At 38.9% G+C, this 72089-nt stretch overlaps 1 protein-coding gene across 1 annotated transcript; it reads left to right on the plus strand.

The window, feature by feature from the left end:
* The first annotated feature begins 42137 nt into the window (after positions 1–42137).
* LOC123939187 (olfactory receptor 2T6-like) lies at positions 42138–43094 on the plus strand. Its single transcript, XM_046001127.1, has one exon. It carries the CDS (start codon positions 42138–42140, stop codon positions 43092–43094), a length of 957 nt encoding a protein of 318 aa, XP_045857083.1.
* The last annotated feature ends 28995 nt before the right edge of the window (positions 43095–72089 follow it).

Consider the following 72089-nt stretch of genomic DNA (forward strand, 5'->3'; position numbering starts at 1 on the left):
ACTAACACCAAGGAAATAGAAACAATCATCAGAAATTATTACCAACAGTTATATGCCAATAAGCTAAGCAACCGAGATGAAATGGATGCATTCCTGGAAAGCTACAAACTCCCAAAATTGAACCTGGAAGAAATTGACAACCTGAATAGACCGATATCTAGTAATGAGATTGAAGCAGTGATCAAAAACCTCCCAAAAAACAAGAGCCCATGACCTGACGGATTCCCTGGGGAATTCTACCAAACTTTCAAAGAAGAAATAACACCAATTCTCCTGAAGCTGTTCCAAAAAATGGAAGCAGAAGGAAAACTTCCAGACTCTTTTTATGAAGCCAGCATTACCCTGATCCCCAAACCAGGCAAAGACCCTACCAAAAAGGAGAATTTCAGACCAATATCACAGATGAATATGGATGCAAAGATTCTCAACAAGATCCTAGCAAACAGGATCCAGCAGCACATTCAAAAGATTATCCACCATGACCAGGTGGGATTCATCCCTGGGTTGCAAGGTTGGTTCAACATTCGCAAATCAATCAGTGTGATAGAACACATCAATAAGAGAAGAGAGAAGAACCACATGGTCCTCTCAATTGATGCAGAAAAAGCATTTGACAATATCCAGCATCCGTTCCTGATGAAAACGCTTCAAAGTATAGGGATAGAGGGAACATTCCTGAACTTCATCAAATCTATCTATGAAAGACCCACAGCAAATATCATCCTCAATGGGAAAAAGCTTGCAGCCTTTCCGTTGAGATCAGGAACATGACAAGGATGCCCACTCTCACCACTCTTGTTCAACATAGTATTAGAAGTTCTAGCAACAGCAATCAGACAACAAAGAGACATAAAAGGTATCCAAATTGGCAAGGAAGAAGTCAAACTCTCTCTCTTCGCAGATGACATGATTCTTTATATGGAAAACCCCAAAGACTCCACCCCCAAACTACTAGAACTCATACAGCAATTCAGTAACGTGGCAGGATACAAAGTCAATGTACAGAAATCAGTGGCTTTTTTATACACCAACAATGAAAATACAGAAAGGGAAATTAGAGAATCAATTCCATTTACTATAGCACCAAGAACCATAAGATACCTGGGCATAAACCTAACCAAAGAAGTAAAGGACCTATACTCGAGGAACTACAGAACACTCATGAAAGAAATTGAAGAAGACACAAAAAGATGGAAGACTGTTCCATGCTCTTGGATTGGAAGAATAAACATTGTTAAAATGTCTATACTGCCTAGAGCAATCTATACTTTTAATGCCATTCTGATCAAAATTCCACCGATATTTTTCAAAGAGCTGGAGCAAATAATCCTAAAATTTGTATGGAGCCAGAAGAGACCACGAATTGCTAAGGAAATGTTGAAAAACAAAAACAAAACTGGCGGCATCACGTTACCCGATTTCAAGCTTTACTACAAAGCTGTGATCACCAAGACAGCGTGGTACTGGCATAAAAACAGACACATAGACCAGTGGAACAGAGTGGAGAGCCCAGATATGGACCCTCAACTCTATGGTCAAATAATCTTCGACAAAACAGGAAAAAATATTCAATGGAAAAAAGACAGTCTCTTCAATAAATGGTGCTGGGAAAACTGGACAGCGATATGTAGAAGAATGAAACTCGACCATTCTCTTACACCGTACACAAAGATAAACTCGAAATGGATAAAAGACCTCAACGTGAGACAGGAATCTATCAGAATCCTAGAGGAGAACATAGGCAGTAACCTCTTCGATATCAGCCACAGCAACTTCTTTCAAGATATGTCTCCAAAGGCCAAGGAAACAAAAGCAAAAATGAACTTTTGGGACTTCCTCAAGATCAAAAGCTTCTGCACAGCAAAGGAAACAGTCAACAAAACAAAGAGGCAACCCACGGAATGGGAGAAGATATTTGCAAATGACAGTACAGACAAAAGGTTGATATCCAGGATCTATAAAGAACTTCTCAAACTCAACACACACAAAACACATAATCATATCAAAAAATGGGCAGAAGATATGAACAGACACTTCTCCAACGAAGACATACAAATGGCTATCAGACACATGAAAAAATGTTCATCATCACTAGCCATCAGGGAGATTCAAATTAAAACCACATTGAGATACCACCTGACACCAGTTAGAATGGCCAAAATTAGCAAGACAGGAAACAACGTGTGTTGGAGAGGATGTGGAGAAAGAGGAACCCTCTTACACTGTTGGTGGGAATGCACGTTAGTACAGCCACTTTGGAGAACAGTGTGGAGATTCCTGAAGAAATTAAAAATAGAGCTTCCCTATGACCCTGCAATTGCACTGCTGGGTATTTACCCCAAAGATACAGATGTAGTGAAAAGAAGGGCCATTTGTACCCCAATGTTTATTGCAGCAATGGCTATGGTCGCCAAACTGTGGAAAGAACCAAGATGCCCTTCAACGGATGAATGGATAAGGAAGATGTGGTCCATATACACAATGGAGTATTATGCCTCCATCAGAAAGGACGAATACCCAACTTTTGTAGCAACATGGACGGGACTGGAAGAAATTATGCTGAGCGAAATAAGTCAAGCAGAGAGAGTCAAGTATCATATGGTCTCACTTATTTGTGGAGCATAACAAATAACATGGAGGACATGGGGAGATGGAGTTGAGAGGGAGTTGAGGGAAACTGGAAGGGGAGAAGAACCATGAGAGACTATGGACTCTGAAAAACAATAGAGGGTTATGAAGGGGCGGCGGGGGAGTGGGGGGGTTGGGAGGTTGAGGGACCAGGTGGTGGGTAATGGGGAGGGCACGTACTGCATGGAGCACTGGGTGTGATGCCAAAACAATGAACACTGTTATGCTGTAAATAAACAAATAAAAACAAATAAATTAAAAAAAAAAAAGAAAGAACCCCAAGTATAAGGTTTATATATTATCAGGACAAACACAAATTCACAGAAACACTGACAGTAGGAAAAATTGGGAGAATGGTTAAAGATTCTCAGTGTGGGTGAGGAAGATTGTTTTGATTCTTCCTGAAGGTATCTTGGTGTTTTTGTTAAGGGACTCAACTTTCCTAAGTTACAGGGATTAGAAACTGGTTTGCCTATAGGGGTAGCATTGATTGGGGAAAGGGGATTACCTTGAAGTTTCGCTCTGTATGTATAGTAGAAAATAAAAATTAAAAAAGAATAAACTAGACTAAACTAAGTTAAAATTAAAAAAGAATTAAAAAATAGAAAAACAAAAGAAAAACATGGGTGTATGTATCAAAAAGTTCAGGTTAGAAGGTTATTAAAGAATTTGATGTACTGGACATCTCAGTGTGATGGCAAATAGGTTAAAAAATTATCTGTATGTATAAAAAAAAAGAACCAGAATATTGGTAAAGAGTTAAAAATAAAAGTTGTATTTATGAAGTAGTGGTGGTTGTTCTCTTGTAGTCTTTTTTTTTTTTTTCTTCCTTCCTGGTTGGTTTTCTGGGGGAGGGGTCTGCCACGTGGGTTTTCAGACAATGAAGTTCCCTGAGTTAGATCCTCCCGCTCCCCTCAAGGGGGTGAGCTCTTTTTTTTTTTTTTTTTTTTTTTTTCAGGAAACTGTTTTTTTCAGCCTTTTGTTCTCTGGGGGTTTTTATGTTCTTTCATCTGCTTTCTCTCACCTTGACAGCTTTTGATGTTTTTTGGAGGTTTAGAGGAGAGCAAACAGCACCCCAACCTCCCTCTCAGAGAGAAGCCTCAGACTGTTTTGCAAAAGCTGCTGGCAGAGTCGGTTCTGAGTCACTGTCCCTGGGGATGCAGGAGCTCCTCGTTGTACCCAAAACCAGGGCAGCGGTGGCTGTCTAGGCAGCTCCAGACCGCCAGAGAGGTTCCAAGCAGAGATCGCACACTGAGATTTTCCTGCTGTCCCGGGCTGGGAATGTCTGGTTTTTCCGGCTGCCAGAGCTCCAGGCTAGTGCCTATGAGCACCTATCCCAAGGGAGGGTGTGGCACGCGTGCGTTTCAGGATTGCCATCTGGCCAGGCTCCCAGCCCCTCACGGGTGCCAGACCCCACTCGTTCTCGGGCGCGCTGGCGTTCAGGTGCACTGGCGGCTCAGGGACGGAGACCTGATTTCTCCGCCACACTCTCTCTGGCTCCGCGCCAGGGAGGCTGTCCTGGGTCTGGGGACTTAGGTCCCTGACCCTAACTGCACAGGTTCCCACTATTACCCCCCCGCAATCCTTTGCTGTTTGTTTTTTGAGTGCTTTCAACCAGACTCCAAGTTAATGCTGGTCCCCAGATGCAGAGCACTCTTGTGTTGGGGTGTTAGTTTCCAATCAGTCACCTCTGGTGGCTCCCTCCCCCTTTTGTTTATCTTCCAATATCAGTCGGACGTTTCCAGTCTGCTTTACCTGCCACTGGTGTCTTCTGCTCCTGTAGAGATCCAGACGTGTATAATTCTGATCTCAGGCTGATTTCATGGGTGGTCGGAGTTCTTTGGTAGGTAATCAGCTCACTTTAGGGTACAGGTTGAAATGGTGCCTCCTCCTACTTCCCTGCCATCTTGACTCCCCTCCCTACCCAACTTTTCTTTATCAACATGGATGCGAATGAGGAGATTATGCTGAGTAAAATAAGTCAAGCAGAGAGAGTCAATTATCATACAGTTTCACTTACTTGTGGAGCATAAGGACATTAGTAGAAGTGAAGGAAAAGTGAATTGGGGCATATCAGAGGGGGAGATGAAAGATGGAAGACTGTGGATTCTGAGAAACAAACTGAGGGTTATGGAGGGGAGGGAGGTTGGTGGATGGTGAGCCTGGTAGTGGGTATTAAGGAAGGCACATATTGCATGGAGCACTGAGTGTGGTGCATAAACAGTGAATCTTGGAACACTGAAAATAATAAAATTAAATTAAGATGTTACAAAAAAAGAAAATTATGGTTGATATGCACAAAGTGAAACAGAGCATATAGAGCCAGAAATGGAGGGCATTGTAGGGTTTGAAATCTTATTCTTTTGTAAACCAAGTAGGAAGGAAAGTTTTAAAAGACTTTGATCAATTTCTGGAAAAAGCCCAGATATCCATCAAAAGATGTATGGGTAAAGGAAATGTGACTTAAGAGTCTCTCTTCCTCTCCCTCTGTCCCTCCCCACCCTACTCATGTTCAGGCTCTATAAATGAATAAACAAACAAACAAACAAACAAACAAATAAATAAATAAAATCTGGAAACCCCATGATGTAAATATTAAATATGTCATATGTAAATATTAAACAGATCACTACTACACAAGAAATGACCCAAATAAGTCAAATGGCAAATCAAAATATGTCTCAAAACAAAAGAAAAACAATATTCCAAAATCTATGGAATGCAGCAAAAGTAGGCATTAGAGTAAAATTTATGCCATAAATACTTCTATTAAGAAAAAAAGTTCAAATAAACAACATTATACCAAAGGAACTAGAGAAAAAGAAACTTAGATGAAATCTAGTAGAGGATGGAAACAATAAAGGAAAAATCAGAAATAAATTATGGGTGCCTGGGTGGCTCAGTTGTTAAATGTCTGCCTTCAGCTCAGGTCATGATCCTGGGGTCCTGGGATCAAGCCCCATATTGGGCTCTGCTTGGCGGGAAGCCTGCTTCTCCCTCTCCCAGTCCCCTTGCTTTGGTTTCTGCTCTTGCTGTGTGTGTCTCTCTCTCTCAAATATATAAATAAATAGAATATTTTTTAAAGAAATAAATAACATAAAGAACAGAATCAACAATAACATAACATTGAAAGTAATGGAAAATTTTCCCCAAAATAAAAAATGCTAATGCTTTAACTACATTAATTAAGGAAAAAAAGAAAGAAAGAAACAAGACTTGAAAACCAAAATGAGAAATGGAAGAGAAAATAATACAACAGATAACCACAGAAATACCTAGTGTGATAATAGATTACTATAAACAATTATATACTAAAAATCAGATAACTTAGGGGAAATAAAACAACAGATACTTCCTAAAAAGTCACAACTAACCAAGATTGAGTCATTAATCTTTAATGCAAGAAGGAGGAAATCTTCTTAGATGAACAAAAAGAATGAAAGTTGAAATAGGGATCAAAAATCTCCCAGCACAGAAAAGACCAAGCCCATATGGTTTCAGTGGTGAATTTTACCAAACATAAAAAAATAATAATTAATGACAATCTTTATCAAATTCTTACAATTAATGGAATAGAAGAAACACATTCAAAATCATTTTATGAGGCTACTACTAACCTGATACTAAAACAGGATAAAAACAATACAAGAACAAAAAAGTTCTAATTTGGCCAATGTAAATATTGCTATTCTGACTTTCTTTTTTTTTAAGATTTTATTTATTTATTTGCCAGAGAGAGAGAGAGCACATACAGAGGAAACGACAGGCAGAGGGAGAGAAAGAAGCAGGCTCCCGTTGAGCAGAGAGCCCGATGTGAGACTCGATTCCAGGACCCTGGGACCATGACCTGAGCTGAAGACAGAGGCTTAACTCGCTGAGCCACCCAGGCACCCCGCTACTCAGACTTTCTTTTGACATCCACTTTTGTGATAAATATTTCTTCATCCTCTCATTTTCAATCAGCAAATGTCTTTACATGTAAAGTGAGTCTCTTGTAGACAGCATATAGATGGATCCTGTATTTTAACAATTCTGACACTCTGTCTTTTGTTTGGAACATTTAGCCCATTTACATTCAAAATAATTATTGAAAAATATGCATTTAGTGCCATTTAAGCACATATTTTCTGGCAATTTTCTCTTTTCCTTATCTTTGACACGTTTGCCTTCTACCTTGTACACAGAATTTTAATAACTTTTTGCAAGGTTGTTTTAAACAGTGTTCATGAACTCTTTTAATTTTTGTTTGCATGGAAAACTCTACCTTTCCTTCTATTCTGAATGATAGCCTTGCTGGATAGAGTATTCTTTGCTGGAGCTTTTTTCCATTTAGCTCTTTCAAAATATCATGACACTTTCATCTGGCTTGTCAAGTTTCTGTTAAGAAATCTCCAGCTACTACTGGTTATTTACCCCAAAGATACAGATGTAGTGAAAAGAAGAGCCATCTGTACCCCAATGTTTATAGCAGCAATGGCCACGGTCGCCAAACTGTAGAAAGAATGAAGATGCCCTTCAATGGACGAATGGATAAGGAAGATGTGGTCCATATACACGATGGAGTATTATGCCTCCATCAGAGGATGAATACCCAAATTTTGTAGCAACATGGATGGGACTGGAAGAGATTAGGCTGAGTGAAATAAGTCAAGCAGAGAGAGTCAAGTATGATATGGTTTCACTTCTTTGTGGAGCATAACAAATAACATGGAGGACATGGGGAGATGGAGAAGAGAAGGGAGTTGAGGGAAATTGAAGGGGAGGTGGACCATGAGAGACTATGGACTCTGAAAAACAACCTGAGGGTTTTGAAGGGGAAGGGGTGGGAGGTTGGGGAACCAGGTGGTGGGTAATAGGGAGGGCACGTATTGCATGGAGCACTGGGTGTGGTGCAAAAACAATGAATACTGTTACGCTGAAAAAGAAATTAAAAAAAAAAAAAGAAATCTCCAGCTAGTTTATGGGTGTTCCTTGTGAGTTAAGGACTACTTTTGTCAAGATGATTTTAAGATTTTTTTCTTTATCACTGTATTTTGAACATTTAATTAACAATACATCTTAGCATTGACCTGCTTTTGTTGACTTTGATGGGGAGTTCTCTGTGCCCCCTAGATGTGGATGTCTGCTTCCTTCTCCAAATTTGCAAAGTTTTCTGCTATTATTTCTCAAAATAGCAAAAAAAAAAAAAATCTTGCTCTTCTTCTTCTGGGACTCCTAACATACAAAGGTTATTATGTTTGATGGAGTCACTGAGTTCCTTAAGTCTATTTTCTGTCATAGTTCTTCTTTCTTGATTTTCTTTTTCTTAAGATTTTATTCATTTATTGGACAGAGAGAGAGAGAGACAGCAAGAGAGGGAACACAAGCAGGGGGAATGGGTGATGGAGAAGCAGGCTCCCAGCTGAGCAGGGAGCCTGATGCAGGCTCCATCCCAGGACCCTGGGATCATGACCTGAGCTAGAGGCACATGTTTAAGGGCTGAGCCATCCAGTTGCCAATTCTTTCTTGCTTTTCTTTAGCTTCATTATTTTCCATCATTTTACTTTCTGTGTCACTAATTTATTCCTCTGCATTTCCCAGCCTGCTCTTTGTTGCATGAAGCCAGTTTCCAATCTTGCTTATTGCCTCCTTCATCACTGATTGATTATTTTTTCACTCTTTATCTCTGTAGCAATGGTCTCAATGACGTCTTCTATTCTTTCCTCAAGCCCAGTGAGTACCCTTATGGTTATTGCTTTATACTCTCCATCAGTCTTGTTATTTATACATCCTCTACTTAGATCTCTCACTGTAGCCTTATCTTATTCTTTCATTAGGGAATAATTCCTCCATCTTGGCATTTTGCCTAAGCCTCTGCCTTCTTTTATGTGTGTGTGTGTGTGTGTGTGTGTGTGTGTGAGAGAGAGAGAGAGAGAGAGAGAGAGAATCCAGTTATGTCTCCTGTTTCTGAAAGTAAAGTCATTATGAAGAAGAGGTCTTTTCATGCCCAGGGTCTGGCATTCAGGGAATGCCTACAGTGTTTACTTTGTGTGTTCTGCTGTTGTGTTTCTGTTGCTCTATCCTTTAGGCCAGTGGTATGCAGAGGTTCTCCTGTCTTCTGTAGGTAGTGCTTTGTCCCTGGCTCGAACGTGGTGACTTTTTGAAAAAAATATTTTAACTAAATTATTTATTTGAGGGAGGAGGGACAGAGGATGAGAGAGAGAGAGAATCTCCAGGATTCTCAAGATTCTCAAGAATCTCAATGCAGGGATTGATGCCATGATTCTGTGATTATGACCTGAGATGAAATCAATAATTGTATGCTTAACAAACTGAGCCATGAAGGCCCACCTTCATGTGATGACTATTAACTAGGTGTGCGATGATATGCTCGTAAAATAGGACCAGACACCACCTCCACCAGAACTGAGGTCTTGCAGAACTCCCTGGTCATGGGATACATGGTGTAGCAGGGCTTTTTTTCTAGTTCTGGGGAAAGGGGCCACCATGATGGGACTGAAGCAAGCTTGACTGAGAATGACAATCCCTGCAGGGCACTGGAGAGTGGGCTTGGTGTAAACAAGTTGGGGAACCAGTGTCCATGCTGACCTGCTTCCCTCAGGTGGTTCTGTGTTTATGTTGAATGGCAGGGTAGGGAATGGCATTGGCCAGCTCCCCCTATTCCCAGAGAGGAGTCTCTAGGCATACTTCCTCTCAGGGAAATGCTCTGAGAGAGAAAAAAAAATCTCTACCTTATAACCCAGGCATTCTTCAGATTGTTGTTCCCATGCTGTCTGCCCTTGGGTTGTTTTCTACATTCTTTCCAGGAGCAGCGCAGTGCCCTCCAGGCTCTATCCAAGCAAAACTCACTGACCTCTAAAACTCCAGTCTTTAAGCCCCATTGGTTACAAACAAAAATCAGCCTCCTTCATTTTCATAGCCAATATCTTTGGGAAAATATTCTCCTTGTACATTTCCCTATATGCTTCTCTCTCTCTCACACATTTTTCTTTTCTGCACTTGCCATCTATTTCTCCCCTAAAGCACATCTCGTGACTTCCTACATTCTTTGATGTGGCCTGTTCTCTCTGATATCTTTGAGATATGAACAAGACCTTATAGAAACTCCCTATCTGCATTAGCAATGTTTGTGTGCCTGTATGGCTTTATTACTATGGTTGTCTGTCTCTATGTTACTTACTTCCTTCTCCTTTATTAAAAGTAACATTTCTTGAATCACATTGTTTCTGTTTTACCACTATATAAACACGGTAACCTTTATGTTCTCTTCATGAAGATCAGACGAGAGAAATATTTTTATTTTACTTTTTATGACTGTATCAAGAGAGCCCAATTTGTTTTGGGTCCTTCTGAAATCTTAGATCTTGAAATGAATGCAATAACTGGACATATTTTGATATACTTTCTTGAGGATAGTGTATTTTATGCTTAGAAAAAGGGCTACTTAGGAGTATTTGTTGACAAAAGGGACTGAATGCATGTACAAAAATCAGTTGCTTTCTTATACACTAACAATGAAAATACAGAAAGGGAAATTAGAGAATTGATTTCATTTACTATAGCACCAAGAGCAATCAGATACCTGGGAATAAACCTAACCAAAGAGGTAAAGGACCTGTACTCGAGGAACTACAGAACACTCATGAAAGAAATTGAAGAAGACACAAAAAGATGGAAGACCATTCCATGCTCTTGGATCAGAAGAATAAACATTGTTAAAATGTCTATACTGCCTAGAGCAATCTATAATTTCAATGCCACTCTGATCAATATTCCACCGGCACTTTTCAAAGAGCTGGAGCAAACAATCCTTAAATTTATACAGAATCAGAAGAGACCCCGAATTGCTAAGGAAATGTTGAAAAAGAAAAACAAAACTGGGGGCATCACGTTACCTGATTTCAAGCTTTATTACCAATCTGTAATCACCAAGACAGCATGGTACTGGCATAAAAACAGACACATAGACAAGTGGAACAGAGTAGAGAGCCCAGATATGGACCCTCAACTCTATGGTCAAATAATCTTCAACAAAACAGGAAAAAATACACAGTGGAAAAAAGGCAGTCCTTCTATAAATGGTGCTGGGAAAATTGGACAGCTGTATGTAGAAGAATGAAACTCGACCGTTCTCTTACACCATACACAAAGGTAAACTCAAAATGGACAAAAGACCACAACACGAGGCAGAAATCCATCAGAATCCTAGAGGAGAACATAGGCAGTAACCTCTTTGATATCAGCCACTGTAACTTCTTTCAAGATATGTCTCCAAAGGCCAAGGAAACAAAAGTGAAAATGATTTTTTGGGACTTCATCAAGATCAAAAGCTTCTGCACAGCAAAGGAAACAGTCAACAAAACAAAAAGGCAACCCACGGAATGGAAGAAGATATTTGCACATGGCAGTACAGACAAAAGGATGATATCCAGGATCTATAAAGAACTTCTCAAACTCAACACACACAAAACAGATAATCATATGAAGAAATGGGCAGAAGACATGAGCAGACACTTCACCAATGAAGATGTACAAAGGGCTAACAGACACAAGACAAAATGTTCATCATCACTGGCCATCAGGGAGATTCAAATTAAAACCACATTGAGATACCACCTCACACCAGTTAGAATGGCCAAAATTAGCAAGACAGGAAACAACGTGTGTTGGAGAGGATGTAGAAAAAAGGGAACCTCTTCCACTGTTGGTGCGATGCGAGTTGGTGCATCCACTTTGGAAAACAGTGTGGAGATTCCTCAAGAAATTAAAGATAGAGCTTCCCTATGACCCTGCAATTGCACTACTGGGTATTTACCCCAAAGATACAGGGTCATCTGTACCCCAATGTTCATAGCAACAATGGCCATGGTCGCCAAACTGTGGAATGAGCCAAGATGCCCTTCAACAGACGAATGGATAAGGAAGATGTGGACCATAACTCTTGAATCAACATGGACAGGACTGGAAGAGATTGTGCTGAGTGAAGTATGTCAGGCAGAGAGAGTCAATTATATAGTTTCACTTATTTGTGGAGCATAAGAAATAACACAGAGGACAAGGGGAGATGGAGAGGAGAAGGGAGTTGGGGGAAATTGGAGGGGGAGACAAACCTTGAGAGACTATGGACTCTGGAAAACAATCTGAGGATTTTGAAGGGGCAGGGGGTGTAATGTTGGTGAGCCTGGTGGTGGGTATTATGGACAGCACATATTGCATTGAGCCCTGGGTGTGGTACGTAAACAATTAATTCTGGTACACTTAAAAGAAATTAATTTTTTAAAAGGTACTGAATGTGGCAGAGATTGGCAGTATTCTATTAGAAATGAATATTCTCTCTCTCTAATATCTTCCATGCCTTTTTCGAGCCCGGCTAGAATGTTCAGAATCGTCATTCTGAACTCTTGATCTGACATAGTACCAATGTCTGTGTTGATTAGGTCCCTAGCCTTCGGTACTGTCTCTTGTTCTTTTGTTTGTGGTGATTTTTTCCGCCTTGTCATTTTGTCCAGATAAGAGGATATGAAGGAGCAAATAAACTACTAATAGGGTGGCAAAGACCCCGGAAAAATGCGCTGTAACCAAATCAGAAGAGACCCCAAATTGTGGGGGGGGGGAAGGGGATAAAAAACAGGTTCTGAAAAAAAAAGAAAAAAAAAAGAAAAAAAAAAGAAAAAATTTTAAAAATAAAACAAATAAAAAAATATAAAAAAGAAAGAAAAAATATATATATTTAGATGAACTAGTCAAAAAACGTTAAAAAAGAAAAGGGTAAAAGTTTTTAAAAAAATTTAGCAGAAGAAGAAAAAAGAAAAAAGAAAAAAAATTGAAAAAAGAAAAAAGAAATAAAAAATTGAAAAAAGAAAAAAAAAATTGAAGTAGCCACAAGACTAAAGAATCATGGGGAGAAAGCCATGAGTTCCGTGCTTTGCTTTCTCCTCCTCTTGAATTGCTCTGCTATCTTAGGAATTGAATCTGCTTTCTCCTTGATAGATGAACTTCGTCCTGGCTGGATATTTTGTTGATCTTCTGGGGGAGGGGCCTGTTGTAGTGACTCTCAAGTGTCTTTGCCCGAGGCGGGATTGCACCGCCCTTACCGGCGGCCGGACTAAGTAATCGGCTCGGGTTCGCTTTTGGGAGCTTCTGTTCCCTGAACGCTTTCCGTAGAGTTCCGGAGGACGGGAATGAAAATGGCGGCCTCCCAGTCTCCGGCCCGGAGGAGCCGAGAGCCTGGGGCCCCACTCCTCAGTGCGCCCCCAGAGGACAGCACCCAATCACTCCCGCATCCCCAGCCTCCAGCCGCGCTCCGAGCTCACCCAGCCCGCGACCAGTTCAAGGTAACCCCGAGCTGAGAGTTCAGTCCTCGGCTCTGTCTTTGCAGCCGGTTTCTCCGTTCTAATACCTGCGAGCTCTCCGACACTCTGACAACCCCGATCCTTCTGTGACCTTGCGGGGCCTGGGGCCACGCTGGCCCCGCGTGGGCTTCACCCCGGTTTAGCCCCTGGAGCAATATCCCTCAGTGGAACAGACTTTTAAAAGTCCTGATTTTGTGCTCCGTTCCTCCGCCGCTTGCCGGGAGCCGGCCCCTCCCCCCGCGGTCTATCTTCCCGTCGTTTTAGATTCACTTCTCCGCCAGTCCTACCTTTCAGAAAGTGGTTGCTCTTATCATTATTTGGAGATGTTCCTGTATGTGTTTGCCCCCTTACGACTATATATCTCAATCTTCTTCCAACCGGATGAAACCATGTGGCTATGACAACCCTAGGGGCCTCAATGGAAAGAAATCCTATATGAACAGGACATCCTGTGGAATATCAGTGGAGGGTCATTTTATATGGACAAGACATTCATTTAGATGTCACTGCAAATACATCCCATGTGCACAGGACATCTTTTAGGACATCAATAAGGGTGCTATTATTTACTTATGGTACATAAGCCTGTATTCTTCCTTTCTCTCTTTTTCCCTTACTAAAGCCTGGATATAAATAACTTATCAGACCATATGTAGAGACCTGAAAAGAGTCATTTTATGGAAGGGACATGGATCTTTGAGTGACTGCTTGGATCACCATCACTTAAAGAACAATTTGACGAGGAACAGTCACATGTTATTCTGCCTGACAGAGGAATTTATTTTTACGGTGTTAACTCCCTATGATTTGAGATTAGTTCATAATAGAGGCTAGGTTAAATTCCCTAACAATAGGGGAACTTTCTGGGAAAAGGTTGACTATAAATATGAAAGGTATAAAGGTAGGATTATTGTTGAAAACTAGGCAAGTGTTCTATGTTCCTGAAGTGGAGTAAGAAAGTATGGATGTGGTAGAAATTAGTCTGGAGAGTTCAATGGGGCTCAATTATTTTGGTCCTGGGTAAGGATTCTGTGCTCTCAAGTGACATGGAGAGTAATGGGAGGATTTCTAGAAAGACATATTTTTTAAATTTTTTATTATGCTCAGTTAGCCAACATACAGTACATCGTTAGTTTTTGATGTAGTGCTCAATGATTCATTAGATGTCTATAACACCCAGTACTCATTTTTAAAGAATTACTCAAATATCTGTGTGGAAAATGAAGAAGTGAAAAGATTGGAGAAGTAATGTGAGTTACGAGGGTGATGGGGTGGAGAGTGGGCTGAGTTTAGGACCTATTTTTCTATTATAAAGGCAAGGACTTGAGGATGCCTTTGGATTTATAAGAGAAGTGAAATATTTTTTTTAAATATTAACTTCAAGTTTAATTGAGCCAAGACATTGAAAAAAATGGAGTTTACACTTTCTGAGATGGGGTGGACTGAGCAATGTACACAGGAGAAGAGACAAGTGTTCAGTTTAGAATGGGTAAGATTGGGATGTCTATTAGCCAAGAGCAGTTATTGAATAAGAAATCTGATGTCCAAGTCCAGAGAACAGTACAGAAATAGAAATGAAAGTGTCCAGGTGGCCATTTTCAGGTTGTACTTGGCATTTATGGCCCTGATCCTGGATAAAGTTCTGGACAGAATCCGAACAGAGAGAGCAAGAATATCCAAAGGGAAAGGGACAGTGAATTGAAGAATTTCCAGAAAAGGTAACCAGAAAGAACAGTATCAGGTGAAGAGTGTGAAACAAGAAAGAGTACCTTAGAAATTAAATAAAACTACTGTTTCAAGTAGTTGACCTCTGTCTCTTGCCTGTTTCTCACTTTCAATGTTTATTGAATGAAGGAACTGCTTTCTCTAAGGCAACTGATTCTCTTAAATTCGCCTCCTTACTTTTGGGAAGATGGTGTCACGTTAAAGTCCACATCGATCTTGCTATTGAAAGGAAGGAAGTCGCTTGGGAGCCAAGATGGCGGGGAAGTAGGAGGAGGCACCATTTCAACCTGTACCCTAAAGTGAGATGATTACCTACCAAAGAACTCCGAAGACCCATGAAATCAGCCTGAGATCAGAATTATACACGTCTGGATCTCTACTGGAGCAGAAGACGCCAGTGGCAGGTAAAGCAGACTGGGAGCGTCCGACTGATATCGGAAGATAAACAAAAGGGGGAGGGAGCCACCAGAGGTGACCGATCGGAAAGTAACACCCCAACACAAGAGTGCTCTGCGTCTGGGGACCAGCATTAACTTGGAGTCTGGTTGAAAGCACTCAAAAAACAAACAGCAAAGGATCATGGGGGGTAATAGTGGGAACCTGGGCAGTTAGGGTCAGGGACCTAAGTCCCCGGACCCAGGACAGCCTCCCCTGGCACGGAGCCAGAGAAGTGTGGCGGAGAAAACAGGTCTCCATCCCTGAGCCGCCAGCGCACCCGAGAATGAGTGGGGTCTGGCTCCCGTGAGGGGCTGGGAGCCTGGCCAGACCACAATCCTGAAACGCGCGTCCCACAACCTCACTTGGGATAGGTGCTCATAGGCTCTAGCCTGGAGCTCTGGCAGCCGGAAAAACCAGACATTCCCAGCCCGGGACAGCAGGAAAATCTCAGTGTGCGATCTCTGCTCCGAACTTCTCTGGCGGTCTGGAGCTGCCTAGACAGCCACCGCTGCCCTGGTTTTGGGTACAACGAGGAGCTCCTGCATCCCCAGGGACAGTGACTCAGAACCGACTCTGCCAGCAGCTTTTGCAAAACAGTCTGAGGCTTCTCTCTGAGAGGGAGGTCGGGGTGCTGTTTGCTCTCCTCTAAACCTCCAAAAACCATCAAAAGCTGTCAAGGCGAGAGAAAGCAGATGAAAGAACATAAAAACCCCCAGAGAACAAAAGGCTGAAAAAAACAGTTTCCTGAAAAAAAAAAAAAAAAAAAAAAAAGAGCTCACCCCCTTGAGGGGAGCGGGAGGACCTAACTCAGGGAACATCATTGTCTGAAAACCCACGTGGCAGGCCCCTCCCCCAGAAGACCAACTAGGAAGGAAGAAAAAAAAAAAATAAAGACTACAAGAGAACAGTCACCACTACTTCAGAAATACAACTTTTATTTTTAACTCTTTACCAATATTCTGGTTCTTTTTTTTTATACATACAGATAATTTTTTAACCTATTTACCATCACACTGAGATGTCCAGTACATCAAACTCTTTAATAACCTTCTAACCTGAACTTTTTGATACATACACCTGTGTTTTTTCTTTTGTTTTTCTATTTTTTTAATTCTTTTTTAATTTTAACTTAGTTTAGTCTAGTTTATTTTTTTTAATTTTTATTTTCTACTATACATATAGAGTTAAACTTCAAGGTAATCCCCTTTCCCCAATCAATGCTACCCCTATAGGCAAACCAGTTTCTAATCCCCTGTAACTTAGGAAAGTTGAGTCCCTTAACAAAAACACCAAGATACCTTCAGGAAGAATCAAAATAGCCTTCCTCACCCAAACTGAGAATCTATAACCATTCTCCCAATTTTTCCTTCTATCAGTGTTTCTGTGAATTTGTATTTGTCCTGATAATATATAAACCTTATACTTCGGGTTCTTTCTGATGAGGTTCTTCCCTTTTTTTTTTTTGCTTATATATACATATTTTTTTCACTTGTCATATACTTTTATCACTCTTTTTGTCTGTCTGTTTTTGTTTGTATACTCCACAAATCTTACCTTGTGGCCCATTTGGGCTGAGCCTTCTCTTTTATCTTCCCTTTTTTTCCTATCTCTCTCTCTCTTTTTTTTTCCTTTTTTCTTTCCCCTTTTTTTTCTTTCTTCTTCTCTATTTCTTTTTCTTTTCGTTTTTCTCTCATTTGGGTGGGGAATCCTGATTGCACAGAAGCGTTCCAGGGTGCACATTGACTGCACCACAATCGATAAGTCCAGCTGCATCTGTTCAGTCATCTCTTACCAAAATGACTAGGAGGAGGAATACCCAACAGAAGAAAAATACAGAGGATGGGCCTTCTGCAACAGAGCTAATGGCTATCGACATAGACAATATGTCAGAAAAGGAATTCAGACTAACAATTATCCAGGCAATAGCTAGGTTGGAGAAAGCCATGGATGACCAAACAGAATTGATTAGGGCAGAACTGAAAGCCACCAGGGATGATGTTCACAATGTTAGGGCAGAACTGAAAGCCACCAGGGATGATGTTCAAAATGCTCTCAATGAGATCCAATCCAATCTAAATTCTCTAAAAGCTAGGGTAACTGAGACAGAAGATAGAATTAGTGATCTGGAGGACAAACAGATAGAGAGAAAGGATCAGGAGGAAGCCTGGAACAAACAGCTCAGAAGCCACGAAAACAGAATCAGGGAAATAAACGATGCCATGAAACTTTCCAACGTCAGAATTATTGGAATCCCTGAAGGGGAAGAAAAAGAAAGAAGTCTAGAAGATATAGTGGAAGAAGTTGTCTATGAAAATTTTCCCAATCTCACAAATGGAAACAACGTTCATGTACTAGAAGCAGAAAGATTTCCTCCCAAGATTTTAGATTCTCGAAAGTCCTCAGGGCACCTTGTCATTAGAATGGGGAATTTTGTTTCAAGAGAGACCCTCTTAAAAGCAGCTAGGACAGAGAAGCTTCTTACATACAGAGGAAAGCCCATTAGAATAACGTCAGACCTTTCCACAGAGACCTGGAAAGCCAGGAAGGGCTGGCAAAATATATTCAGAGTACTAAATGAGAACATGCAACCAAGAATACTCTATCCAGCAAGACTGACATTAAAAATGGATGGAGAGATCAAGAGTTTCCAAGACCAGCAAGGCTTAAAAGTCTGTGCAACCACCAAGCTGACACTGCAGGAAGTATTAAGAGGGGTCCTATAAAAGAGAAAAAATCCTAACAATATCATTGAACAGAAATATAGAAACAATCTACAGACAGAAAGATTTCAAAGGCAACACGATGTCAATAAAAACCTATCTCTCAATAATCGCTCTCAATGTGTATGGCCTAAATGCGCCCATAGAATGACACAGGGTTGCAGATTGGATAAAACGACAGGACCCATCCATATGTTGTCTACAAGAGACCCATTTTGAACCTAAGGATACACCCAGACTGAAAGTGAAGGGATGGAGAAGCATCTTTCATGCCAATGGGCCTCAAAAGAAGGCCGGAGTAGTGATTCTCATATCAGATAAATTAGATTTTAAACTAAAGACTGTAGTCAGAGATACAGAAGGACACTACATAATTCTTAAAGGGACTATCCGCCAAGACGATCTAACAATTGTGAATATCTATGCCCCCAATATGGGAGCACCCAATTACATAAGAAAACTATTAATCAAGATAAAGAGTCATATTGATTCGAATACAATAATAGTAGGAGATCTTAATACGCCTCTCTCAGAAATAGACAGATCATCAAAGCAGAAAATTAATAAAGAAATAAGAGCATTGAATGAAACATTGGACCAGATGGACCTCATTGATGTATACAGAATATTCCACCCTAAAACAACTGAATACTCATTCTTCTCAAGTGCACATGGAACCTTCTCCAGAATAGACCACATACTGGGTCACAAAGGAGGACTCAACCGATACCAAAAGACTGACGTTATTCCCTTCATATTCTCCGATCACAATGCTTTGAAACTGGAGCTCAATCACAAGGAAAAGTTCAGAAGGAACTCAAACACCTGGAAGCTAAAGACCACCTTGCTTAAGAATGCTTGGATCAACCAGGAGATCAAAGACGAACTTAAACAATTCATTGAAGCCAATGAGAATGAAGACACCTCGGTCTAAAACCTATGGGATACAGCAAAGACGGTTCTAAGGGGGAAATACATAGCCATCCAAGCCTCCCTCAAAAACATTGAAAAATCCAGAATACACCAGCTGTCTCTACACCTTAAAGAACTGGAGAATCAACAACAAATCAAACCAACTCCACACACAAGAAGGGAAATAATCAAGATTAGACCAGATATCAATGAGGTAGAAACGAGAGATACAGTAGAACGTACCAATGAAACTAGAAGCTGGTTTTTAGAAAGAATCAATAAGATCGATAAACCATTGGCCACACTAATCCAAAAGAAAAGAGAGAAAGCCCAAGTTAATAAAATTATAAATGAAAAGGGAGAGATCACAACTAACACCAAGGAAATAGAAACAATCATCATAAATTATTACCAACAGTTATATGCCAAGAAGCTAAGCAACCTAGATGAAATGGATGCATTCCTGGAAAGCTACAAACTCCCAAAATTGAACCCGGAAGAAATTGACAACCTGAATAGACCGATATCTAGTAATGAGATTGAAGAAGTGATCAAAAACCTCCCAAAAAACAAGAGCCCAGGACCTGACGGATTCCCTGGGGAATTCTACCAAACTTTCAAAGAAGAAATAACACCAATTCTCCTGAAGCTGTTCCAAAAAATTGAAGCAGAAGGAAAACTTCCAGACTCTTTTTATGAAGCCAGCATTACCCTGATCCCCAAACCAGGCAAAGACCCTACCAAAAAGGAGAATTTCAGACCAATATCACTGATGAATATGGATGCAAAGATTCTCAACAAGATCCTAGCAAACAGGATCCAGCAGCACATTCAAAAGATTATCCACCATGACCACGTGGGATTCATCCCTGGGTTGCAAGGTTGGTTCAACATTCGCAAATCAATCAGTGTGATAGAACACATCAATAAGAGAAGAGAGAAGAACCACATGGTCCTCTCAATTGATGCAGAAAAAGCATTTGACAAAATCCAGCATCCGTTCCTTATGAAAACGCTTCAAAGTATAGGGATAGAGGGAACATTCCTGAACTTCATAAAATCTATCTATGAAAGACCCACAGCAAATATCATCCTCAATGGGAAAAAGCTTGCAGCCTTCCCGTTGAGATCAGGAACACGACAAGGATGCCCACTCTCACCACTCTTGTTCAACATAGTATTACAAGTTCTAGCAACGGCAATCAGACAACAAAGAGAAATAAAAGGTATCCAAATTGTCAAGGAAGAAGTCAAACTCTCTCTCTTCGCAGATGACATGATTCTTTATATGGAAAACCCCAAAGACTCCACCCCCAAACTACTAGAACTGATACAGCAATTCAGTAACGTGGCAGGATACAAAGTCAATGTACAGAATTCAGTGGCTTTCTTATACACCAACAATGAAAATACAGAAAGGGAAATTAGAGAATCGATTCCATTTACTATAGCACCAAGAACCATAAGATACCTGGGCATAAACCTAACCAAAGAAGTAAAGGACCTGTACTCGAGGAACTACAGAACACTCATGAAAGAAATTGAAGAAGACACAAAAAGATGGAAGACTGTTCCATGCTCTTGGATTGGAAGAATAAACATTGTTAAAATGTCTATACTGCCTAGAGCAATCTATACTTTTAATGCCATTCCGATCAAAATTCCACCGATATTTTTCAATGAGCTGGAGCAAATAATCCTAAAATTTGTATGGAGCCAGAAGAGACCCCGAATTGCTAAGGAAATGTTGAAAAACAAAAACAAAACTGGCGGCATCACGTTACCCGATTTCAAGCTTTACTACAAAGCTGTGATCACCAAGACAGCGTGGTACTGGCATAAAAACAGACACATAGACCAGTGGAACAGAGTGGAGAGCCCAGATTTGGACCCTCAACTCTATGGTCAAATAATCTTCGACAAAACAGGAAAAAATATCCAATGGAAAAAAGACAGTCTCTTCAATAAATGGTGCTGGGAAAACTGGACAGCGATATGTAGAAGAATGAAACTTGACCATTCTCTTACACCGTACACAAAGATAAACTCGAAATGGATAAAAGACCTCAACGTGAGACAGGAATCTATCAGAATTCTAGAGGAGAACATAGGCAGTAACCTCTTCAATATCAGCCACAGCAACTTCTTTCAAGATATGTCTCCAAAGGCCAAGGAAACAAAAGCAAAAATGAACTTTTGGGAGTTCATCAAGATCAAAAGCTTCTGCACAGCAAAGGAAACAATCAACAAAACAAGGAGGCAACCCACGGAATGGGAGAAGATATTTGCAAATGACAGTACAGACAAAAGGTTGATATCCAGGATCTATAAAGAACTTCTCAAACTCAACACACACAAAACAGATAATCCAATCAAAAAATGGGCAGAAGATATGAACAGACACTTCTCCAACGAAGACATACAAATGGCTATAGGCACATGAAAAAATGTTCATCATCACTAGCCATCAGGGAGATTCAAATTAAAACAACATTGAGATACCACCTAACACCTGTTAGAATGGCCAAAATTAGCAAGACAGGAAACAACGTGTGTTGGAGAGGATGTGGAGAAAGGGGAACCCTCTTCCACTGTTGGTGGGAATGCAAGTTAGTGCAGTCACTTTGGAGAACAGTGTGGAGATTCCTGAAGAAATTAAAAATAGAGCTTCCCTATGACCCTGCAATTGCACTGCTGGGTATTTACCCCAAAGATACAGATGTAGTGAAAAGAAGGGCCATTTGTACCCCAATGTTTATTGCAGCAATGGCTACGGTCGCCAAACTGTGGAAAGAACCAAGATGCCCTTCAACGGATGAATGGATAAGGAAGATGTGGTCCATATACACAATGGAGTATTATGCCTCCATCAGAAAGGACGAATACCCAACTTTTGTAGCAACATGGACGGGACTGGAAGAAATTATGCTGAGCGAAATAAGTCAAGCAGAGAGAATCAAGTATCATATGGTCTCACTTATTTGTGGAGCATAACAAAGAACATGGAGGACATGGGGAGATGGAGAGGAGAGGGAGTTGAGGGAAACTGTAAAGGGAGATGAACCATGAGAGACTATGGACTCTGAAAAACAACCAGAGGGTTTTGAAGGGGCGGCAGTGGGGTGGGGGGGGTGGGAGTTTGAGGAACCAGGTGGTGGGTAATAGGGAGGGCACGTACTGCATGGAGCACTGGGTGTGATGCCAAAAGAATGAACACTGTTATGCTGTAAATAAACAAATAAAAATAAATATAAAAAAAAGAATGGAAGGAAGTCGAAAATGTTGGAACATCTAAGAATAGCTTTTTAGCACCTACTTCTTGCAGATGGAGATGTCGAGGTCACTTTTCCAGGCTGTGCAGCAACTCACTGGGTTGGGACAGGGTGTGTTCCCTGGCTCTGGGTCTGTTTTCAGAGAGCAGTCTTCCTGAGCTTTCCCCGTAGGAACATCTTGACTGTATAGGTGTCTCTGTTCTGTCCCATTCCTGATGCAGCACAAAAGTGCAACTGAGCACAAGATGTGCACAAGGATGTTGAACACCAGAGTGGCTCTTCACTTGGGAAGTGTTGTCTTAATTATGCAGCCCAAAGAGAATGTGTGCTCTCCTCAGGTCCCTCCTCAATGTCTTATATAGAAGTCCCTCCAGGCCTAAAGCTCACCGTGACTTCCCAGGTCACAACTGCTCTGGGCTCTGAATTCTATGCCTAATGAAAATCCCTGAGCATCCTGAGCATCAACACTAGACTACTGTCGTAAGTCTCTGAGAAGGTTTTTGTTCTTATCTCCCACTACTGCTTGCACAATGCAGAAGAAGAACAGGTCTCAGACTCATGGAAGCTGGAAGCCAGCCACTTCCAGCCCTGTGGGGGCCTGTGAGGACTTGCTAATGGTGGCTCCTACTGGTTCTGAGTGAAACTGATGCCGCTGCTTCAGAACCTCTCAGTATGCAGTGTTGTTCCTCCTGAGGAAATTCTTCTGGCAGGGGCAAGGGCATTTTTCCAGTTCCATCTCTTTCTCTCTTTTTCTTTTTTTTTTCTGATTTTTTAAATTTATTTTTTCAGCGTAACAGTATTCATTGTTTTTGCACAACACCCAGTGCTCCATGCAATACGTGCCCTCCCTATTACCCACAACCTGTCCTCCCAACTTCCCACCCTCAACCCTTCAAAACCCTCAGGTTGTTTTTCAGAGTCCATAGTCTCTTATGGTTTGCCTCCTCTTCCAATTTTTTTTTTTTATAAACATATAATGTATTTTTATCCCCAGGGGTACAGGTCTGTGAATCGCCAGGTTTACACACTCCACAGCACTCACGATAACTTTACAATTGTTTCACCTTCTTTGTCCTTGGATTAAAAATCGTTGCATTTTTCATTGGATAGCTTTAGCAGATCGTTTGACCTCTCTTAGCCTCAAATATTATTTAAAAATTATTTTCTTTGAGTCTGTTTTCTCAACTGAGGAAAAATGAGAATTTTCATTATTATATAGGCTTGTGGGAATTTAATTTGATAACACATGTGAAAAGACCTTAGAGCCATTTAAAAATGACGCAAGTAGTATCAATGCTCAACCACAGGGTTGACACTACCTGTCCTGTGCTTTCTTCTGATGTTTGCATATGGGACTTTACCTACCTTTATAAGGAAACTAGAAGGTTTGTATTATTGCTATTATTGTTACTGTTGTTATTGTTATTATTACCTGCCCCCAACACATCATCCTCCAACAAATCAACCACTTTTCACTACTGAGAAGGGAAAGAGAAACCAGAAAATGAGAAACTCTGCTGAAGTCATTAATAGCATCTGTGACCATATCCTCTGGTAAATTTTATTTTTCATTTTTTTCCTCCAGTAAATTTTAGAGAAATTACCAGAGCACTGAACTTCTCTCATTAAGTTTGCTCAACTAAAAACTAATAGGCACACACTGTCTTCAGAAAACAAAACAAAACAAAACAAAAACCATAATATTGGTAAGCTAGTCACTTTGAATGTATTAACTCATATAATCCTCATCACTAACTTAATTCAGGTATCATTTGTCAGAGAGCTTCTATGTTGATTACTAGTGTGTCAACCATTTCTGATATAGTACCTAATACATAGCAATCACTTAAATTAATTAGTTGAATGAATCAATTTTGTCTATTCAAGTAAGTAACCTCATTTCTTCATATAAAATGATGATATTTCATTATACAGTATACAATTGATATTTACTTATTTATTTTCCATGGTCACAGGAAGTTTTCATCTCAGAATCCATAGTTTAATTCCCCAGAGAGAAACAGAGTATATCAGGAAATGCCAGTTGACAGGTTTTATATTTGAAATGTAGGATAATCAAGAAAAGCTGTGTGGTACCTGTGTGGCTCAGTTAGTTAAGCATCCTACTTTTGGCTTTTCCACTTGGACATGATCTCAGGGTCATGAGAGAGAGAGTCCTACGTCTGGTTCTACCCTCAGCATTGAGTCTGCTTGAGATTATCTCCCTCTTGCCTCTCCCCCCCCATTCTCTCTCTCTATCTCTCTCTCAAATAAAATAAATAAAATCTTAAAACCTGTGATACTCTCATATAATATCTCAGTCATCTTAACTATAGTCTTCATTCTAATTACTCACAAACACGCACACAAACAAACTCACACACCCTCACACACACACTTTCACACACACACAAAAAGAAACAAGTGAAAGTTCAGATTGTGGTGATTAGAGTGATACTGTGGTGGAGTCCATAAAACTGGTTTAGTTTATTTTTTTTAACGTGCATCTTAACATAAAAGCACATGTACATGGATACATACATGCATACATAACAGAAGACACTCACAGGGGTGGTGAAATAGATACACTGTCTTACGTTGATACTCAGAGTGTTAAAGAATCCATCTTAAAGGGCACCTGGGGGCTCAGTTGGTTAAGCCTCTGCCTTTGTCTCATGTCATGATCTCAGGATCCTGAGATCAAGTACTTTGTCGGGTTCCCTGCTCAGTGGGGAATCTGATTCTCCCTCTTCCTCTCATATCCCCCTCCTCATGCTGTATAAATAAATAAATAAAATCTTTAAAATTTTTCATCATGTAGATTTTTTGGCAATATGGATTTTTGTCCCTTGATGTAGCAAGTCCACTTCTTGATAATTATTCTGATGAAGTGTAGCTGAACCGGAATATTTCTATACAATTTTATCCATTGCACAGCTGTACATAATGGCCCCAAATAAAACTAACATAAAAAAGAAGTTAAAATTGTTTTTCTTTATATCAACTTACCATGAAATGATTAGAATCAGATTGCACAATGGTGAAACTGGTCATAGTATACTATGATGTGAAAGAGTGAAGTAAATATGCTTAATAACATGACCTAGTTATCTAACTTTGATCCATTCATAATTATATACATGTAAATGTAACACTTGTTCTTTAGTTGGTGGAAGGACATGTGGTGTTAATATTTTTATTACTTTCACTGACTTCCATTTTAAGTAATCACAGGAAGTATTCATTGGAGAACTCAGAGTCTGATGTTCACAGAGATAAACTGAGCATGTCAATGTTTTCAGATTGAATTGGAACACTTCTGCTTTTTTTAATTTATTTGACAGAGATCACAAGTAGACAGAGAGGCAGGTAGAGAGAGAGAGAGACAGAGGAGGAAGCAGGCTCCCCACTGAGCAGAGAGCCCGATGTGGGGCTTGATCCCAGGACGCTGGGATCTTGACCTGAGCTGAAGGCAGAGGCTTTAACCCACTGAGCCACCCAGGTGCCCCACACTTCTGCTTTTTTTTGTAATAAGTGATGAAGTATTTTCCATGTTTTTTGAAGTTTTAAAGTAAATTGTTGCTTTAAAAGAGGAAAGTAATATCTCATTTTCCAAACAAGGATGGCCTGTTTATGGATTAAGAACTCCCAATCTGGAATAAAGCATTTTCACCAACTTTTTTTCTAACCGTATGTTAAAGAAGGTTTCATAATAATCACTTTCATAAGCTGGATTTTTATATCAATTACACTGACAAAAGGTTAAACAAAAACATATTTTCTTATCAAATTCCCCAATGTTTTTATTAAATTGGTAATTGTATGAGTTATCTTGGTGGCATTTAGTTAATGAGATAAGTAGATTAATGAAAGAGAATAATGACAGGATTCAAACTAACAATATTCTTGAAATGAGAAATTAAATGACCACAGGAAAAAACTTTTCTTTTTTGTCCTTTGGCAATCTTCCCAATGTTACTAATTTGTTCTCTAGAGAAAAAAAGACATAAGTGTCTGGTGATGAAACAGCCAGAAAACAGTTTTTCTCAAGCTATTAATAATGAAGAAAATGGAGAGAATTCAGCCCAATCACCTTAGCTTTGGAATATTTGCTTGTAATTTAGACATTTGAGTGACGTGTTCAGTACCTACCAGAACAGTTCAATTGATACTCTTTTGGATTCTGAGAAGGAGATGTCTCCATGAGATAATTCAGAATGGTTATTATGACACTGTCTAGATTATTTAAACTCTCTCTTTGGTTCCCTGGTGTTATGTGTCCCAAAGTTTTTGTGATACTGAAGTGTGAAACCCATGGCTCCAGTTAAGGATATCATCTTTAAATACTTCTAACAATCTCCTTTTTGATGCTTTGCGTCTTTCAATCTGGGTCTCCTGCCATCTCTTCAAGGAAGGAAAGAGGCCTTTATGAAGATAGAAGGCAAGGAAACCAAGGAAGTTCCATTTTATTTGCTAAGTTTCTATGGTCTTAACTCTTGCAACATTGTCCAAAACTAGTTTTGCCTTTGACTAATGCACCCTTTTCTAGGTATATTATACTTAAAGGTGATCTACTGCCATCAACTTCTTCACCTCCATTCTCAAAGTAAGAAAACCATTTGGCCCTCTTAAATAATGCATGTGTGGGGCAGGGGGGGCTGGGGGGAGGAGAACATATAAGAAAGGTCAATGATTTGAGATAATTCAGTTATTTTGTGTGTGTCCATTTCTCACAAATTTGATATAAGTTTAAAGCATGGGGACTTAGGTAAGATTACATGATTAAATTGAATAGGTTTGGAAAGGAGAAATTTTGGTGGAGGTGTAAAGAATTAGGGTATTTTACCTAAGAAGAGTGGATTGGAAATCAATGAAGCACAACCCAAGAGTCCAGAGGCAAATAATTTAGAGAATTGATAATGCTCAAACTGTAGACTAACATCTAGTTGTCAAATCTAAAAACATGTGTTATTATTGAGTTATTTATGAATACTGTCATATTATTCATTTATTGCACATAAAGAAAGCTTTCACAGGTAAAAATTAAATACTTATAATAAAATGGGGGCAGCAGTTGGGTAAAATAAGAGATACAGATATAGAACAGTATATAGATTTAGTATAATATAGGCATATAAGTATAGTATAATAATAATCATAGAAACATTGAGAGAATTCTGAAAGTTTTCTGTTGCTTCAACTACAAAGTATCAACTCACTTGTTTAAAATAAATATCACTGTCTTGCACAAGTACTTGGGATACAGATAAACAAATGGTAAATCGTTATGATAAAGCTAATAACTATTTCATGAACTGATTTTGTTTATTGAATTTGTGGACCATGTTGGACACATAAAGAAGCAGTATCCAAAAGATGTAAATGCTCTTTGTTAATGGCTTGGTCAGATGTTGTTAGGCAGTGTTGAAAGTACAGAGATGAGGGACGCCTGGGTGGCTCAGTGGATTAAGGCCTCTGCCTTCTCCTCAGGTCATGATCCCAGGGTCCTGGGATTGAGCCCTGCATTGGGCTCTCTGCTCCGTGGGGAGCTTGCTTCCTCCTCTCTCTCTGCCTGCCTCTCTGCCTAGTTGTGATTTCTCTCTGTCAAAAAAAAAATTACAGAGATGATGAACCTTATGTGGTTATTAAGGAACAAATGACTGACATCATCAACTCTCTGATTGATGTCAATTAGCTCTCTTTCTATCTCTCTCTCTTTTTTCCCAGAGACTCCATTTTGTTCTGATTCAAGAGGTCTTTCAAGTTAGTCTTTTAGTACAGTGTGAGTTTACAGGGGATAGCAAAAGCAAATATTTACATATTTTGTCCCCTCATGTATACATTTGAAATGGGAAAACATTGAGTATAGGAGCCATTAAATTCTAGGAGTAATCTATTGATATTTAGACCATCTATTATATGCAAGACTGTTCTAATGGCTGCAAATATAAAGGCTATTCAGAGGATACCTCTACCCTCAAATACGTCACATTGTAGTTGGAAAGACAGGAACAGAAAATAAAACTCCCAGGGAGACTGCTATAAGTTGTGAAACAAGTTGAAAAACTACCATGGGGGAAGGGGGATGCTGTTCTCCCTGGTCTGAAGTTTGAGGGCATGAAGGAAAGATTGAAGGTGTCTTTATGGAACTCTGATAACCGTCAGGGTCTAGTCCATTTTATTTGGAATAGGATTAAATATAAAGTTTATAACATAGAGTAAGTAAGATAAACCAGATTCTAGAATGCTCTGGTAAAGTGTCTTCATGATTCGTCAAGTGCCATTCAGTTCTACAGAGGTGCCAGGTTGCCCTTTCCTGAGTCAGTTTTCTTCCATTGGGTTTGTTCATTCCTATCCCAGTACTAAAATTGCTAAGCTAGATATAGGTTATTATGTTTAGGAATGCATTTTTTTTTCTCATTTTATTTATTTTTTCAGCGTAACAGTATTCATTCTTTTTGCACAACACCCAGTGCTCCATGCAAAACGTGCCCTCTCCATTACCCACCACCTGTTCCCCCAACCTCCCACCCCTGACCCTTCAAAACCCATTTTATTACGTTTCATGCTTTTCTCCAAATTTAATGCATTACCAGCTATTTCATCCTTTGTTGATATTATGTGCCAATATTTTGTTGACATTTTTGTTGACATTATGAACAAACATGCTAACACATAATGAGGACATCCAGTGCTATTAACGACACCAGAGAGCATCCATGTGGAAAGTTATGTGAGCTGAGACCTGAGGCTATAGAAACTAGAGTAAGAGAGAATTATGATCAAGGCAGGAGGAGCTTCCATGCCTGGTTATTTGCAAGGAGACAAATGCTAGAAATTGATTGAGCACCAGAGAACAAAGAATGAATATTCAGGATACTGAGATCCATAAAACCCACATCCAGGACTACGATCTTTAGCTCACAAACAATGCAGAGCTTTACAGAGTGTTGAGAGGCAGCGGGTTTATTTGAACAGATTTCCAGATATGTTATTATTAATGCACTGCTGTGTTTAATGACTAGTATTAACTTGGGGGATTTTAATCTACAAGTGAGAGTTGTTTATACTGATAGGGCAGTGGCCTTTTTTTCTTTCAGCTTCTCTGATATTTTAATGAATAATGTGCCTGTAATTTTATTTATTGTGTTTTCCTGTATAATAGAATCATTTTACTTTTTTAAGTTTTTATTTAAATTCCAGTTAGTTGGAATACAGTGTATTATTAGTTTCAGGTGTACAATTTACTGATTCAACACTTCCACAAACACCCAGTGTTCCTCACAAGTGTCCTCATTCATACTTATCACCTCCCCTCTGGTTCTCTATAGTTAAGAGTCTGTTTCTTGGTTTAAATTATATTCCATACACACTTAAGTCACTCAATTTTTTACATCTTTTCAGTCTATATTTTCCATTTTTGTACCTCTTCTAATTTGCTTTCTTAGAGTGAACCTACACTTTAAAAGGAGAGGTTTTATCTATTACATTGTTGCAAACTAACATAATTGTTTTCTATCTAATCTCATGTCTTTTTTTGCCTCCTGCTCTCTATATTTTTCTTTCATGATTTTCAGTGTTTTAGAATGCACACATATACACACACATTATTCTGTCTCATTCTAATAATAATACTGATTAATTACCCTTTTCCTTATAATTTTCTTTTTGAGTCGTGAGTTTTAAAAAAATCTCTTTCCTGTTTCACTAATTAAAAGAAAAATGATAGACTTTTGGTAATTGTATATTCACTTATCATTAGTTCCTTCCACTAGGATATTTGTTCTGAGAGAGAACACTGTCAATGTATCTTCAGCTCTTAAACCAATGGATCACAATACATAGTTGAATGAATAAAAAAATGAATTAATGCAGGCTCCTTTCTGGTGTTCCCTAAATTTTTCATTCAAAGTAAATGAAATCCATTTTTTGTAGATAATTTAAATTAAATTTTCAGACCTTCCTATAGATAGATAGATCACTGTTCCTAAGAGTTATTTTTAATTATATGCAATTTTGCAATCACATTTACAGTCTTTTAAAACAAATATACCTAAACTGACTTCAGTGGTCACTGTTGGTAGCATTACACAGTTTTTGCTTTATTCCTACTTCTCAATCTTGTTTCACCTGTAGAAATATCTGGATCGATCTTAGCATTTATTCTCCTCAACATATCCAGAATATCTTCCTGGGTTATTTGTATAGTAATGATAACTCATATGGACATAATAATATTGACAATAATCCTTTTTATAAACTTAGTGCATTCTCTGTGTGGTCAAAGAAATTTATATTTATTAGCTGGTGTAGTACTGGAGACCTGTGTCATTTCTGACCTTACAGAGTAGATGGGAAAGAAGTTAAGTAATTTGACAGGGGTCACACATCTGGGTACTGAAGAAAGAACCAAACCCAGGAAACTCTGTCTCTGGAACACTCAACTTTTAACCAACATCATATGTCTTCGGGCATGTCTTCCCTTTTATTTGGCTTTTATCATTATCAAAAAGACATTTGTGGCCAGTCTGAATTTTATTTTGTTGTAAGTGACTGTTTTTCTCCTTTCTTTTATTCTATCAGTATATATATATATATATATACTATATATATATATATATATATATAGTATATATATATATATACATATATATATATATATATATATAACTTCTTTACTTCCTGCCCTTCTTTCCTCTTTTTATCTCTTCCTTCCTTCTTTTTTCCCTTTCTTTTCTTCTTCCTCTTCTCCTTTTCTCTCTCTTCCTCTTTTCCTTCCCTTTTAACATTGCTTTCACCTCAGATAATTTACCAGGACATAAATAAATGTATGTTTCATTTTATTACAGAAAACGTCAATACAGTCCATTCGTTCCTTTTTCAACAGTTTTCTTCTTTCCAACTTGTTAATAATTCTCTTATATTGTGGAGGCACTCCTTTCAAAACCACTGATTATTTATATTTTAATTTTGTATTGCCATTATCCCATATCTATTACTTTGTTTCTTATCATTTATTCTCTGTCCTTGTATGTTTCCAGGGAGCTGTTCAATTTTTTTTTCCCCATCGTTGTGATACAATTTCATATCATCAGCACTGTTCTTCCCTGTTTCTGCTATAATTTCTTATCCTGGTACCATAGTTTTAGTTGTCCTGGATAACTTTATCTTTCCCTCTCAGGGAATGGTGAATTAATCTATGGTGTTTCTCATCTCCTTGAAACTCCCTAGCTTTCCTTGGTCTCCTTGGCTTTGCTATGAGCTCTTTTTGCTATGAGCACTCATCATTGGGAACTTAGTAAATGTGCTGGTACCACTTTCTACAGGATCCCCACCATGGACAGGCAGAAGCCATATAAGCAACCATCTCCTCTCCACTCCTCAACACGCAATCCATTCAGCCTTTCTAAAATTGACATGAAAACTGTACAATTATGTTTTAATTTTTATAGAAAGTTTAGGAAAAAGAAAAAAATATTAGATTTCTAGTTATCTTATTTGTAGTTTCCATTGAGTGTGCATGTTTCCCATTTTTCTAAGTCAGTTCTCCAATTCACTGCATTGAGATTAATCCTCTAAGCATCTCCCTTATTGGTATTTTTGCAAAATTTTGCTCCTCCTCTGAATAATTGCATGATAAAATTACTTCTGGATTGTGGGGAAGAGAATGGCAAAGCAGAATCTACCCCAAAGTAGATGACCCAGAGAGAGGCAGCCAGACCTTTGGCTCAGTGGATCATTACTTGCAGGTCTCCTTTAATTTGGTGGGCAAAACTGGACAGACCTTTCTTCAAGAAGTATGGACTAGAGTCCACCCTTTTAGTTTTCAACATTGTTGAGAAGGAATTGTTTTTTCAGCTTCAAAATATATTAGCTAACTGGAATTTAAAAAAAAAAAACAACCTCAGTAAAATTAAATAAAATGAAAAAAAAGAAATTTGAGCTGGGTTATATGGGAAGGTTTTAGACACCCTCAGAAGATCTTTTTAATTTTAGTTCATGCATTACTATTACCTAGTGTCTTATTCCTCAGTAATTAGTCTGAAAGTGAAATTTACAAATGATAATCTTTCTGGAATGAATTTTTCAAGAACCTAGTTTATACAAGTCCTAACCTCTTGCTGAGAATTCCCACAAACGACAATCATTAGTGTGATCAAGAAGAATGTTCTGAAAGTCTATCATTTCAAGCAATTTGGAAGACAGTGCATGGGAGAAGTGAGTAATATGGGCTTCTCACGAAGTGTTCCATAGGTTGTGCCTGTAAGATATACATAAGTAGCTAAGAAATTAAATGTTGCCCACAGCAACAAATTGTGAATATTCATAACACCAGAATTATCTTACTACCAGAGTAGCTTATACTAGATTAGCAAATGTATTTAACTGTGGTCTTCTGCATAAATAATATGATATTTAGTCAATACAGCAGTACATAGGGTTTCTGTGATAATCTTTAATAAAGATAGTGGAACTGACACCATAAAGACCCCTTACTCCAAACTGGTATTCCTGGACCAAAACACTGCCTGCTAATTCCATGCACATATGACTGCATCACCTGCCACTTTCCATGGTACAATAGCTCAGTGCATGCAATGGGCAAAATTATTTGCCAATTAATTAAAAAATTATGTTTGGCCTTCGAAGAAAGGCAAAACTAGAGAAGAATTTTGGGGGAGGATTCTCTTATTTTCATTCTATATAAATATTCAAATATACTACCAGGAGGGTGGATGACTTTATACTCTCTGAGACATTGCAGGATATCCTGTTGTACTTTAAACTATGCAGTCCTTCATGTACTTTATTTGGATACCATGCTTAAGTCTTTTATTTTTTAAAATTTCTTTTCAGTGTACCAAGATTCATGGTTTATGTACCACATCCAGTGTTCTATGCAATATATGCGCTCATAATACTCAGCACCAGGCTCACCCAACATACCAAACCCCGCCCTTCTAAACCCTCAGATTGTTTTTCAGAGTCCACAGTTTCTCATGATTCATCTTTCCCTCCAAATTCCCCCAAATCCCTTCTCCTTTACATCTCTCCATGTCCTCCATGTTATTTCTTATGCTCCACAAATAAGTGAAAATGTATGATAATTGACTCTCTCTGCTTGACTTAATTAACTCAGCAGAATCTCTTCCAGTACCGTCCATGTTGATACAAAAGTTGGCTATTCATCCTTTCTGGTGGAGGAATAATACTCCATAGTGTGTATGGTCAACATCTTCCTTATGCATTTGTCTGTTGAAGGACATCTTGGTCCTTGCCACAGTTTGGCGACCATGGCCATTGCTGCTATGAACATTGGGGTACAGATGTCCCTTCTTTTCACTACTTCTGTATCTTTGGGGTAAATACCCTGTAGTGCAATTGCAGGGTCACAGAGAACCTCTATTTTTAATTTCTTAAGGAATATCCACATTGTTCTCCAACGTGGCTACACCAACTTGCATTCCCCCCAACAGTGGAAGAGGGTTCCCCTTTCTCCACATCCTCTCCAACCCACGTTGTTTCCTGTCTTTTTAATTCTGGCCACTCTAACTGGTGTAAGGTGGTATCTCAATGTGGTTTTGATTTGAATCTCCCTGATGGCCAGTGATGATGAACATTTTTTCATGTGTCTGATAGCCAATTGTATGTCTTCATTGAAGAAGTGTCTGTTCATTTCTTTTGCCCAGTTTTTGACATGCTTATCTGTTTTGTGTGTGTTGAGTTTGAGAAGTTCTTTATAGACTCTGGATATCAGCCTTTTGTCTATACTGTTATTTGCAAATATCTTCTCCTATTCCGTGGGTTTCCTCTTTGTTTTGTTGACTGCTTCCTTTGCTGTGCAGAAGCTTTTGATCTTGATGAAGTCCCAAAAATTTATTTTTGCTTTTGTTTCCTTTGCCTTTGGAGACATATTTTGAAGGAATTTGCTGTGGCCAATATCGAAGAGATTACTGCCTCTGTTCTGTTTTGGGATTCTGATGGATTCCTGACTCACATTGAGGTCTTTTGTCTATTTTGAGTTTATCTTTGTGTATGGTGTAAGAGAATGGTCGATTTTCATTCTTCTACATATAGCTGTCCAATATCCCCAGCACCATTTATTGAAGAGATATTCCACTGGATATTTTCTCCTGTTTTGTCGAAGATTATTTCACCATAGACTTGAGCGTCCATATCTGGGCTCTCTATTCTGTTCCACTGTTCTATGTGTCTGTTTTTATTTCAGTACCATGCTGTCTTGGTGATCATGGCTTGGTAGTAAAGCTTGAAATCAGGACACGTGATGCCCCCAGTTTTGTTGTTCTTTTCCAACATTTCCTTAGCAATTCGGGGTCTTTTCTGATTCCATACAAATTTTATTTTATTTTATTTTTTTTAAGATTTTATTTTATTTATTTGATATATATAGAGAGATCACAAGTAGATAGAGAGGCAAGCAGAGAGAGAGGGGGAAGCAGGCTCTCTGCTGAGCAGAGAGACCGATGTGGGGCTCGATCTCAGGACCCTGAGATCATGACCTGAGCCGAAGGCAGAGGCCCAACCCACTGAGCCACCCAGGCGCCCCATGATTCCATACAAATTTTAATATTGTTTTCTCCAACTCTTTGAAAAATAACGGTTGAATTTTTATCAGAATGCCATTCAAAATGTAGATTGCTCTAGGCAGTATATACATTTTAACAATGTTTATTTTCCAATCCATGAGCATGGAATAGTCTTCCATCTTTTTGTGTCTTCTTCAAATTCTTTCATGAGTGTTTGTAGTTCCCTGAGTATAGACCCTTTATGTCTTTGGTTAGGTTTATTCCCAGGTATCTTATGGTTCTTGGTTCTACAGTACATGGAATCGGTTCTCTAATTTCCCTTTCTGTATTTTCATTGTTAATGTATAAGAAAGAACTTATTTCTGAACACTGACTTTGTATCCTGCCACATTACTGAATTGCTGTATGAGTTCTAGTAGTTTGGGGGTGGAGTCTTTTGGATTTTCCATACAAAGTATCATGTCATCTGCGAAGAGAGAGAGTTTGACTTCTTCATTGTCAATTTGGATACCTTTTATTTCTCTTTGTTGTCTGATTGCTGTTGTTAGGACTTCTAATACTATATCAAACAAGTATGGTGATAGTCGGCATCCTTGTTGTGTTCCTGATCTCAACGGAAGATCGGCGAGCTTTTTCCCATTGAGGATGATATGTGCTGTGTTTTTCATAGATGAATATGATGAAGCTGAGGGATGTTCCCTCTACCCCTATACTTTGAAGCGTTTTAATCAGGAACGGATGCTGGACTTTGTCAAATGCCTTTTCTGCATCAATTGAGAGGAACATATGGTTCTTCTCTCTTCTCTTATTGATTTGTTCTATCACATTGATTGATTTGCAAATGTTGAACCATCCTTGTAACACAGGGATGAATCCCACCTGGTCATGGTGGATAATCTTTTTTTTTTTTTTTTGATTGATTTCTTTTTTTTTAATTAATTTATTTTTTTCAGCGTAACAGTATTCATTGTTTTTGCACAACACCCAGTGCTCCATGCAATACGTGTGCTCCCTATTACCCATCACCTGTTCCCCCAACCTCCCACCCCTGACCCTTCAAAACCCTCAGGTTTTTTTTCAGAGTCCATAGTCTCTTATGGTTCGCCTCCTCTTCCAATTTTTTTTAATAAACATATAATGTATTTTTATCCCCAGGGGTACAGGTCTGTGAATCGCCAGGTTTACACACTTCACACCACTCACAATAGCACATACCCTCCCCAATGTCCATAACCCCCTTCCCCTCTCCCAGCCCCACCTCCCCCGAGCAACCCCCATTTTGTTTTGTGAGATTAAGAGTCATTTATGGGTGGATAATCTTTTTAATATGCTGCTGGATCCTGTTTGCTAGGATCTTGTTAAGAATCTTAGCATCCATATTCATCAGGGATATTGGTCTGAAATTCTCCTTTTTGGTAGGGTCTTTGCCTGGTTTGGGGATCAGGGTAATGCTGGATTCATAAAAAGAGTCTGGAAGTTTTCCTTCTGCTTCAATTTTTTGAAACAGCTTCAGGAAAATAGGTATTATTTCTTCTTTGAAAGTTTTGTAGAATTCCCCAGGAAGTCCATCAGGTCCTGGGCCTCTCTTTTCTGGGATGTTTTTAATCACAGCTTCAATCTTGTTTCTAGATATCGGTCTATTCAGGTTGTCATTTTCTTCCTGGTTCAATTTTGGGAGTTTATAGTATTCCAGGAATGCATCCATTTCATCTAGGTTGCTTAATTTACTGGCATAAAACTGTTGATAATAATTTCTGATGATTTTTTCTATTTCCGTGGTGTTAGTTGTGATCTCTCCCTTTGCATTCATAATTTTATTAATTTGGGACTTCTCTCTTTTCTTTTGGATTGGTTTGGATAATGGTTCATTGATCTTATTGATTCTTTTAAAAAACCAGCTTCTAGTGTAATTGAGGCATTCTACTCTACCTTTAGTTTCTATCTCATTGACCTCTCCTCTAATCTTGATTATTTCCCTACTTGTGTGTAGAGTTGGCTCAATTTTTTGTTGATTCTCCAGTTCTTTAATGTATAAAGACAGCTCGTATATTCTGGATTTATCAGTTTTTTTGAGTGAGGCTTGGATGGCTATGCATTTCCCCCTTAGGACCGTCTTTGCTGTATCCCATAGGTTTTGGACCGAAGTGTCTTCATTCTCATTGGTTTCCATGAATTGTTTAAGTTCTTCTTTGATTTCCTGGTTGTTCCAAGCATTCTTAGGCAAGGTGATCTTTAGCCTTCAGGTGTTTGAATTCCTTCCAAAATTTCCCTTGTGGTTGAGCTCCAGTTTCAAAGTATTGTGATCTGAGAATATGCAGGGAATAATCACAATCTTGTAGTATCAGTTGAGCCCTGATTTGTCACCCAGTTTGTGGTCTATTTTGGAGAAGATTCCATGTGCACTCAAGAAGAATGAGTATTCTGTTCTTTTTGGGTGGAATGTTCTGTATATATCTATGAGGTATCTGGTCCAATGTGCCATTCAATGCTCTTGTTTCTTTGTTGATTTTCTGCTTCGATGATCTGTCTATTACTGAGAGTGATGTGTTAAGATCTCCTACTATTACTGTATTCCTATCAATATGATGCTTTATCTTGATTAACAGTTTTCTTATGTAATTGGCTGCTCCCAAACTGGGGGCATATTTTCAATTGTTAATCTTCTTGGTCCCTTTAAGTGTTATGTAGTGTCCTTCTATATCCCTGACTACAGTCCTTAGTTTAAAATCTAACTTATCTGATATGAGAATTGATACTCTAGCCTTCTTTTGAGGCTCATTGGCATGAAAGATGCTTCTCTATTCCTTCACATTCAGTCTGGATATATCCTTAGCTTCAAAATGGGTCTCTTGTAGACAACATATCTATGGACTCTGTTGTTTTATCCAATCTGCAACCCTGTACCATTTTATGGGCATGTCTAGGCCATTCACGTTGAGAGCGATTATTGAGAGATATATGTTAATCGACATAATATTACCTGTGAAGTCTTTGTTTCTATAGATTGTCTCCATATATTTCTTTTCAATTATATTCTTAGGATTTTTTCCTCTTTATAGAACCCCCTTTAATATTTCCTGCAGCATCGGCTTAGTGGTCCCATACTCTTTAAACCTTGCCTGTCTTGGAAGCTATTTATCTCTCCATCCATTTTGAATGTCAGTCTTGCTGGATAAAGTATTCTTGGCTGCATGTTCATTTGATGCCCTGAATATGTCTTGCCAGCCCTTCCTAGCTTTCCAGCTTTCTGCGGACATGTCTGACCTTATTCTGATGGACTTTCCTCTGTAAGTAAGGAATCTCTTCCCCCTAGCTGCTTTCAAGAGCTCCTGTCTACAATTATGATTCATCATTTTCATAATCAGGTGTCTCGAGGTCTTTCTAGATTCTGTGATATTGGGGGCAAACCTTTCTGCCTCTAGTACAGGAACACTGGTTCCATTCACCAGACTGGGAAATTTTTCATGGACAATTTGTTCAAGTATATCTTCTAGTCTTCTTTCTTTCTCCTCCCCATCAGGGATTCCAATAATTCTGATGTTGGAACATTTCATTGTGTCATTTATTTCCCTAATTCTGTTTTCCTGGCTTCTGAGCTGCTTGTTTCAGGATTCCCCCTGATCCTTTCTCTCTATCAGTTTGTCCTCCAGATCACTAATTCTATCTTCTGTCTTAGTTACCCAACTTTTAGATTAGATTGGAATTTTGATTACATTGGAACTCATTGAGAGCATTGCTAACAGCATCTCTGGTGGCTTTCACTTCTGCACTAATCAATTCCATTTTGTCATCAAAGGCTTTCTCCAACCTATCTATTGCCTGGATATCTGATAGCCTGTATTCCATTTCCGACATACTGTTTATGTCGATATCAAAAGCTCTGATGGAGAGGGCCCAGCCTCTGAATTTTTCCTCTCTTGGGCATTCCTCCTCCTAGTCATTTTGGTGAGAGATGGCTGAACAGATGTGTAGCTGAATGTATCATCTATGGTGCATGCAAGGTGCAAACTGGAACACTTCTGAGCAATCAAGAGACCCCACAAAAAAAAAAAAAAAAAAAAGAGAGAGTGAGAGAGACAGAGACAGGAAAAAAAGAAAGAAAATAAAAGAGAATGCCCAGTCCAAATGGGCCCCAAGGTAAGATTTGTTAACTAAACAAACAAAAACAGAAAAACAAAAAGACGGATAAAAGTAGATGCCAAGATATGGTTTCACTTATTTCTGGAGCATAACAAATAACATGGAGGACATGGGGAGATGGAGAGGAGAAGGGAGTTGAGGGAAATTTGAAGGGGAGGTGAACCATAAGAGACTATGGACTCTGAAAAACAACCTGAGGGTTTTGAAGGGGCAGGGGGTGGGAGGTTGGGGGAACCAGGTGGTGGTAAGAGGGAGGGCACGTATTGCATGGAGCACTGGGTGTGGCGCAAAACAATGAATACTGTTACACTGAAAAGAAATTTTTAAAAAAAAGTGAAAAAAGAAGAAAAAAATAGAAACAGGTGCAATTTAAAAAAAGATAACAAGAGAAAAATAAATAAATAAATAGATAAATAAATAAATAAATAAATAAAAAGAACCTCATCAAAATGATCCCCAAGCATAAGATTTATATACTACCAGAACAAAAACCAATACACAGAAACACTGACAGAAGAAAAAGATGGGAGGATGGTTATAAATTCTCAGTGTGGGCAAGGAAGTTTATTTTGATTCTTCCTGGATGTATTTTGATATCTTTGTTAAAGGACTCAACTTTCCTAAGATAAAAGGGGATTAAAACTAGTTTACATAGAGGTATAGCATTGATTGGGGAAAGGTGATTGCCTTGAAGCTTATATCTATATGAATATTAAAAAATAAAATAAGCAAAAAATAATAGCCAAGCAAATAAAAAACACAGGTATATGTATCAAAAAATTTCACGTTAAAAGGTTATTATGAAATTTGATGTACTGAACATCTCATTGTGATGGTAAATAGGCTAAAAAGTTATAGGAAAAAGTGAAAAGAACCAGAATAGTGGGAACTGATTAAAAATAAATTTGTATCTCTGAAGTAGTGGTGGCTGTCCTCTTCTTTTGTTTGTTTGTTTGTTTTGGTTTGTTTTTTTTTTTTTTTTTGGTGAATTTCTGGGGGAGGGGCCTGCCCCATGGTTTTTCAAGCAGTCTAGCTAGAGTTGAGTCCTCCTACCCCCATCAAGGGGCTGGGGTCTGAGGAAACCAGATTTTTAGGCTTCTGTTCTCTGGAGTTTTTTGTTTGTTTGTTTGTTTTTTCTCCCCTTGGCAGCTTTTGGTTGTTCTTTGGAGGTTTAGAGAAATGCAAGCTGCACCCAGACATCTGTCACAGAGAGAAGCCTCGGTCTGTTCTCCTCTGGGTGCTCCAGAGTACAAAAATTCCCCCTCTGCCACTGGCAGAACACCTTCCCAGTCAAGGTCTCTAGGGTCATAGGAATTCCAGTTTGGACCGAAAACCTCGAGAACTACTAGCCTCTGCTGTCTGTGCAGGTCCAGATCACCAGAGAGGTCCCAACCAGAGATATCACACTGAGATTTTCACCCTGATCTGGGCTGAGAGTGTTCAAAATCTCCCGGTCCTAGAGAGTGTTGACTAGTACCTGCACAGACCTCTTTCAGGGGAGGGTATGGAGCGCAACTCAGACACTGATTATGCAGCTTGCCTGAAGAGCACAAAAGGCTGTGGTTCTAGAGAGCACCAGCTGGCCTCCACCCCAGACTCCCTCCTGGGCACAGCCACCCAGACTATCTCAGGCACACTAGCAGCTCAGGGACCAATACCTGGCTTCTTCACTGCTCTCTCTGGTTCCTCGCCTGCAGTGGCCATCCTGGGTCCGTGGGCGTAAGTCCCTGTCCCTAACAGCCCAATTCCACCAATTTCCCCTTAAGATATTTTACTCTTTTTAAGTGCTTTCAATCAGACTCCAAGTCAATGCTGGTCCCCAATCACAGTGCACTCTCGTATTAGGATATTACTTTCTAATGGGTCACTTCTTGTGCCCCCCCTTTTGTTTATCTTCTGATATGAGTCCAATATTCCCACTCTGCTTTACCTGTCCACTGGTGTCTTCTGCACCTGTAGAGATCCAGAAGGGTATAATTCTAATCTCAGGCTGAGTTCACGGATGATCAGAGCTTTTGGTAGATAATTCAGCTCACTTTAGGGGACAGGTTGAAACAACGCCTCCTACTTTACCATCTTGTCTCCCACCATGCCTAAGACTTATGAGTGACTGTATCAGGATGCTCTTGAGAGTGAAGTAAAAGGGGGAGAGACATATGTTAAAACAATTGCAACCCTGGGACAGGAGGCACAACCTAGACTATGCTAGATTTATCTGGATGGAAGTTCTCCTCTCGCAAATCTTCCATAGTGCAGGAAAATGCAAAATCAAGTGGAAAAAAATCATTAGCTTAAATATAAGAAAAGGGAAACTAAAAACAACAACAACAAAAAACCAAAAAAACAGAGGGAACATTTGTTTAAATTCTCAAAAAAAGATTACAAGTTGTCAACTATACCTCAATTCTGCTGATAATATTTAGAAAATAATTTTGACTTCCTTACCTTTGGTTGCCTGCCTTAAAATCTGACCTCGGACAACTCACTGCCCTCTCAGTCACAAGGCTCTGCCTGGACTGTCCTGGATATAAGCTCATTTTTGCCTTAGGGTTTTAAGTTAGATATTCATTCTGCAGGAACACATTTCCCCAATATTCTCACATGGATTCTCCTTTGTTATCCTTCATTGCTGTGTTAAATTTTTCCTCCTAGTATTTATCAGCATTATCCAGAACCATAATTGTCCTGTATTTGCTTATTCCCTTTATCTCACAACTACAGCCATAAGCTACATGAGACATCTCCTCTTTTATTTACAATAGTATCCCTAGTGTATGCAACACAAGGAACTCTCCATAAATAAAGGTTGGTGTACAAATGATTAAAAAATCAACAAATGAGTGAAGAAACAAATAATGTTGATTAATGACCAGATGGATAATGCTGTGATTCAATTTACTATAGCCCATAATTTTCAGCTGTATTAACAACTGAATGGTTATTTCTAGACAAGGCTGATCACTTTTACAGTTGTGACAAAAATCCCTAACTCAATAAAACATCTTACCAAATTGTTTGGTTATTTGAACTAACTCAGTTGTTTTCCAGTCATATCCATGTGTCAAATAACGGAAGTTAACTCCAGATGAAGAAGCCTCTCTGGGGCCCACATGTTCTGGAATAATAACTGAACTCCCTTAAACCAATCATCGGTTGGCAAATGTTCATTCGTCTTCAAGTCATGGAGACTCAACTTTCAAATCTTCTTCAAAACGAAGAAATATCCAAGAAAGAAAAAGTTGTAAATTCACCCCACAACATATACACACATACAAAATGCTTAATATTCATTATATAATTAATAATGCTTCTAAAAACATCTTTAAAGGATTCATGTCACCTACTGGAACTTTCAGTAACCCCCCACTTATTTCATTATGCCCCCAGGTCCAACTCGACACTATGGATGGAGACAATAAAACCTTCTCCAGTGACTTCACCCTCACAGGGCTCTTTACTCAAAGTGCAGCCTCAGGCTTCCTTTTCAGCATCATCTGTGCAATCTTCTTCATGGCCATGATAGCTAATGGGGTCATGATCTTCCTGATCCACATAGACCCTCACCTCCACACCCCCATGTACTTCCTGCTTAGCCACCTTTCCTTTATTGACATGATGTACATCTCTACTATTGTGCCCAAGATTTTGGTCGATTATCTAGTGGGCAAGAGGACCATTTCCTTTATTGCCTGTACAGCCCAGTACTTTCTCTATATGGGCTTTGTGGGGGCTGAATTTTTCCTGCTGGGACTCATGGCTTATGACCGCTATGTGGCCATCTGCAACCCCCTTCGATATCCTGTCCTTATGAGCCACCGGGTCTGTTGGATGATCTTGGCCAGCTCTTGGTTTGGTGGTGGTTTGGACAGCTTCCTCCTCACCCCTATCACAATGAGTCTCCCATTCTGCAGTTCCCACAACATTAATCACTTCTTCTGTGAAGCACCCACCATGCTGAGGCTGGCCTGTGGTGACAAAGCTGCCTATGAAATGGTCATGTACATTTGCTGTGTCATGATGTTGCTGATTCCCTTCTCTGTGGTGATTGCTTCCTATACCCGAATTCTCATCACAGTGCACCAGATAAAGTCAGCAGAAGGGAAGAAGAAGGCCTTTGCCACCTGCTCATCACACATAATGGTGGTGACATTATTTTATGGGGCTGCCCTATACACATATATGCTTCCCCGATCTTACCACACACCGATCAAAGACAAGGTCTTCTCTGCATTTTACACCATTCTCACTCCTTTGTTAAATCCTCTAATCTATAGCTTGAGGAACACAGATGTAACTGGGGCCTTTAAAAGGGTTTTGGCAAGATATCAAGAGGTTTCTTGTGTGTCAAGGGAAATCTGAAAGTCTAAGTCTTCCACATCTGCTCAGGGGTACATGGGTGCTTTTATTTGGGGTTATACCATGGGTCAGATGAATAATGCATTCAGCAACTGCCAATGTCAGTTATGTTGAAAGGTGCATCAGCTACTTTTGTTAAAAATGTGAAACCAACTTTAACATTCACATATGAATAATGCCAGAGTACCTAAATACCACTGGTGATTATTCCTTCTTTGTGTCACCCACTCTGTTACTGGAGTCCATGGGTACATTTCCTCAGTGAGAGTTAGCCAGTAGTATATCCAAGGATTACAGTTAGTCTGGTATGGAAGGTTTTATTTACTAGGAGTAAATAAGGAGAACACTATATATACTTCCTAAAACACTGTCTCCCCTGAGGATAGTAGAGTTAGTTTTAGTCAGAATGAAGAGGAGTCAGAGTCTAGAAGCTTGCATATATATTGGTCTGAAATTCTCCTTTTTGGTAGGGTCTTTGCCTGGTTTGGGGATCAGGGTCATGCTGGCTTCATAAAAAGATTCTGGAAGTTTTCCTTCTGCTTCAGTTTTTTGAAACAGCTTCAGGAGAATTGGTGTTATTTCTTCTATGAAAGTTTGGTAGAATTCCCCAGGGAATCTGTCAGGTCCTGGGCTCTTGTTTTTTGGGAGGTTTTTGATCACTGCTTCAATCTCATTACTAGATATGGGTCTATTCAGGCTGTCAATTTCTTCCTGGTTCAATTTTGGGAGTTTGTAGTTTTCCTGGAATGCATCTATTTCATCTAGGTTGCTTAGCTTATTGGCATATAACTGTTGGTAATAATTTCTGATGATTGTTTCTATTTCCTTGGTGTTCGTTGTGATCTCTCCATTTTCATTCATCATTTTATTAATTTGGGCTTTCTCTCTTTTCTTTTGGATTAGTGTGGCCAATGGTTTGTCGATCTTATTGATTCTTTCAAAAAACCAGCTTCTAGTTTCATTGATACGTTCTACTGTATCTCTGATTTCTACCTCATTGATCTTTGCTCTAATCTTCATTATTTCCCTTCTTGCGTGTGGAGTTGGTTTGATTTTTTGTTGATTCTCCAGTTCTTTAAGTGTAGAGACAAATGGTGTATTCTGTATTTTTCCATTTTTTTGAGGGAGGCTTGGATGGCTATGTATTTCCCCCTTAGAACCGCCTTAGCTGTATCCCATAGGTTTTGGACCAAAGTGTCTTCATTCTCATTGGTTTCCATGAATTGTTTAAGTTCTTTTTTGATCTCCTGTTTGAACCAAGCATTCTTAGGCAAGGTGGTCTTTAGCTTTCAGGTGTTTGAATTCTTTCCAAACTTTTTCTTGTGGTTGAGCTCCAGTTTCAAAGCATTGTGATCTGAGAATATGCAGGGAATAATGTCAGTCTTTTGGTATCGGTTGAGTCCTGCTTTGTGACCCAGTGTGTGGTCTATTCTGGAGAAGGTTCCATGTGCACTTGAGAAGAATGAGTATTCTGTTGTTTTAGGGTGGAATGTTCTGTATACGTCGATGAGGTCCATCTGGTCCAATGTTTCATTCAATACTCTTATTTCTTTACTGATTTTCTGCTTCGATGATCTGTCTATTACTGAGAGAGGCATGTTAAGATCTCCTATTATTAATGTATTCATATCAATATGACTCTTTATCTTGATTAATAGTTTTCTTATGTAATTGGCTGTCCCCATATTTGAGACGTACATATTTACAATTGTTAGATCATCTTAGTGGATGGTCCCTTTAAGAATGATGTTGTGTCCTTCTGTATCACTGACTAGAGTCTTTAGCTTAAAATCTAATGAAACAAGATGGGATTGGGAGGGAGACAAACCATAAATGACTCTTAATCTCACAAAACAAACTGGGGGTTGCTGGGGGGAGGTGGGATTGGGAGAGGGGGAGCGGGCTATGGACATTGGGGAGGGGAGGCGAACCATAAGAGACTATGGACTCTGAAAAACAACCTGAGGGTTTTGAAGGGTCAGGGGTGGGAGGTTGGGGGAACAGGTGGTGGGTAATGGGGAGGGCACGTTTTGCATGGAGCACTGGGTGTTGTGCAAAAAGAATGAATACTGTTACGCTGAAAAAATAAATAAAATGGAAAAAAAAATGAAAAAAAATTTAATTTATCTGATATGAGGATAGCTACCCCGGCTTTCTTTTGAGGCCCATTGGCATGAAAGGTGCTTCTCCATCCTTTCACTTTCAGTCTGGGTGTACTTTTAGATTCAAAATGGGTCTCTTGTAGACACCATATGGATGGGTCCTGTCATTTTATCCAATCTGCAACCCTTTGTCGTTTTATGGGTGCATTTAGGCCATTCACATTGAGAGTGATTATTGATAGATCAGTTTTTATTGACATCGTGTTACCTTTGAAGTCTTTCTGTCTGTAGATTATCTCTATATTTCTGTTCAATGATATTCTTAGGATTTATTCTCTTTTATATGTCCCTCCGTAATATTTCCTGCAGTGTCAGCTTTGTGGTTGCATAGTCTTTTAAGCCTTGCCGGTCTTGGAAACTCTTTATCTCTCAATCCATTTTAAATGTCAGTCTTGCTGGATAGAGTATTCTTGGCAGCATGTTCTTCTCATTTCGTACTCTGAATATATTTTGCTAGCCCTTCCTGGCTTGCCAGGTCTCTGTGGAAAGGTCTGACATTATTCTAATGGGATTTCCTCTGTTTGTCAGGAGCTTCTATGTCCTAGCTTCCTTTAAGAGGTTCTGTCTAGATTCATAATACTTCATTCTAACAATCAGGTGTCCTGAGGACTTTGAGAATCTAAAATATTGGGGGGGAAATGCTCTGCCTCTAGTACATGAAAGTTTTTTCCATTCATGAGATTGTGAAAATTTTCATAGACAACTTATTCCACTATATCTTCTAGATATCTTTCTTTCTCCTCCCCTTCAGGGATTCCAATAATTCTGACGTTGGAATGTTTCATGGCATCATTTATTTCCCTAATTCTGTTTTTGTGGCGTCTGAGCTGTTTTTTCCAGGCTTCCTCCTGATTCTTTCTCTTTATCTATTTGTCTTCCGGATCACTAATTCTATCTTCTTTCTCAGTTACTATAGCTTTTAGAGTATTTAGATTAGATGTGAATTCATTGAGAGCATTGTGAACATCATCCCTGGTGGCTTTCAGTTCTGCCCTAATCAATTTCTTTTTGTCATCCATGGCTTTCTCCAACCTAGCTTTTTCCTGGATAATTGTTAGCCTGAATTCCCTTTCCGACATATTGTCTATGTCAATAGACATTAGCTCTGTTGCAGAAGGTCCATCCTCTGTGTTTTTCTTCTGTTGGGTATTCCTCCTCCTAGTCATTTTGGTAAGAGATGACTGAACAGATGCAACTGGATGTATCAATTGTAGTGCCATCAAGGTGCACCTTGGAATGCTTCTGTGTAATCAGGTTTCCCCACCCAAATGAGAGAAAAAATAAAAGAATAAGAAATAGAGAAGAAAGAAAAGAAAAGAAAAAAGAAAAAAAGGTGAGAGATCGAGAGAGAGAGAGAGAGAGACAGGAAAAAAAATGGAAGATAAAAGAGAGGGCTCAGCCCAAATGGACCCCAAGGTAAGATTTATGAAGTATACAAACATAAACAGACAAACAAAAAGACTGATTAATGTATATGACAAGAGGGATGCCTTGGTGGCTCAGTGGATTAAGCCTCTACCTTCAGCTCAGGTCATGATCTCAGGGTCCTGGGATCGAGCCCTGCATCAGGCTCTCTGCTCAGTGGGGAGCATGCTTCTCCCCCCCTCTCTGCCTGTTTCTCTGCCTACTTCTGATGTCTATCTGTCAAATAAATAAATAAAATCTTTAAATAAAAATTGGGAGAGGGGGAGCGGGCTATGGACATTGGGGAGGGGAGGCGAACCATAAGAGACTATGGACTCTGAAAAACAACCTGAGGGTTTTGAAGGGTCAGGGGTGGGAGGTTGGGGGAACAGGTGGTGGGTAATGGGGAGGGCACGTTTTGCATGGAGCAATGGGTGTTGTGCAAAAAGAATGAATACTGTTACGCTGAAAAAATAAATAAAATGGAAAAAAAAAGTATATGACAAGAGAAGAAAAATATATATAAGCAGAAAAAAAAAAAAAAAGAAGAACCTCATCAGAAAGTACCCCAAGTATAAGATTTATATACTATCAGGACAAACACAAATACACAGAAACACTGGCAGAAGGAAAAGATGGGGGAGTGGTTTTAAATTCTCAGTGTGGGCGAGGAAGGCTATTTTGATTCTTCCTGACCATATCTTGATGTTTTTGTTAAGGCACTCAACTTTCGTAAGATAAAGGGGGATTAAAAATTGGTTTGCCTATAGGGGTAGCATTGATTGGGAAAAGGGGATTACCTTGAAGTTTAACTCTATATGTATAGGAGAAAATAAAAGTTAAAAAAGAATAAACTAGACTAAACTAAATTAAAATTTAAAATTTTAAAAAATAGAAAAGCAAAAGAAAAACACGGATGTATGTATCAAAAAGTTCAGGTTAGAAGGTTATTAAGGATTTTGATGTACTGGACATCTCACTGTGATGGTAAATAGGTTAAAAAGTTATCTATATATATATAAAAAACCAGAATAGTTGTAAAGAGTTAAAAATAAAAGTTGTATTTATGAAGTAGTGGTGGTTTTTATTTTGTCGTCTTCCTTTGTTTTTTTTCCTTCCTTCCTGGGTGGTTTTCTGTGGGCGGGGCCTGTCACGTGGGTTTTTAGACAATGATGTTCCCTGAGTTAGGTCCTCACACCCCTCTCAAGCGGGTGGGCTCTAAGGAAACCGTTTTTTTCAGGCTTTTTTCCTCTGGAGGTTTTTATGTTCTTTCATCTGTTTTCTCTCGCCTTGACAGCTTTAGATGGTTTTTGGAGGTTTAGAGGAAAGCAAAATGCACCCCGACCTCCCTCTCAGAGAGAAACCTCAGAATACTGTGCAGAGCTTCTGGCAGAGTAGTTTCTGAGTCACAGTCCCTGGGGATGCACGATCTCCTCCTGTACCCAATACTATGGCAGTGGCGGCTGTCTGGGCAGTTCCAGACTGCTAGAGAGGTTCCAAGCAGCGATTGCACACTGAGATTTTCCCGCTGGCCTGGGCTGGGAATGCCTAGTTTTTCAGGATGCCAGAGCTCCAGGCTAGCACCTGTGCGCACCTCTCCCAGGGGAGTGTGCGGAACGCAGGTGTTTCGGGAATGCCCTCTGGTCAGGCTCTCAGCCCCTCAAGGGTGCCAGACCCCATGCGTTCTTGGGCATGCAGGTGGCTCAGTCGCGCTGGTGGCTCAGGGACCAAGACCTGGTTTCTCCGCTTCACTCTCTCTGGCTCAGCACCAGAGGAGGCTGTCCTGGGTCTGGGGACTTAATCCCCTGTCCATATGTGCCCCGATTCCCACAATATCCCCCAGCGGTCCTTTACTCCTTTTTTTTTTTTTTTTTTTTGAGCGCTTTCAACCAGACTCCAAGGTAATGCTGGTCCCTAGACACAGGGCACTCTCGTTTTGGGGTATTACTTTCCAATCGGTCACCTCTTGTGGCTCCCTCCTCCTTTTGTTTATCTTCCAATATCAGTCCTATGTTCCCACTCTGCTTTACTTGCCAATGGCATCATCTGCTCCTGTAGAGATCCAGACGTGTATAATTCTGATCACAGGCGGATTTCATGGGTGATTGGAGTTCTTTGGTAGGTAATCAGCTCACTTTAGGGTAAAGGTAGAAAAGGCGCCTCCTCCTACTTCCCCGCCATCTTGACTCCTCAGCAAACCAATTTTTAATCCCTCTTTATCTTAGGAAAGTTGAGTCCTTTAACAAAGATATCAAGATACATCCAGGAAGAATCAAAATAACCTTCCCCGCCCACACTGAGAATTTATAACCACTCTCTCATCTTTTTCTTCCTCCAGTGTTTCTGTGCATTTGTGTTTGTCCTGATGAAATATAAATCTTATGTTTGGGGTCTTTTTGATGAGTTTCTTCCTTTTTTTTGCATATACATATATATTTTTCTCTTGTCATATACTTTTATCAGTCTTTTTGTTTGTCTGTTTTTGTTTGTATACTTCATAAATCTTACCTTGGAGCCCATTTAGGCTGAGCCATCTCTTTTATAGTCCCTGCTTTCCTATCTCTCTCACTCTCTCTCACTCTCTTTTTTTCTTTTCTTCTTTTCTTTTTTATCTCGTTTGGGTGGGGAATCCTGATTGCTCAGAAGTGTTCCAGGGTGCACCTTGACTGCATCACGGCCAGTACCTCCAGCTATATCTGTTCCATCATCTCTCACCAAAATGACTAGGAGGAGGAATGCCTAAAAGAGGAAAAATACAGAGGATGGGCCTTCTGCTAATGGCTATCGACACAGATAATATGCCGGAAAAGGAATTCAGGCTTACAATTATCCAGGCATTAACTAGGTTGGAGAAAGCCATGGATGACCAAAGGGAATTGATTAGGACAGAACTGAAAGCCACCAGGGATGAAGTTCACAATGGTAGGGCAGAACTGAAAGCTACCAGGGAGGATGATCCAACGTCAGAATTATTGGAAGCCCTGAAGGGGAGGAGAAAGAAAGAAATCTAGAAGATATAGTGGAACAAGTTCTACATGAAAATTTTCCCAATCTCGGGAATGGACCAGCGTTCATGTACAAGAGGCAGAAGGGTCTCCCCTCAAGATTATAGATTATAAAAAACAACTAGGCACCTGATACTAAAATTGAAAAATCATAATTGTAGATACATTCTCTTGAAAGCTGCTAGGACAATGAGGCTTTTAACCTACAGAGGAAAGCCCATCAGAATATCATCAGACCTGTCCACAGAGACCTGGCAAGCCAGAAAGGGCTGGCAAGATATATTCAGGGTACTAAATGAGAAGAACATGCAGCCAAGAATACTTTATCTGGCAAGACTGACATTCAAAATGGTTTGAGAGATAAAGGGTTTCTAAGACTGGCAAGGCTTAAAAGATTATGCAACCACCAAACTGACACTAGAAGAAATTATAAGTGGGGCTCTATTAAAGAGAAAAAATCCTAAAAATATCATTGAACAGAAATATAGAGACAATCTACAGAAAGAAAGACTTCAAAGGTAACAAGATGTCAATAAAAACCTATCTCTCAATAATCACTCTCAATATGAATGGCCTAAATGTGCTCATAAAGGACACAGGGTTCCAGATTGGATGAAACGACAGGTCCCATCCATATGTTGTCTACAAGAGACCCATTTTTAATCGAAAGATACACCCAGACTGAAAGTGAATGGATGCAGAAGAATCTTTCATGCCAGTGGGCCTCAAAAGAAGGCTGGGGTAGCGATCCTCATATAAGATAAATTAGATTTAACTAAAGGCTGTAGTTAGAGATACAGAAGGACACTACATAATTATTAAAGGGACCATCCACCAAGATGATCTAACAATTGTGAATATCTATGCCCCCAATATGGGAGCACCAAATTGCATAAGAAAACTATTAATCAAGTTAAAGAGTCATATTGATATGAATACATTAATAGTTGGAGATCTTAATATGCCTCTCTCAGTAATAGACAGATCATTGAAGCAGAAAATCAATATAGAAACCAGAGGATTGAATGAAACATTGGACCAGATGGACCTCATAGATATATACAGAACATTCCACCCTAAAACATCAGAATACTCATTCTTCTCAAGTGCACATGGAATATTCTCCAGAATAAAACCTCGACAGGTATGATGATATTCTGATGGGCTTTCCTCTGTAGGTAAGGAGCCTCTTTGTCCTCGCAACTTTCAAGAGATTGTATCTACAATTATGATTTTTCAATTTTACTATACTGGGTCACAAAGCAGGACTCAACCTATACCAAAAGACTGACATTATTCCCTGCATATTTTCAGATCACAATGCCTTGAAACTGGAACTCAATCACAAGGAAAATTTCAGAAGGTAACCAAACACCTGGAAGCTAAAGACCACCTTGCTTAAGAATGCTTGGATCGACCAGGAGATCAAAGAAGAACTTAAACAATTCATGGAAACCAATGAGAAAGAAGACACTTCAGTCCCAAACCTATGGGATACAGCTAAGGCGGTTCTAAGGGGGAACTACATAGCCATCCATGCCTCCCCCCCAAAAAATTGAAAACTCCAGAATACACCAGCTGTCTCTATACCTTAAAGAACTGGAGAATCAACAACAAATCAAACCAACTCCACATGCAAGAAGGGAAATAATCAAGATTAGAGCAGAAATCAATGAGGTAGTAACAGAGAAACATTAGAAAGTATCAATGAAACTAGAAGCTGGTTTTTTGAAAGAATCAATAAGATCGATAAACCATTGGCCACACTAATCCAAAAGAAAAGAGAGAAATCCCAAATTAATAAAATTAGGAATGAAAAGGGAGAGATCACAACTAACACCAAGGAAATAGAAACAATCATCAGAAACTATTACCAACAGTTATATGCCACTAAGCTAAGCAACCTAGATGTGGATGCATTCCTGGAAAACTACAAACTCCCAAAATTGAACCAGGAAGAAACTGACAACCTTAATAGACTGATATCTATTAATGAGATTGAAGTAGTATCAAAACCCTCCCTAGGACCTAGGACCTGACGGATTCCCTGGGGAATTCTACCAAACTTTCGAAGAAGAAATAACGCCAATTCTCCTAAAGCTGTTTCAAAAAACTGAAGCAATTGCTGGGTCATAGGGTAGTTCTATTTTCAACATTTTGAGGAATCTCCATGCTGTTTTCCAGAGTGGTTGCACCAGCTTGCATTCCCAACAACAGTGTAGGAGGGTTCCCCTTTCTCCGCATTCTCACCAGCATCTCTCATTTCCTGACTTGTTAATTTTAGTCATTCTGACTGGAGTGAGGTGATATCTCATTGTGGTTTTGATTTGTATTTCCCTGATGCCGAGTTATGTGGAGCACATGTTCATGTGTCTGTTGGCCATCTGGATGTCTTCTTTGCAGAAATGTCTGTTCATGTCCTCTGCCCATTTCTTGATTGGATTGTTTGTTCTTTGGGTGTTGAGTTTGCTAAGTTCCTTATAAATTTTGGATACTAGCCCTTTATCTGATATGTCGTTTGCAAATACCTTCTCCCATTCTGTCAGTTGTCTTTTGGTTTTGTTAACTGTTTCCTTTGCTGTGCAAAAGCTTTAGATCTTGATGAAATCCCAATACTTCATTTTTGCGCTTGCTTCCTTTGCCTTTGCCAATGTTCCTAGGAAGATGTTGCTGCAGCTGAGGTCGAAGAGGTTGCTGCCTGCATTCTCCTCAAAGATTTTGATGGATTCCTTTCTCACATAGAGGTCCTTCAAAATTGGAAGGGAAGGCGAAACATAAGAGACTATGGACTCTGAAAAACAACCTGAGGGTTTTGAAGGGGAGGTCGTGGGAAGTTGGGGGAACCAGGTGGTGGATAATATTGAGGGCTCGTATTGCATGGAGCACTGGGAGTTGGGCAAAAACAATGAATACTGTTACGCTGAAAAAAATAAATTAATTAAAATTAAAAAAAAAAAACTGAAGCAGAGGAAAACTTCCAGAATCTTTTTATGAAGCTAGCATTACCCTGATACCCAAACCAGACAAAGAATCTACCAAAAAGGCGAATTTCATATGAATATCACTGATGAATATGGATGCTAAGATTCTCAACAAGATCCTAGCAAACAGTATGCAGCAGCACATTAAAAAGATTATCCACCATGACCAGGTGGGATTCATCCCTGGTTTGCAAGGATGGTTCAACATTCACAAATCAATCAATGTGATAGAACAAATGAAGAAGAGAAGAGAAAAGAAACACATGGTCCTCTCAATTGATGCAGAAAAAACATTTGACAAAATCCAGCATCTGTTCCTAATTAAAATGCTTCAAAGTATAGGGATAGAGGGAACATTCCTGAACTTCATAAAATCTATCTATGGAAGACTCACAGCAAATATCATCCTTAATGGGGAAAAGCTTGCAGCCTTCCCGTTGAGATCAGGAACACGACAAGGATGCCCACTCTCACCACTATTGTTCATCATAGTATTAAAAGTCTTAGCAATGGCAATCAGACAACAAAGAGAAATAAAACGTATCCAAATTGTTAAGAAAGAAGTCAAACTCTCTCTCTTCACAGATGACATGATTCTTTATATGGAAAACCCCAAGGACTCCACCCCAAAGGACTAGAACTCATATAGCAATTCAGTAACGTGGCATGAAACAAAGTCAATGTACAGAAATTTGTGGCTTTCTTATACATTTACAATGAAAATACAGAAAGGGACATTAGAGAATCGATTCCATTTACTTTAATACCAAGAACCATAAGATACCTGGGAATAAACCTAACCAAAGAGGTAAAGGACCTGTACTCGAGGAACTACAGAACACTCATGAAAGAAATTGAAGAAGACACAAAAAGATGGAAGACTGTTCCATGCTCTTGGATTGGAAGAATAAACATTGTTAAAATGACTATACTGCCTAGAGCAACCTGGACTTTTAATGCCATTCCGATCAAAATGCCACCGGTATTTTTCAGAGACCTGGAGCAAATAATCCTAAAATTTGTATGGAATCAGAAGAGACCCTGAATTGCTAAGGAAATGTTGAAAAACAAAAACAAAACTGGCGGCATCATGTTACCTGATTTCAAGTTTTTCTACAAAGCTGTGATCACCAAGACAGCATGGTACTGGCATAAAAACAGACAAATAGACCAGTGGAACAGAGTGGAGAGCCCAGATATGGACCCTCGACCCTATGGTCAAATAATATTCGACAAAACAGGAAAAAATGTACATTGGAAAAAAGGCAGTCTCCTCTACAAATGGTGCTGGGAAAACTGGAATGCTATATGTAGAAGAATGAAACTCGACCATTCTCTTCACTGTACACAATGATAAACTCAAAATGGATAAAAGACCTCAACGTGAGGCAGGAATCCATCAGAAACCTAGAGGAGAACATAGGCAGTGTCCACTTTGATATCAGCCACAGCAACTTCTTTCAAGATATGTCTCCAAAGCCCAAGGAAACAAAAGCTAAAATGAACTTTTGGGACTTCAAGCTCAAAAGCTTCTGCAGAGCAAAGGAAACAGTCAACAAAAGCATAGAGGCAACCCACGGAATAGGAGAAGATATTGCACATGACAGTACAGACAAAAGGTTGACCTCAAGGATCTATAATAACTCTTCAAACTCAACACACAGAAAACAAATAATCATATCAAAAAATGGGCAGAAGATATGGACAGACACTTCTCCAATGAAGACATACAAATGGCTATCAGACACATGAAAAAATGTTTATCATCACTAGCCATCAGGGACAGGCGGGGATACTCACCACTATACTAACGAGGAAGAAGCTTAGCCATCAGGGAGATTCAAATTAAAACCACATTGAGATTTCACCTTACACCAGTTAGAATGGAAAAAAATTAGCAAGACAGGAAACAACATGTAATGGGGAGGATGTGGAGAAAGGGGAACCCTCTTACACTCTTGGTGGGAATGCAAGTTGGTGCAGCCACTTTGGAGAACAGTGTGGAGATTCCTTAAGAAATTAAAAATAGTACTTCCCAGGACCCTGCAATTGCACTGCTGGGTATTTCCCCCAAAGATACAGATGTAGTGAAAAGAAGGGCCATCTGTACCCCAATGTTTATAGCAGCAATGACCACGGTCACCAAACTGTGGAATAAACCAAGATGCCCTCAACGGATGAATGGATAAGGAAGATGTGGTCCATGTACACGATGGAGTATTATGCCTCCATCATAGGATGAATACCCAACTTTTGTAGCAACTTGCACGGGACTGGAAGAGATTATGCTGAGTGAAATACGTCAAGCATTGAAAGTCAAGTATCATATGGTTTCACTTATTTGTGTAGCATAACAAAGAACATGGAGGAGATGGGGTAATGGAGAGGAGAAGGGAGTGGAGGGAAACTAGAAAGGAGATGAATCACGAGAGACTATGGACTCTTAAAAAGAACCTGAGGGTTTTGAAGGGATGGGGGTGGGAGGTTTGTGGAACCAGGGAGGGCAATAGGGAGGGCACGTATTGCATGGAGCATTGGGTGTTGTGCAAAATCAATGAATACTGTTACGCTGAAAAAATAAATAAATATAGTTTAAATTTGAAGGGGTGGTGGGTGGGAGGTTGGGGAACCAGTTGTTGGGTAATAAGGAGGGCATGTATTGCATGGAGCCCTGGGTGTGGTACAAAAACAATGAACACTGTTACACTGAAAGTAAAAAAAAAAAAAAAAAATCTAGATGAATCGATAAACTACACTACATTTTAACAATAGAATAATATATAATTAAAAATTGAGGTATTAAGCCATGAAAAGATAGAATTTTTAACATATAGTAGTAATTGAAAGAAGTTAGTATAAAAAAGCTACATATTATATGATTCCAGTTATATAACATTCTTGAAAAGGAAAATCTATGGATGCAATAAAAAGATTCATGATTTCCAGGGGATAAGGGAGAGGAAAAGATCAATAGGCAGAACACAAAGGGTTTTAGGTCACTGTAACTATTCTGTATGATGCTTTAGTCTGAGTTTTGTGATATTGTGCTTTTGACAAAATCCATAGAATAAAATGAGCGAATCATAATATAAACTATAGACTGTACTTAATAGTAATATATGAAATCTGTTCATCAATTATAACAAACGTACCTCACTAAAACAAGTTGTTCATAACAGGGGTAAGAGAAAGAATATATGCAAATTCTCTGTACCATCTGCTAAACTTTCAGTAAACCTGGGAATAAACCTATCTAAATAGGTAAAGGATCTGTACTCGAGGAACTACAGTAAACCAAAACCAAAGCCAAAACAAAACAAAACAAAAACCCTAGAATATCAATTTACTAATTAAAAAAAAAAACAAACTTCTTACAAACCATGTAACTCTCTGATACTGAATTTTACTCAAGAAATCAGGGTAGCCTGGGTGACTAAGCCAGTAAAGCATCTGCCTTCAGCTCAGGTCATGATTTTAGTGTCCTGGGAATCAGCATACTGGACACCCTGATTAGCAGGGTGTCTGCTTGTCCATCTCCCTTTGTCCCTTCCCTGGCTTCTGCATGTGCTCGCTCTCTCTCTCTCTCAGATAAATAAAGTGTTAAAAAAGAAATCTATAGAAGCTGCCACCGGGATATAGTAGAGCTTTGTAGAAATAGGGTGGAATTGAGCATTAAATGACAAAATTTAATTAATTAGCCTGATTTGTAGGATTTGGTTGTGTGCACTGAGGGGATGGGAAACAACAAGGCTAACATATTTTGAAAAGAAAAGTTAATTAGGATAATACAGACCAAATTTTATTTTATTTCACTTGTGTCAAAGGCGCATTTCCTTGGAACTTCACAATCCAAGTAGGCATACTTTCCCCTCCTGAATACATAAGAAGGTACTGGTAATGCAAAATTTGTGTGTAAAGGATAAATAAATGTTCTTCCCTGTGTTTTCTATTCTTCTCCACACTAGGAGAAAACAATCTTTTATTTTTTAAAATAAATAAATTAATTAAATATATATATTTATTATTTATTTAGATTATTTATTTATTTATTTATTTTTATTTCAGTTGGCCACTTTATAGTACATCATTAGTTTTTGATGCAGTGTTCAATGATTCATTAGTCATATAAATTAAATTAATTTAATTTATAAATTAATAATATAACACCCAGTATTCATCCTGACATGTGCCCTCCTCAATACCCATCTCCCTGTTACCCCTCTACCAACCCCCTCCTCTCTGAAACCCTCAGTTCATTTCCAGTGGTTCATAGTCTGTCATGGTTCATTTGCCTCTCTGATTTCTCCCCCTTCAGATTTCCCTCCCTTCTTCTATGGTCCTCTGTACTATGGCTTACGCTGCACATATGAGTAAAGCCATGTGATAATTGTCTTTCTCTGCTTGCATTATTTCATTTAGCACCATCCCCTCTAGTTCTATTCATGTCAGTGCAAATGGTGAGTTTTCATCCTTTATGATGGCTGAATAATAGTCCATTGTATATAAAAAACACATCTTTATCCACTCATCTGTTGAAGGACATCTCAGCTCCTTCCACAGTTTGGCTATTGTGGACATTGCCACTATGAACATTGGGGTGCATGTGCCCCTTCTTTTCAATACATCTCTCTCATTGGGGTAAATACCTAGTAGTGCAATTGTTGTGTCATAGGTTAGCTCTATTTTTAACATCTTGAGTAACCTCCATACTGTTTTCCAGACTAGCTGTACCAACTTACATTCCTACTAACAATGGAAGAGGGTTCCCCTTTCTCCACATCCTTGCCAAAATTTGTTGTTTCCTTTTTTATTAGTTTTTGCTATTTTAATTGGTATAGGGTGGTATCTCATTGTGATTTTTGATTTGTATTTTCCTGATAGCTGATGATGTTGAACATTTTTTCATGTTTCTCTTCCCTTACACCATACACAATGATAAACTCAAAATGGATTAAAGACCTGAATGTAAGACTGCAATCCATCAAAATCCTAGTGGAGTACTTAGGCAGTAACCTCTTTGACATAGGCCTCAGTTTCAAGACTTATTTCCAAAGACAAGGGGAAAAAAAAAGCAAAAATGAACTTCTGGAACTTCATCAATATAAAAGGCTTCTGCACAGCAAAGGAAACAGTCGACAAAAATAAGAGGCAATCTACAAGATGGGAGAAGATATTGGTAAATGACGTTATTGATAAAGGGCTGATATCCAGATCTATAAGTAACTTCTCAAACTCAACACCCATCAAACAAATAACCCAATCAAAAACAATCGTTCAAAAGAAGGCTAGTACTTCAGGGTAAAGCCCTCATTGGAGTGAGTGCAATGGTTTTCTTCTCAGAGAATATTTTGTCATTCATTATGAGTCTCAAACATAAAACATAAAAGTATTACGTATTTCAGAAAATCATAGCTATGCAAAGATGGTAGAAAATCTTGAAGACTTTTAAAGAAATGGTCCATAAACCCGTGGACATGGTTACATAGCTATATTTTATTTATTTATTTTTTGATGTAAAAATTTTTTTTTATTATTTTTTTTTGTTTATATACAGCATAACAGTGTTCATTGTTTTGGCATCACACGCAGTGCTCCATGCAGTACGTAGCTATATTTTATAATGTGGCGGTGTCCAACTTGTGAAAAATCAGACAGTTTTGAAATTATGGATTAATTTTCCTCTTAACACACTTGATTATTTCATGATTGTAAAACAAAGATCATGCAGTGTTTTGGAAAACAGTATCAGAAAACCAATCCTCAATATTTTTTGTTGCAATAAAACTGAATACAATATGAACACTCTAAAGTAATTAAGAAATGTATGTATCACCCCTCAATTTTATGACTATAATGATTCGTTGCATGTTTCCATTCACAACACCCAGACATGTAGAACAAAATGAGACAAAATAAAACAAAATGTGGTATTGAGCAATATTATTACAAAGATTTTTTTATTTCAAAAATTTTTATTTTTTATTTGTATTATTAACATATAATGTATTATTTGTTTCAGGGGTACAAGTCTGTGATTCATCAGTCTTACACAACACACAGCACTTACCACAACACATATCCACCCCAATGTCCGTCATTCAGTCTCCACATTCGACCACTGGCCTCCCATCTAACAACCCTCAGTTTGTTTCCTGAGGTTAAGAGTCTCTTATACTTTGTCTCCCTCTCTGATTTTGTCTTGATCCATTTATTTCCTCTCTTCCTCTATGAACCTCTGCCTTGTTACTTAAATTCCACATTTCAGTGAGATTGTATGATAATTATCTTTCTCTGATTGATTTATTTCACCTAGCATAATATCCTCTAGTTCCATCCATGTTATTGTAAATGGCAAGATTTCATCTTTTATGGCTGTGTAGCATTCCATTGTGTTGTGTGTGTGTGTGTGTGTGTGTGTGTGTGTGTTTGTGTGTACTCACAACTTCTTTATCCATTCATCTGATGATGGACATCTGAGCTCTTTCCACTGTTTGGCTATTGTGGACATCGCTGTTATAAACATTGGGAAGAAGATGTCCCTTTGGATCACTACATATTTGGGGAAAATACTCAGTAGGGCATAGGGAGGGCACGTACTGCTTGGACCACTGGGTGTGATGCCAAAACAATGAACACTGTTATGCTGTACATAAACAAATAAACAAAAAAAATACTCAGTAGGGCAATTGCTGGGTGATAGGGTAGCCCTATTTTCAACTTATGGAGGAACATCCATGTTCTGTCCCAAAGAGGCGGCACCATCTTGCATTCCCAGCAACAGTGTAGGCCGATTCCCCTTTCTCCACATCCTGGACAACATTTGTCATTTCCTGACTTAATTTTACCATTCTGACTGAGATGAGGTCATATCGCATTGTTGTCTTCATTTGTGTTTCCTTGATGCCAAGTGATATTGAGCAGTTTTTCATTTGTCTGTTGCTTTTTGGATGTCTTCTTTGCAGAAATGTCTGTTTATGTCTTCTGCTCATTTCTTGATTGGATTATTTGTTCCATAAAACTCACTGACTTTCATAAATTCTTTATATATTTGAGATACTAACCCATAATTTGTCAATATCTTCTCCCATTCTGTCAGTGATCTTTTGGTTTTGTTGACTGTTTCTTTTGCTGTGCAAAAGTTTTTTTTATTATTATCTTGATGAAGTCTCAGTAGTTCATTTTTGCCTTTGTTTCCCTTGCATTTGGAGACATGTCTGGTGAGAAGTGGCTGTGGCTGAAGTCGAAGTTGTTGCTGCCTATGTTCTCCTCAAGGATTTTGATGGATTCCTGTCTCATATTTAGGTCTATCATCCAGTTTGACCCTACTTTTGTATGTAGTGCAAAGAAATAGTCCAGTTTCATTCTTCTGAATGTGGCTGTCCAATTTATCCAACAACAACAACAACAAAGAAAAATTCTATCTTGAACAACAACAACAACAACAACAACAACAACAACAATCACTTTAAAATTCCACCGATATTTTTTAAAGAGCTGGAGCAAATAATCCTAAAATTTGTATGGAGCCAGAAGAGACCCCGAATTGCTAAGGAAATGTTGAAAAACAAAAACAAAACTGGCGGCATCATGTTAACCGATTTCAAGCTTTACTACAAAGCTGTGATCACCAAGACAGTGTGGTACTGGCATAAAAACAGACACATAGACCAGTGGAACAGAGTAGAGAGCCCAGATATGGACCCTCAACTCTCTGGTGAAATAATCTTCGACAAAACAGGAAAAAAATATTCAATGGAAAAAGAGAGTCTCTTCAATAAATGGTGCTGGGAAAACTGGACAGCGATATGTAGAAGAATGAAACTCGACCATTCTCTTACACCGTCCACAAAGATAAACTCGAAATGGATAAAAGACCTCAACGTGAGACAGGAATCTATCAGAATCCTAGAGGAGAACATAGGCAGTAACCTCTTCGATATCAGCCACAGCAACTTCTTTCAAGATAAGTCTCCAAAGGCCAAGGAAACAAAAGCAAAAATGAACTTTTGGGACTTCATCAAGATCAAAAGCTTCTGCACAGCAAAGGAAAGAGTCAACAAAACAAAGAGGCAACCCACGGAATGGGAGAAGATATTTGTAAATGACAGTACAGACAAAAGGTTGATATTCAGGATCTACAAAGAACTTCTCAAACTCAACACACACAAAACAGATAATCATATCAAAAAATGGGCAGAAGATATGAACAGACACTTCTCCAATGAAGACATACAAATGGCTATCAGACACATGAAAAAATGTTCATCATCACTAGCCATCAGGGAGATTCAAATTAAAACAACATTGAGATACCACCTAACACCAGTTAGAATGGCCAAAATTAGCAGAACAGGAAACAAAGTGTGCTGGAGAGGATGTGGAGAATGGGGAACCCTCTTACACTCTTGGTGGGAATGCAAGTTAGTGCAGCCACTTTGGAGAACAGTATGGAGATTCCTGAAGAAATTAAAAATAGAGCTTCCCTATGACCCTGCAATTGCACTGCTGGGTATTTACCCCAAAGAAACAGATGTAGCGAAAAGAAGGGCCATTTGTACCTCAATGTTTATTGCAGCAATGGTTACGGTCGCCAAACTGTGGAAAGAACCAAGATGCCCTTCAACGGATGAATGGATAAGGAAGATGTGGTCCATATACACAATGGAGTATTATGCCTCCATCAGAAAGGACGAATACCCAACTTTTGTAGCAACATGGACAGGACTGGAAGAAATTATGCTGAGCGAAATAAGTCAAGCAGAGAGAGTCAAGTATCATATGGTCTCACTTATTTGTGGAGCATAACAAATAACATGGAGGACATGGGGAGATGGAGAGGAGAGAGAGTTGAGGGAAACTGGAAGGGGAGATGAACCATGAGAGACTATGGACTCTGAAAAACAACCAGAGGGTTATGAAGGGGCGGCAGGAGGGGGGGGGGGTGGGAGGTTGAGGAACCAGGTGGTGGGTAATAGGGAGGGCACGTACTGCATGGAGCACTGGGTGTGATGCCAAAACAATGAACACTGTTATGCTGTAAATAAGCAAATAAAAATAAATAAATAAACTTAAAAAAAAGTTTTTAGAACAATTACATTTCTTTTTAGGTAATGTGTCTAAAATATAATTTCCATAGTCTTTACTAATAATAGTTTACAAGTTTTATGTAGTTGGTAAAGTTATTTATCAAATTATATACAACACTTAATACTTGGAATTTGTGTTTCAAATTTCCTGCATCTAGAGTTAAAAACTGAAATGGAAGAGCCACAAGCACTCAAATGCACTCGCTTACAAGTATCATATAATTAGCTGCTCTAAAATAGTTTAACATTTTCAATTTTTTAATTTATTTATGTGATTTGGATAGTGATACATCCAGCCAAAGGAATCACTTCTGTCCCATGGTAACAAGGTTTCAGGTATCTACATCCTTTAGAGCACATTAATGACTATTATTGGAATTCTTCATTCAAATTCAGAATTAATATTATTGTTCATTGGATAGAAAATCTTCCATTATTTTTCATAAAATTTCTGCTTTCTTAAATGTGTTCAAAAGTAACATTAGATTTCAGACCAATATCACTGATGAATATGGATGCAAAGATTCTCAACAAGATCCTAGCAAACAGGATCCAGCAGCACATTAAAAAGATTATCCACCATGACCAGGTGGGATTCATCCCTGGGTTGCAAGGTTGGTTCAACATTCGCAAATCAATCAGTGTGATAGAACACATCAATAAGAGAAGAGAGAAGAACCACATGGTCCTCTCAATTGATGCAGAAAAAGCATTTGACAAAATCCAGCATCCGTTCCTGATGAAAACGCTTCAAAGTATAGGGATAGAGGGAACATTCCTGAACTTCATAAAATCTATCTATGAAAGACCCACAGCAAATATCATCCTCAATGGGAAAAAGCTTGCAGCCTTCCCGTTGAGATCAGGAACACGACAAGGATGCCCACTCTCACCACTCTTGTTCAACATAGTATTAGAAGTTCTAGCAACGGCAATCAGACAACAAAGAGAAATAAAAGGTATCCAAATTGGCAAGGAAGAAGTCAAACTCTCTCTCTTCGCAGATGACATGATTCTTTATATGGAAAACCCCAAAGACTCCACCCCCAAACTACTAGAACTCATACAGCAATTCAGTAACGTGGCAGGATACAAAGTCAATGTACAGAAATCAGTGGCTTTCTTATACACTAACAATGAAAATACAGAAAGGGAAATTAGAGAATCGATTCCATTTACTATAGCACCAAGAACCATAAGATACCTGGGCATAAACCTAACCAAAGAAGTAAAGGACCTGTACTCGAGGAACTACAGAACACTCATGAAAGAAATTGAAGAAAACACAAAAAGATGGAAGACTGTTCCATGCTCTTGGATTGGAAGAATAAACATTGTTAAAATGTCTATACTGCCTAGAGCAATCTATACTTTTAATGCCATTCCGATCAAAATTCCACCGATATTTTTCAAAGAGCTGGAGCAAATAATCCTAAAATTTGTATGGAGTCAGAAGAGACCCCGAATTGCTAAGGAAATGTTGAAAAACAAAAACAAAACTGGCGGCATCACATTACCCGATTTCAAGCTTTACTACAAAGCTGTGATCACCAAGACAGCGTGGTACTGGCATAAAAACAGACACATAGACCAGTGGAACAGAGTGGAGAGCCCAGATATGGACCCTCAACTCTATGGTCAAATAATCTTCGACAAAACAGGAAAAAATATTCAATGGAAAAAAGACAGTCTCTTCAATAAATGGTGCTGGGAAAACTGGACAGCAATATGTAGAAGAATGAAACTCGACCATTCTCTTACACCGTTCACAAAGATAAACTCAAAATGGATAAAAGACCTCAACGTGAGACAGGAATCTATCAGAATCCTAGAGGAGAACATAGGCAGTAACCTCTTCGATATCAGCCACAGCAACTTCTTTCAAGATAAGTCTCCAAAGGCCAAGGAAACAAAAGCAAAAATGAACTTTTGGGACTTCATCAAGATCAAAAGCTTCTGCACAGCAAAGGAAACAGTCAACAAAACAAAGAGGCAACCCACGGAATGGGAGAAGATATTTGTAAATGACAGTACAGACAAAGGTTGATATCCAGGATCTACAAAGAACTTCTCAAACTCAACACACACAAAACAGATAATCATATCAAAAAATGGGCAGAAGATATGAATAGACACTTCTCCAACGAAGACATATAAATGGCTATCAGACACATGAAAAAATGTTCATCATCACTAGCCATCAGGGAGATTCAAATTAAAACAACATTGAGATACCACCTAACACCAGTTAGAATGGCCAAAATTAGCAAGACAGGAAACAACGTGTGCTGGAGAGGATGTGGAGAAAGGGGAACCCTCTTACACTGTTGGTGGGAATGCAAGTTAGTGCAGCCACTTTGGAGAACAGTGTGGAGATTCCTGAAGAAATTAAAAATAGAGCTTCCCTATGACCCTGCAATTGCACTGCTGGGTATTTACCCCAAAGATACAGATGTAGTGAAAAGAAGGGCCATTTGTACCCCAATGTTTATTGCAGCAATGGCTACGGTCGCCAAACTGTGGAAAGAACCAAGATGCCCTTCAACGGATGAATGGATAAGGAAGATGTGGTCCATATACACAATGGAGTATTATGCCTCCATCAGAAAGGACGAATACCCAACTTTTGTAGCAACATGGACAGGACTGGAAGAAATTATGCTGAGCGAAATAAGTGAAGCAGAGAGAGTCAAGTATCATATGGTCTCACTTACTTGCGGAGCATAACAAATAACATGGAGGACATGGGGAGATGGAGAGGAGAGGGAGTTGAGGGAAACTGGAAGGGGAGATGAACCATGAGAGACTATGGACTCTGAAAAACAACCAGAGGGTTATGAAGGGACGGCGGGAGGGGTCGGGGTGGGGTGGGAGGTTGAGGAACCAGGTGGTGGGTAATAGGGAGGGCACATACTGCATGGAGCACTGGGTGTGATGCCAAAACAATGAACACTGTTATGCTGTAAATAAGCAAATAAAAATAAATAAATTAATTAAAAAAAAGTAACATTCGAAGAGACATAATGAGCAAAACAATTTTCTAGGGATGGCTAAAAATTAAGCTTCTTAAACATAATTCGATACATTAAAATTAACATTTAACATAGTTTTTTTTTTTTTTTTTTTTTTATGTTTTCTATTTATTTATTTTTTTTTCAGCGTAACAGTATTCATTCTTTTTGCACAACACCCAGTGCTCCATGCAAAACGTGCCCTCCCCATCACCCACCACCTGTTCCCCCAACCTCCCACCCCTGACCCTTCAAAACCCTCAGGTTGTTTTTCAGAGTCCATAGTCTCTTATGGTTCGCCTCCCCTCCCCAATGTCCATAGCCCCCTCCCCCTCTCCCAATCCCACCTCCCCCCAGCAACCCCCAGTTTGTTTTGTGAGATTAAGAGTCATTTATGGTTTGTCTCCCTCGTTTTGATTGTTTTTCCACTCTTACATCATTATTTGTAAACATACAGTTCAGTGTACATGACACTGAGTTTGGAAAATGAAAACCTCTAATAATATGGTTAAAAATCTTTTAGTTGTTAGCCATCCAATCCTCCCTCAAAAACATTGAAAAATCCAGAATACACCAGCTGTGTCTACACCTTAAAGAACAGGAGAATCAACAACAAATCAAACCAACTCCACATGCAAGAAGGGAAATAATCAAGATTAGAGCAGAGATCAATGAGGTAGAAACGAGAGATACAGTAGAACGTATCAATGAAACTAGAAGCTGGTTTTTTGAAAGAATCAATAAGATCAAGAAACCATTGGCCACACTAATCCAAAAGAAAAGAGAGAAAGCCCAAATTAATAAAATTATGAATGAAAAGGGAGAGATCACAACTAACACCAAGGAAATAGAAACAATCATCAGAAATTATTACCAACAGTTATATGCCAAGAAGCTAAGCAACCTAGATGAAATGGATGCATTCCTGGAATACTACAAACTCCCAAAATTGAACCAGGAAGAAATTGACAACCTGAATAGACTGATATCTAGTCATGAGATTGAAGCAGTGATCAAAAACCTCCCAAAAAACAAGAGCCCAGGACCTGACGGATTCCCTGGGGAATTCTACCAAACCTTCAAAGAAGAAATAACACCAATTTTCCCCAAGAATTTTCCAAAAACTTAAAGCAGAAGGAAAACTTCCATACTCTTTTTATGAAGCCAGCATGACCCTGATAATTCCTGATGATTGTTCTATTTCCTTGGCGTAAGTTGTGATCTCTCCCTTTTCATTAATAATTTTATTAATTTGGGCTTTCTCTCTTTTCTTTTGGGTTAGTGTGGCCAATGGTATATCGAGCTTAATGATTCCTTCTAAAAACCAGCTTCTAGTTTCATTTTTACATTCTACTGTATCTCTGGTTTCAATCTCATTGATCTATGCTCTAATCTTGATTATTTCCATTCTTGCATGTGGAGTTGGTTTGATTTGTTGTTGATTCTCCAGTTCTTTAAGGTGTAGAGACAGCTGGTTTATTCTTTAATTTTTCAATTTTTTTTAGGGAGGCTGGGATGGCTATATATTTCCCCCTTAGAACCACCTTTGCTGTATCCCATAGGTTTTGGACCAAAGTGTCTTCATTCTCATTGGTTTCCATGAATTGTTTAAGTTCATCTTTCATGCCCTGCTTGATCCAAGCATTCTTAATCCAGGTGGTCTTTAGCTTCCAGGTTTTTGAGTTCCTTCTGAACTTTTCCTTGTGATTGAGTTCCAGTTTCAAAGCATTGTTATCTGAGAATATGCAGGGAATAATGTCAATCTTTTGGTATCATTTGAGTTCTGCTTTGTGACCCAGTATGTGGTCTATTTTTGAGAAGGTTCCATGTACACTTGAGAAGAATGAGTATTCGGTTGTTTCAGGGTGGTATGTTTTGTATAAGTATATGAGGTCCATCTGGTCCAATGTTTCATTCAATGCTATTATTTCTTTATTGATTTTCTGCATTGATGATCTGTTTATTTCTGAGAAAGGTGTAATAAGATCTCCTACTATTATTGTAGTCATATCAATATGACTCTTTACCTTGATTAATGGTTTTCTTATGTAATTGGGTTCTCCCATATTGGGGGCATAGATATTCACAATTGTTAGATCATCTTGGCGGATAGTCCCATTAAGAATTATATAGTGTCCTTCTGTATCTCTGACTACAGTCTTTAGTTTAAAATCTAATTTATCTGATATGAGAATTGCTACCCCAGCCTTCTTTTGAGGCCCATTGGCATGAAAGATGCTTCTCCATCCCTTCACTTTCAGTCTGGGTGTATCCTTAGGTTCAAAATGGGTCTCTTGTAGACAACATATGGATGGGTCCTGTCGTTTTATCCAATCTGCAACCCTGTGTCATTTTATGGGCGCATTTAGGCCATTCACATTGAGAGTGATTATTGAGAGATAGGTTTTTTATTGACATCGTGTTACCTATGAAGTCTTTCTGTCTGTAGATTGTTTCGATATTTCTGTTCAATGATATTCTTAGGATTTTTTTCTCTTTTATACGACCCCCCTTAATATTTCCTACAGTGCCGTCTTGGTGGTTGCATAGTCTTTTAAGCCTTGCTGGTCTTGTAAACTCTTTATCTCTCCATCCATTTTAAATGTCAGTCTTGCTGGATAGAGTATTCTTGGCTGCAGGTTCTTCTCATTTAGTACTCTGAATATGTTTTTCTTGCTCTTCCTGGCTTGCCAAGTCTCTGTGGACCGGTCTGACGTTATTCTACTTGGGTTTCCTCTGTATGTAAGGGCTTCTTTGTCCTAGCTGCTTTTAAGAGGGTCTCTCTTGAAACATAATTCCTTATTATAACTATAACGTGTCGAGGACTTTTGAGAATCCAAAATCTTTGGAGGAAATCTCTCTCCCTCTAGTACATGAACGTTGTTTCCATTTGTGAGATTGGAAAATTTTTCATAGACAACTTCTTCCACTATATCTTCTAGACTTCTTTCTTTTTCCTCCCCTTCAGGGATTCCAATAATTCTGACGTTGGAACATTTCATGGCATCATTTATTTCCCTGATTGTTTTTGTGGCTTCTGAGCTATTTGTTCCAGGCTTCCTCCTGATCCTTTCTCGTTATCTGTTTGTCATCCAGATCACTAATTCTATCTTCTGTCTCAGTTACCCTAGCTTTTAGAGAATTTAGATTCGATTGGAACTCATTGAGAGCATTTTGAACATCATCCCTGGTGGCTTTCCGTTCTGCCCTAACATTGTGAACATCATCCCTGGTGGCTTTCAGTTCTGCCCTAATCAATTCCTTTTGGTCATCCATGGCTTTCTCCCACCTAGTTATTGCCTGGATAATTGTTAGTCTGAATTCCTTTTCCGACATATTATCTATGTCGATAGCCATTAGCTCTGTTGCAGAAGGTCCATCCTCTGTATTTTTCTTCTCTTGGGCATTCCTCCTCCTAGTCATTTTGGTGAGAGATGACTAAACAGATGCAGGTTGATTTATCGATTGTGGTGCAGTCAAGGTGCACCCTGGAATGCTTCTGTGAAATCCAGGTTCCCCACCCAAATGAGAGAAAAAAGAAAACAGAAAGAAATAGAGAACAAGAAAGAAAAATATAAGGAAAAGAAAAAAAGGAAAAGAGAGAGAGAGAGAGGGAAAAAAGGGCAGATAAAAGAGAAGGCTCAGCCCAAATGCGCCCCAAGGTAAGATATGAAGTATACAAACAAAAACAGACAAAGAAAAAGACTGGTAAAAATATATGACAAGAGAAAAAAAAATATATATATAAGCAAAAAGAGGGAAGAACCTCATCAGAAAGATCCCCAAGTATAAACTTTATATTGTATCAGGACAAACACAAATTCACAGAAACACTGGCAGAAGGAAAAATTGGGAGAGTGGTTACAAATTCTCAGTGTGGGCGAGGTAGGTTATTTTGAGTCTTCCTAGGTGTATCCTGATGTTTTTGTTAAGGGACTCAACTTTCCTAAGTTGCAGGGGGATTTGAAACTGGTTTGCCTATAAGGGTAGCATTGATTGGGGAAAGGGGATTACCTTGAACTTTAACTTTATATGTATGTTAGAAAATAAAAATTAAAAAAGAATAAACTAGACTAAACTAAGTTAAAATAAAAAAATTAAAAATAGAAAAGCAAAAGAAAAACACGGGTGTATGTATCAAAAAGTTCAGATTAGAAGGTTATTAAGGAATTTGATGTATTGGACATCTCAGTGTGATGGTAAATAGGTTAAAAAATTATCTGTATGTATTAAAAAAGAGAACCAGAATATTGGTAAAGAGTTAAAAATAAATGCTGTATTTATGAAGTAGTGGTGGTTGTTCTCTTGTAGTCTTTTTTTTTTTTTTTTTTGGTCTTTCCTGGTTGGTTTTCTGGGGGAGGGTCCTGCCACGTGGGTTTTCAGACAATGATGTTCCCTGAGTTACGGCCTCCCGCTCCTCTCAAGGGTGTGAGCTCTAAGGAAACTGTTTTTTTTTCTTCAGGCTTTTGTTCTCTGGGGTTTTTATGTTTTTTCATCTGTTTTCTTTTACATTTACAGCTTTTGATGGTTTTTGGAGTTTTAGAGTAGAGCAAAGTGCACCCGACCTCCCTCTCAGAGAGAAGCCACAGAATGCTCTGCAGAGCGGCTGGCAGAGTCGGTTCTGAGTCATGGTCCCTGGGGATGCAGGAGTTCCTCGTTGTACCCAATACCAGGGCAGCAGCGGCTGTCTAGGCAGCAGCTCCTGACCGCCAGAGAGGTGCAAGCATAGATCGCACACTGAGATTTTCCAGCTGTCCCAGGTTAGGTATGTCTGGTTTTTCCGGATGCCAGAGCTCCAGTCTAGCACCTGTGAGCACCTCTCCCAGGGGAGGGTGTGGGACGTGCTGGTTTCATGATTGTCGTCTGGCCAGGCTCTCAGCCCCTCCTGGGAGCCGGACCCCACTCCTTCTTGGGCGTGCTGGCAGCTAAGGCGCACTGGCAGCTCAGGGACCTAGACCTGATTTCTCCGCAGCACTCTCTCTGGCTCAGCACTAGGGGAGGCTGTCCTGGTTCTGGGGACTTAGGTCCCTATCCCTAACTGCCATGATTCCCAGTATTTGCCCCTGTGATCCTTTGCTCTTTTTGTTTTTTGAGTGCTTTCAACCAGACTCCAAGTTAATGCTGGTCCCCAGACCCAGGACACTCTCATATTGGGATATTACTTTCCAATGGGTCACCTCTGGTGGCTCCCTCCCCCTTTTGTTTATCTTCCAATATCAGTCTGACATTCCCACTCCACTTTACCTGCCATTGGCGTCTTCTGCTCCTGTAGAGATCCAGACGTGTATAATTCTGATCTCAGGCTGATTTCATGGGTGGTTGGAGTTCTTTGGTAGGTCATCAGCTCACTTTAGGGTACAGGTTGAAACGGCGCCTCCTCCTATTCCCCGCCATCTTGACTCCCCCTGAAATCAAGATTTTATTTTTTTAAGTAGTCTCTGCACTTAATGTGGGGTTTGAATCCATGACCCCAGGATTAAGGGCCACAAATTCCACTATACCTCCTCAAAATATCATTTTTCAATGTTTTTTTCCTTAAAGAACAAATATGTAAATATATATAAATTAATATATTATTAATGGAAAAAGGGGAAAAATCTATTAAACTTAGGAACTTTTGCTAAACTAGTACCTACAGGACTATCTCACCTTAAAATATTCTTGAGAGAGTGAGCAGAACTCCATACTACATCATTTTAAAATGAAGTCACCTGTAAGGACTATATAGTGTAATGTTCATAATATTTCTTTCCTGTTACACAATTTGACGGTGTATGATGTGCTGTGGAATTCAGCTTGCTAATAAGTTTAGAGGAATTTTACATTTGTGGTCCTCAGGAATGTAGATCTGCAATTTTAATTTTCTTTTAGAGTCCTCTGGCTTTGATATCCCACCAACATTTTTCTCATAAAATACGTTTGGAACATTCCCTGTTTTCGTTTTTTTTTAGAAGAGTTTGAGAGGATACTTATTATTCTTCATTAAATGTTTGGGAGATTTCACCAGTGATCTCATTTGCTCCTGGAACTCCATTGTTGCAAGGTTTTGGTTAATGATACAATCCCTTACTTGTTAATGGTTTGCTTAGATTTTCCATTTCCTCATATTTCAGTCTTGGTAGAGTGTATATTTACAGAAATGTATCTTTTTCTTCTATGTTAGCCAATTTCTGGAATATAATTCTTCATAGATGCTTCTTATGACTATTTGTCATTCTGCTGTATCAGTTGCAATATCTCTTTCATTGATAATTTCATTAATTTTTGTCCTTTCTCTTTTTCTTAGTGTAACTAAAGATTTTTCAATTCTGTTTATTTTTTTCAAAAAAAAATTTTTTAAAAGTTTTATTTATTTATTTGACAGATAAAGAGAGATCACAAGTAGGGAGAGCCGCAGGTAGAAGGAAAGAGAGGGAAGCAGGTATCTGCTGGGCAGAGAGCCCAATGAAGGGCATGATCCCAGGACCTTGAGTTCATGACCTGAGCCAAAGGCAGAGGCTTAACCCACTAAGCCACCAAGGTGCCCCAAAAAACAATTCATTATTATGTTGGTTATCTATTTTATTTTTGTTGTCTCTTCCATTTTCATCTACTATAATGTTTATTTCTGTTAAATTTTACCTTTATTAATTCTTGTTTCTCAAGTTTCTTGAATCATTTAGTTTAAGATCTTTTTTTAATCAGGTATGCATCACTATAAACTTTTTTAGAATTATTTTTTGTTAGTTGTCTCAAATTTTTGTATGTTTTATTTTCATTTTTATTCTCTCTCTCAATTCCATATATAAGATATAATTTCTCTGTCTTATTTCACTTAACATGGTTCTCTCTAGATTCACTCATGTTGTCACGAGTGACAAGATTTTATATCAAATGTATGTCTGCATCTACTACTGAATACTTACATTGCTTCTATCTTGGTTATTGTTAATAAAGTTGTCACAAATATGGGGTGCATATATCTTTTTAATTCAATAGAGATATTATATCACAAATCCAGAATAACTAATATTAAAAACACAAGAACTAATAAATGTGGATAAGGATGAGTAGAAAAGGGAACACTCAAACCCTTTTGGAGGGAGTAAAAATTGGTGCAGCCACTTTGGAAAGCAGTGTGGAGGTTCCTCATAAAATCAAAAATAGAAATATCATTAATGCAGTATTTCCAGTGTAAGGTGCTTACCTGGGTAAAATGTCAGCTGTTTCTTTCTGTTCCTTTATCATTTTTTGTCTTGACCTATTCTACCTTCAAAGTGAGGTGTTTCCTCCTATTATTGAATTGCTATTTTTTCCTTCAGTTATGTTTATATTTTCTTTATATATTTTAGTATTCTGATGTATGGTGC

This window comes from Meles meles, chromosome 3 (genome assembly GCF_922984935.1).
Source record: "Meles meles chromosome 3, mMelMel3.1 paternal haplotype, whole genome shotgun sequence".
Lineage (NCBI taxonomy): Eukaryota > Metazoa > Chordata > Mammalia > Carnivora > Mustelidae > Meles > Meles meles.

Coding starts and splice junctions, on each gene's coding strand:
- LOC123939187 (XM_046001127.1), top strand. CDS start 42,138: ATGGATGGAGACAATAAAACCTTCTCCAGTGACTTCACCCTCACAGGG.